This window comes from Pseudopodoces humilis, chromosome 4 (assembly GCF_049639895.1).
Source record: "Pseudopodoces humilis isolate 2021_Gansu_Grassland_sample_001 chromosome 4, ASM4963989v1, whole genome shotgun sequence".
Taxonomy (NCBI): Eukaryota; Metazoa; Chordata; class Aves; order Passeriformes; family Paridae; genus Pseudopodoces; species Pseudopodoces humilis.
The window spans coordinates 29,167,875-29,239,963 of record NC_142203.1 but is presented as its reverse complement, the minus strand read 5'-3'; the positions used below and the strand labels follow the sequence as shown (position 1 = coordinate 29,239,963).

The window sequence follows — 72,089 nt, the reverse complement described above, 5'->3', positions numbered from 1 at the left end:
TTTGAGAGGAAGGTCAGAGAAAGGGTGAAACTGGAATGAGCTACTCAATCAAAAAGTCTCATCTACTTTGGAAAGTAGGTTTTATTATGATTTTCTTAACTGTGATAACAATTGCTAGTAAGATGCTTGAACATGGCTGCACATATGCTGCTCTATAGCATCTCAGGGCACTGCTAAAAAATATTCTAATAGTGCACATAATGCAACTTATCTTGCTTTTTGTGCTCTAGCCCACCTATCTAAATTTCAGGGACTGACTGCTCTGCTTTCATTTCTATGACTCTCTGAGGGGTTATGAGGAAAATCATTGAAGCTGGAGCTTTGTCACTTATTTGCTCAGAAACTTATTTATCTATGCAGAAGAGAAATTACACTAGCCTGCTTATTTCATCATTTCTTCATGACATTCTTTCATTTCAGAGCCTATTTCTCAGGCTGTGCAGACTGTGAATTATAGCATTCTGAGAATTGTGTGGATAAAAAACTTCCCTACATGTCCATACCTGGCATCTGAGATTGCTGCATAAAGAAAATGAGGGTAAAATTGCAAAGGATTTCTGGTCTTGAAAATTTTTTTCGGGCCTCAGAAACTGAAGCTGTTTGAGCTCATCTTAATATGAAGCCATTTATTCCACTGTCAGACTGCATTCCTTGGAGAAAAAGTCTTGTTTTAGGAAGTGACTCTTCTTTACATAACATTAAGCAGTAAGCAGTCATACTAAGTGACTTTTTCTCTTAGACAGAAACGTTAGCAAAAAATTGTGCAGGATCCTGCTTCAGAAGGTCAGTCGGTATTCATTACATGCACTCCCTTACTCCTCGGAGCCACTGAGCTCTAGCAGCATGAGCTCTGAGGCTGTATTATAAAAATTCCTGCCCTCTTCATCTGTGAGCCTCTTGTTCAGCAAAACTCTCAGTGGACATCCAATGAAATCAATCTTATATTTTATGTCTATGGTCCCTGTCAGAAACATCTCACTTTTTTTTTCCACAGTGAGCACAGAGAGGTAGGAAAAAAGCACCTCTTCATAATTTTGCTGGATTCATTCATTCCTCTCAGTCTTCCTTTTTTGTCTAAGCATACTGCTGAGCTCTCAAATAGGGACATAAATGAGGTCAGCTCTCTCCACCAGGCCTTGAATAGCCTACTCTGTGCACAAGAGGCTTGACAATCCATTTTACTCATTTAGGCAACATAGCTCGGAAAAATGGCTATGAGGCACTAATATCAGCTTGGAACACACAGATGGCAGAAAGCAGAGCAAAATATTACCAAACAAATAATGTCTTGCATGTTAGTGTTTAGGGAGATGCAGCAAAAAGCATATAGATCTGGGCTGCTCCACTCATTCTGTAAGAGGCTGGAGTAATTTTTGCAAATTGCTGCTGCAGACATGGTGTGGGGGATCTAAACTTCACAAGTGAGTTCATTTTTTTCATGGCATAGGTCATGTGGCCCAACTTATTTAGAGTAGCTTTATTTTACTGTTTAATTCTTTTTTTTTTTTTTACCAGTGATCATCTCATGAGACAGCAGAAGTCTTCTTTATATTTCCTCCTCAGAAACAATTTTATATGAAGAAAGTCATTAGCACCCAAGAGCTGCATCTGCATTATTGCTGATTCTGCACTTGTCAGACCAAGCCCAGCAATGATGCTGAGGGAAATATCTTAAATTCAGTGATTTTTAGTGAAGCCTTTTTTCATTCAAACAATGAGTTATGGTGGTATTTTCCCAGCAAGACAACTATTTTTTAGTGAAATTACTATCATGAGTCCTCATAGGTGAAAAGAGAAGACATAGATTATTTCTTGCTGTAATGAATTGGTAATCTGAGACCCTGACCCAAAGCTCATTAAAACCCACACTTCTCAAAAGGAAACAGGATTGCCTCACTAGCAGAGGAGCAAACATTTTTTTTCTTGAATGATCCCTTTAATTAGAAAAATCTAATTAGAAAAGTTTGAGGATTGCCAAATCTGTATAATATTTGATGAATCCTTTTTAACAAGACAGGAAAATGAAAATAATATTTTTAAAACCCCAGAAATCAATGAACTGCCCTTTCTTTCCCTCTCCTTTTTTTTCCCTTTAAAACAGTTCTCCCTATTTTAAGAGCATAATATCTATTTCCTTTAAATTTCTCAGTTTTTGATCTTATTATGAATTCAGCTGTCTGAAAAAAGTTAAAGTTTTTGTTTTAACAATGGAGGTGAACATTCCGTATTATCTTGATGCAAAGTCAATTTTAGCAATTTTCTCCCTTGGTTAAAAATAAAAATTAGTTTCTTTCTTGTACCTAGTCAAAGTTAGAGGAAATAATATTGGGAATTACTTCCTTATCATGAACAACTGATTTCTAGGCTATAATAAACAAAAATGAGAGGAAGCAAGAGAGAAAATATACTTGCAAAGAACTGCAGTTATGTCTGAAAGGTATGAACATACAGGACATGTTTTAGGAAATCCTAAAGTTCAGATTTGACTGGCTGCTACTACTGCAGTACAGTAATACAATGGTGTATTCACAAAACCTGAAACAATTAGCTGGATGATTTTTTTTTAACCAAAAATAAATGTCAGAATGTCTTCAGGTTTTATGCTTATGGTCATATTTTGAAAATAATAGGAGAAATTGATGAACAGCGAAATTATTAAAGATACTAAGCATAAAAAAGCCTGTTCTGCCATCTTTTAGTTCACACAAGTTTTTTTGATCCATTTTATTCACTGGACATGTGTATACAATACAAATCACCAAATCACTCTCACTTTGAGACTTACTTTAAAAAGCACTTCGTGAAATTGTACTTGAACAAAGAGTGAATACAGTTCATTAAAGAACTCATCTGTGTACCAGTCTTGTTATTAAGCAAAACAATCAGATTAATTTTAATAATTTACGAAACCATTTTTGGATAATCAGAAAATTGAGCATTGCATACCACACTGCTGTATGCACATTTTAAGATAATTAGATGTTCAATATCCAGGATTCCCAGAAAGAAGAATATCTATGAGCCTTATTCTGTTTTGAAACTCAAGCCCCCTGACTGCATTTTCATTACTTTTCATAACCACTTGACTTTTTCTGCCTCTTCTCCTTCTCCTTTTCTACCCAGCACGATTTTGGATGTGTGGGGCAATTTATGCTTGTTGTTGTTTGAATGAAGGGTGTATGAAAATGATTCAAAGACACTGGGAATATCCTCCAGACTTGTTTGTGCTGTTTCAGAGAGCAAGAAACTGAGTGGTGGGAGTTCTCTGTATTCTGATTAATAACATTATTTTAGTATCTATGGATTCTAAACGTAAAAATGTTTAAAGCAAAACACTATACAAAAATAAATAAAAAGTCCATCATAAAGAAATAAGTAAAAACTTCCACAAAGTTCAACTGCCACAAATATCTGATTTAGGAGGTTGTACATCACAATAAACTTCACCTACAAAATACTGCAGCTCTGCTATAGTCAGTGTAGTCACTTATCTACATTAGATAAAGAGCTCGACAAGGTGTGTAAAACTTCATTGTCTAATACTATAGGAAGCATTACGAATTTTGTTTTGCTGTTTTTATTTTTTGACCTTTTCTTCAAACCACCCTGGGAATTTAGCCAGTGACAATTTGATTCCACTAGATTTGCCACTTGTTTGCTGGTTCTAAGTTTACTACTCAGAGCTGCATGGCAGAATAATTGATGAAAACAGTGAGTTTTACTGAATATGCACACATCCCTGCTATGTGTTCCTGCTGCCACCTCTGCCTGTCCAGACAGCCTTATGGACTATTGCCTCTTCAGTCTGACTCTTTCTGCCTGATGCAGGCAGGTTGAGTCATGGTGCAAAAGGAGATGCAAAGCACAAAATAAGTAAGAATAAATACATAAGAAGAAAACAAAACTGTTCTCTGCCGAGCTGTTTACAAAGGAAACATCCTCTCCAGAATTAAAATTCCACATCTTGTGTATTGCCACCAGCAAGTCATTATGGGAGGCAGATATTGCCTGGACTGGATATATCTGGCTGTGCCTGTAATCTAAAAGAAAATGAAGGAAATTTACCCCGTCTGTTCCCAGTTCTCCTTCTCTGCTCCCAGTTCAGAAGATGTGCAGGAAACTGCTGGAGGATTTGAAGTAGAAGCTTTCATGACACTTCCATCCAACTGAACTGCTAGCAGGTTTGAGCTGTGAGGGCATCCCAGAAGATTTTGTAAACTTATTTCTGTCCTCACTCAAGTTAGAGTCTGTCAAATTTACTGAAAAGCATATCTTCTCTCTCACCATGAACATGATGTTCTGCTAATTTTTCTGTCCTTGCCTTTAATATCTTTACCACATAACAGAATTTCTTATTGTGTTATCTTAAAAGTTTTATCAGGAAAAAATTATTTTTACAACAGGAGAACACCGATGAGCTATTTAACTACTTAATGGAGATCTGTCTGGAGAAGGTTGTAAATTTGCCGTACCCAAAGCATTCTACTCTGAAGCAGCTCAGCACTAAGCTGTGTTTTACTGTTGTGCTGCCCTGTCCCCTTGAAAGCTGTGGTCAGGTAGTCAGCCTGATGTGCTGACATTTTGCAGGTCCCAAATTTCTTGTATGAACTGTGCCTCCTCTGGGGTTTGTAAGTTCTCCTCTGGACAAGCCACAGAATGCAAAATGGGAAGCAGAAGATTGTGGCTCACAGGGATTAACAGAATCAAACAAAAATGCAGGTCTCATCAGACACTGTGACACAATAGCCGTAGGTATCTTGGTATTGAGCTGACCTGACACAAAAGATTCACTATCAGTTTAAAAATCAGTGTTCTGCACTTTTTGTAGTCTGTTTTTGTTTGCTTGTTTTCTTAAAAGAGTTTGAAATGCAGATTCATTTTTCTAGGATTTAACAAATTATAAAGTATTGGTAAAAAGAGAGTTGAATAAGCTTAATACATTTATTAGTGTCTGCCTTTTTTAGCTGCTTATATAGAGCTATAAACTATTTGAGAGAAGCTTTTTCACTGTTTTATTTGTCTAAAGAACAACGTGGCAGAAGTGTAAAAAAAAAAAAAAAATCCATGTAAATTGTTGACAAACACACAGACACACAGGTCCTGGGAGTTGTGAGATTTGCCAGCTCCTGTAACATCTAGAAGAGTTTGGTTTTAAACTCCCTCTGGAGAGATCCCATCTGGTTCTGAAATTCAACAGTGTTAATATCAGCCAAAAGTGAAACTCTCCTTAAGATTCTAAGATTAAAAAATGAAGGATGACTACAGAGGAAAAGAGTGTCACCTTGATGACAAATACAAAACAACGTTTACTGTTTGGAAAGAAAAACAGGAAAACAAAAGACCAATTTAGTATTGTGTTTTGGTCCCCACAAGAATTCCACTGCTACTTTAACTAGCTAATGTATACTTTCAATAAAGTCTTCTGAGTCATAAAATAACTCATTTAAAGAGAAAAAAAAAATCAATAATTCAAACTTCCTATGTGCTTTACTTTACTATATCTATTTAAATGCATATTTTGACTATACCACTGGTAAACAGTACCAATATAACATTCCTTATAGAAGGAATTGTGGAAAAAACCTTTTCAGTGTGTAGGAGATGGGAATAGAGGGGAATAGGGGTCAAATCATGACCCTCTACCATTTTTAAAAGAAATTACTTTCTCTAGCTGCCAAAATAAATGAACTTTACAGAAATAAAAATGTGCTCTGGATCAGATTTTGACTTAGAAAGTGGCTTGAAAACAGATTAAAATTGAACATACACTGAAAATCTAGGCCCTGGTATTAAGTTTTAGTTGTCTTAATACTCCCTGTAAGTTTGTATCTGTAAAGCACTGCAAAGGTTTTATAAAGAATGACAATAATTATACTAAATACAGATTGATTATTTTGTCAGTCTACAAAGCTAATTCAGAGAAGGCATGTAATTGTTTCACATGCCTCCTTCATTAATGTTGGTTATTTGTGATTTACTGGCTACCTGAGGAACACAGGATTTGAAAAAGCCTTACTAGTCCCTGAACCCTCAAATTTTATAAGCCAAATACAAGACAATGGATGATAATTTGCAAAAAAAAAACCAAAAACCCACAGACAAGAATATTAGGAAAAAAGCAACCAAACAAAGAGGTGTGGAAACATGTGCTGAAATGGTCAGCAATGCTTTCTTCTTATTAACAGGTCTACCATTGTCAAGGTTCTGGTAAATAAACTGAAGAAATCTTCAGGAAAAAAAAGGTGGTTCTGCATATTCTGACTAGGAATTTTAGTTTGGAACACAAGCACTGTCTGAATTTATGTATGAAAAGATCTACATAAACACTGCATGCGAGCAACCCTTTGTTATTTATAGATATCCTACCAAAAATCCTATTCTCCGACACATATTTTTTATACCCTAATTCCTTCAACCCTGTTCCCTACCTGATCGTCTGCTAGAGGCTCTGTGGAGCATTCTGCCTACCAGAGAGACAAGAAAATTCATGTAAGACAAATCATGTTCACTTGCTGACTGCAAAATATGACCTCTGTGGCTGAAACTCCAGACAAATATGAGTAGTGATGGGAAGGCAATAATTTACAGCTGAAATGTAACTGAGGTACACAGAAGACTTCAAAGTTGGCGCTTCCCTGGGCTCTGTGATATAAAAATCCTCAGTACTCAGAAGTAGATTCAAAAACACTCAAGGACAAATCCCAGGCAGAAGAAACATCCAAAGAGCTTTATCAGTTTCCACAAATTACAAGTGTGCTCACTGTCATATGCTAATGTGATTAGTGTGCCAGTGGTGAAACTCTTCAGACCTTCAGAAGAGGTACTGGAACTCAAACAGCAAGGACAAAATTCAGCACTGTGACCCAGAAAGTGAGACAAAAGCAGTTTATAGAGACCCCCTAGCTGGCATACAAAGGTATGAAGTCACTTTTGTGCCCTGAGTCAGTCACAAGTGAGCTAGCCACTGTGTGGAGAGAGCGCAGAAGAGAGACACCCAGTATGGTGGACATTTCAGCAACCTGCTTGTGTAGTCCTGGTTTAACCACCTGCCTCCTTACTGTGGCACAGTTTTGTTATACAAATATCCTATACTGGTCCAATAGGCAGAGACATCTCAGGCACCTTAACTGAGAGCCTTGCCTGTGCATTCATAAAGCATCTTGCAAAGCAGCAGCAGGCTCTTGGGTTCTGCTGTGGGTCAGTCCTGCCCTGGTTGTACCTTCCAAGTGGTACCTTCTGACATTGCAGTCACTCCTCAGAGCTTCAGCAGATGAATCCCCAGCCTTCCTTCACCCTCTATGCTGCTTTGCCCCAGGGAGACATGAAGGCTGTGGGCTCTGCATGAATGAGGCATAGCTTAGGCCATGATGTGGACATTTTTTAAAGGGCTTTCTTGATGGTTGAACTCCTTGAAGGTGCATATCTGTCTGCTCATAATCCTTAGCTATTTCTGATTGTTATCTAATGATTTGGTTTGCTTTTTTAATTTTGGTTTGGATTGTTTTGGTTTTGTTTCCTTTTATTTCCCCCTAGATGATGCATTGGAATCAGAGCTTTTTTTCCTCTCTTTCTGCCTCTCCTGTCTCTCTTCCGTTTGTCAGACCCTTACCTGCTTCCCTGTCACATATTTAATCTAGTTTTCTTAAGAAATGGCATCTCAAAGTATTCATGAAGTCTGCAATTGCCAGCTTCTTAGATCACTGGTAGCTTCACAGACTGAACAAAAGGGCTAACGTGTCTCAGCACAGTTCATAATTCAGTTTCAGCGTATAAAATCAGTCTGACTTGTCTGTTGCAATGCAGGAGCTAACCACTTCATAACTTTATTTAGTGGTACATAACACAGGTCTGTCTTGACCTAAAAAGTCTTGAAGGAAAGCTACAGCAATAAGAATGACTGGGAGAGAGTAGAGAGACTAAAATAAGCTCTGATGCTGTGTCCTCAGCCCATCAGAGTGATCTGGCAGTCCTCTTCCTGCACAAGATCTGTGCTCAAGGAAAAAGATGCTAAGACTGACTGACACAAGTTGGCAGACTGAAAAATTGACTGTATTGGTAGGTCTTGCTAAGTGTATGAGTACCTGATATACCCACCTACATCAGAAACCCAGCCAACGCAGAGAAATTCTGTTACCCTTCCAGGTAAAACTTCTCCAAATATTTGGAAATGTAAACACAACTCTTCTGACTATGGGTTTTAGTTACCCGTATAATTAGGTATGCTCATTAAGAAATACCTAGAAACAGTAGAATTGAACTTTATAGACAAAACTAAGCAAATGACAGTGGACTAAACAAAACAGGAGCATGAACAGCTGTGATAAGAAAATTTTCTAATGCTATCATTTTTAATAACCTAAAATAATTAAAAGGAAAAAAGGGAATAAAACTTTAATGCATTGACCACATTATATCTAATTAGTTGAGCATTTAAAAAAATTGGGAGTCACTTAGGCTGATCACAAGAACTTGGTGTGCCATTATTTTCAGAAATTGAGACTTTACTTATTTTATTAAAAAGAAACTTACCCTAAACTTTAATCTGGCTTTCCAGAAACTAAAGAGCTACACATGGAAATCCAACCCTGATTGTGCAAAATATGCAGGGTTTTCCTTGTTTGTTTTTTGTTTGTTTGTTTGGTTGGTTGGTTGGTTTTTTTCTTTTTTTATTTTTTTTTGATTGATCACATACCTCAAATCAGCTGCCCAGGTATCCTAAAGGACCTTATGTCCATAAGAATGGTATTATTAAACTATTAACATGCAGTACCTAGAGATCCCTTTTCATGCAGGATATTTCAGTGCTGATGAATGCTAGCATTATGTATGGATTCTTTCGCCTCTTAAGCATGTGTGAATGATTAGATCTTCTAGCACAGGCTTTTATGTAACCAAACACTAATTGTATTTCTATTTAGTCTTTCCTTCAAATTATAACTTGTTTAATCTTAGGAAATAAAGGAAAAGGTTAAACATAAAGAGAAATATTTGCTGGGTTCACATGGCTACAATGATACAATTAGTGATTTTTTTTTAAGATTAAAATTTTTCATATTTAATACTTAACCAAGATTTGTTATTGTGCATTTTTCAGTGGATTGCAGATATTTCCATAGCTACATCACCATGATTTTTCTTTCTAAACAGTTAAAAAGATTTGAGTTCCTTAATTTAACCACCTTTTTCTTTCTTTCAGTCTTTAGTCTAATGTTTGGATTTTTAAGTAGGCTTCTTTAAAAAAAAAATTGTGACTGCATGTGCTACATCAGGACAGATATTAGAAAAGCTATAAAGTCACATAATATCACCATATAATCATATAATTTGATGGTCTCTCTTTGGGTGCAGACAGTCAAGAAAACATTAGGGAGGAATTTGTTATTGAAAGGTAAAAGCATTTCATCTTCGTGATGAGATGTGCAGTGACTCAGCTATCCAATCTCTTGTGCAAGAAGCAGCAAGGAATTCTCTCATGCAGAAATCCCTTCCAAATTTGCTTTGGAGACTGCCTAGTGCCTCATGGCTCTCTGGAAACCTTATTAAAATTCCAACTACTTAAAAAACAAGTTAATTGAAGCTGAAGTGAGTTAAGTCTTCTAGTGGCCTATCCCAAATGAGAAATAATGAGATTTTCTGAAATTAGCAGATGAAGCTATCTGTTCTGTGGAACTGCAAGCTCAGTATTCACTTAAATATTCACCTCATCTTCAAAACACTGTGTCATCAGGAGCACTGATACAACACCAGCTGTATCTTCCCTAAGAAGGAAGCAGGAAAGAAGAGTAGGAGTTAAAAGAAAACATAAGCAAAATTACTTTCTGCCTTTTAAAGTATCCCTCTAATGTACTGAGAGAGTCCTTTTTCTCTAACAATTCAGTACACACAAGAGAAAAATCACCTGAAGACAGGGCCTGGCTTCTGTAACAGTAGTGAGACTTTTGCTGTTGATTTCACTGCAGCTAGAATCTTGCCTTGATGAGCAACCAATTTCTTTTACTCTTAGAAACATTATTTGATGACAGAAAATTTAGAAATTATTTGGACAGTGGAGCTGTAGATTTCCTTCTAAAATGTTTCAGTGTGCAATCATTGATAGGGTAGAAAATTCCACTGACAGAAATGTTTCACAAAACTTCTTCTATTAATTTCATTTTGCTATAGTCAATTAGTGTCACACTACCATCTTAAATCAATCAGCAGATGTTACACAGAATTGCCTTGAATAAAAGCAGTCAGTATCTTTCACTCCTAGAGGTGTTGCTGCTTTTAGGGAGACTCAGTACTGCATGAACCTAAATAATATGTCTTTATTTAAAATTTAAGCAGCTAACAGTGATTTTACAAAGCACAGTCTTAGTAAAGCTTTACTGAGTTATTTTTTACTGTTGGATCTTCTTTAGGACACAACTAGATGAATTATCCAAAAAGCTTAAGTGTCAAAGGAAATTATTCTCAAAATTGTATCAATAATCCACTGGCAAAAATTCTTCATTAGAAGGATCATGCTAAACATTCTCTAAAATTGTCATATAAGTTTCAACCACTTCAGTTTTCAATAAATGAGTACGTATTAAAATCTAATTTGTCCAAAATAGATGATTAATTCAGGTACTGACATTTAGATTCTTTTAGAAAAGATGAATGGGATTTGAATGTGATGGAGACCTTGAGCTTTTCTCTCTACAATCACTCTGCTACAGAAAGCCTTTGTGAGAGTTTCAAATAGTACCATTATACACTGCAAATGCCAAGTTTCAGTTTCACAGGTTAAGCCTGTCACACACAGCTGTGTCTCCCAACACGGGTGTACACATGCACCGTGGTGAATGTTATCATATTACAAGGACGATTTCCAAAATGGTTTGACAACTTAAGGTGTCCAGTGTTTTTTGGAGCATAGGCTACCATAGAAATCATGACTCTTTAAATGAGATATTCAGATCTGACAGAGCAAATGTGAAACACAAAAGCATAAAACTCTACCACTAAAGCAAAGGACCTGCACTTTATTTTGTACAGGGTCCGAAATCAGAGACAAAGGTATACCACTAGGCATAGGTGAGACTTTGGCCGTACAACTGATGGAATGCTTTCAGACTCCTTTGAAGATGAAAAAATTTGATGCAAAAACAAAGATGAAAAAATTTGTACTTTGGTCAAAGAGGGTGCCTGGAGAATGCAGTTTACGCCCTTTAATTATCTGAGTAGTTCAGAAGAAGCTGAGATTTTGACTAAGATGGACATAAATGCTTGATACTACATAATGAGGAATATGTTCTAGTGTTTCAGCTTCAATTCCACGATTATGCTATTCTGTATCTCTTCAGTCAAAAGGATGAAGAATTATTCTGCCAATTATCCAGGATTATTGGAGTTTTCTACCTGCCTCTTTGTCATGCCTTGACACTGGCTCAATGCCAGGCAACCACAAAAGTTGCTTGCTCACACTACCCTGTACAGCTGGGGCAGGGAAAAAAAAATAATTAATAGTGTCCATGAGCTGAGATAAGGAACAGGAGAAAACACTCCAAGGGCAAACCAGGCTCCACTTAAAGTTACAAAGTGAATTTATTCCTAATAGAGTCAGAGGAGGATAATAAGAAGTAGAATAGGTCCTTAAAACAACTTTTTTCACCCCCAGCCCCTCCCTCCTTCCCACTGACAGTGCAGGGAGACAGGGCATGGGTGTTTGGTCAGTTCATCACTGAGGTTTTCTTCTGCTGCTGTGGGAGAGGAGCCCTTTCCCTGTGAGACTGTGGGGTCTCTTCCCAAGAAGACAGTTCTCCATGAACTTCTCCAGCGTGGCTCCAAATCTAAGGAGCAGTAGTCCTCCCAAAACTGCTGCAATGTGAGTCCCTCCCACAGGCACACAAACCTCCCAAAACTGCTGTGGTGAGAAGCAGTCCTCCACAGACAGGCTGCTCCAGTCTGGGAGCAGGGTCCTCTCTCTCCACGGGTCTCCCATGGGGTCACAGTCCCTTCCAGGCATCCACCTGCTCCAGCATGAGCTCCTCCACGAGCTGTGGGTGGATCTCTGCATCCCCCGTGGATCCCCAGGGGCTGCAGGGCACAGCTGCTTCACCATGGGCTGCACCAGGGGCTGCAGGGGAACCTCAGCTCCGGTGCCTGGAGCCCCTCCTGCCCCTCCTTCTCCACTGACCTTTGTGTTTCCATGTTTTCCTCACATGTTCTCACCTTCTCCTCTTTGGCTAGAAGAAATATCTGTGTGCCACTTAGTTTTGATTTTCTCCTTAAATCTGTTACCACAGAGGTGTTCCCAGCCTCTCTCATTAGCCCAGCCTTGGCCAGTGGCATGTCCATCCTCAGAGCCATCAGGGCATCTGATGGACATTGTGGAAACTTCCAGCAGCTTCTCAGAGAAACCACCTCTGTGGCCCCCCTTCTACAGAAAACCAGGTTGTGCCAAACCAGTACACTCTTTCTCTCACCAATTTAGGTTAGGTTTTTGGAGTAAGAGATAATGCCTAAGGCTTGCTCCTGAGATGGAAGGGATAAATTATTTAAAGTTTATCTTGACCCTTTAGGTATCAGAGTAATCCACTCTAATGCATCCTTGAGGGTTCTGATTGCTTCATTCCCTTTGTAACTTAAGATAAGTGATACTATATTACCTAATGAAAGTAATTTTATCTAACTTTTTCTCTTTTACCAAAAGTCAAAGAACACTAGATAAAGCCAAAGATCGTAAGTAAAAGACAGAAATATTAGAAATTTCCATGCACAGATTTTCATTCTCTTTGGAGACTGGATAATCTTCTTGTGGTTCTCCTCTACAACCTTATAACAGTTAAACAATGTACACAAAATGTCTTCTCTTGGTGCTTGAACAATAGAGAAAAATCAAAAGGACAAAAGCAGAATGAGTATGTAGCATGGGTAATGAACTAACCGTGTTCTTTTAATTCCCTCTTGAGATATTTACATTTGGAAAGAAGTAGATTAGAACAGTCATTTGATAGCTATTAAAAAAATTTGAAAAACAAACAAACCACAAAAACCCCAGAAAGAAACCTCAAATCCAAATGACAAAGTTTGGAGTGGTAGGAGCAGGAAGACTTAGTCATTGTCTTTTCATGACTGAAACCTTGACTGTGCCATGTAGGCTGGGGAAAGAATTGCTATTTAAGAGGATATTTGAAACAGAAAAAAGGGAAAAATTTCAATACCAAATATATATGCAAATTAATAAGTACTGGTGACTAGAGAGGAATGTACCACAATGTATTTTGTGAAAAATATGAGTAAAAGAGAATTGTTCTGTCAAGGTCATGGAGTTAGTAAGGGACTGAAACAGGTGAGATTTCAGTATGAACTTTCATGCTGAGGGTGAATATTAATTATGGCAGAAGGCCTAGGATTCAAGGTGGAGTAGTTTCTCAAAAGGACAGTATAATCAGTGACTGCACAAAGATTTCTCTTTGTTCACATTCTGCACTGGAAACAGCAGAGAATACCAATGTTTGGTGTGGGCCAGCATTTCTAAAACTGGGAAAAGCTCCAGGGTCTCCCAAGTCAGTGTTGATGCACAAGCATTTAGAGATCTTAGCTCCAGAGACACTTCGGATGTAGATGCAAGTGACTGCAAGCAGCATTCTAGAAAATCTTCCTTCACTTACATGATGTGAAGGGTAGGATGCTGGTGTTTGTCACTGACCAAAATTCTTTCACTTATATGAATATCCAGAAAAATCTTTTAACTTATCTCCTCCAATATATTTTTCACCCCTTTCCTCACTTAAGCATTTAGATTAAAATGTTCATAGTATAAACTGTCTCACTCATGACAATTATCTAGGTTTCAATTCATTTTTGTTATGTGAACTGAGACTAAAATAACATTTGCATGCTCTTCACAGGGGACAGTTTTATATGCTTTGCAGACACTGGCATCTCAGTGACACATAGGAGACTTTTCACAACACTGTGATGGTACTAAACCAGCAGGGCTACCACATATGGTCAGTGAAAATGTAGATTCAAAGAAGGATTTATAGATTCCATTGACCTGGAATTAATTGTGTCTAGATTATAAATTATGCTACTGGTAGAGTAATGGTAATATACCAGGTGTTCAATCTTATCATGGACTTTTCAGACAAAAAACCCCCAGAAAGTATATTAATTCTCAAAGGAAGGACAATAATGCTGTGGAGAAGTGGTGCTGTGTGCACATGAATGTATCCATTTGACTTGTTCCCAGCCAGTTGGTTTTCTGTGTACCAATGCCACTGCACATGTGAATGAATGCAGCAAACACACCGGCATGTTGTGACAGCCTCTCTACCAGAGTGATGTGCTGCAGAAAGCACTGTCTCTGCATGACAACTGAAAACCAGTCTGTGGTTCATGGTGTTGTCACTGTCAGGGGAAAAACACCGTTTCAGCAAAGCATCAAAATTATTTTGCCAGTAAGGCCAGAAAAGAACAGTTAAAGTGTGGTTCTAATAATCCTTTCCCTTTATATTTGGTTAGAGGGCAGCAGGTACTTTCCATGAAGGGCAGGGAGAGCTTAAGGATATATATTTTTTATAGCCTTGTGTAATTGTGAGCCCTCATAGAGTGTTGATTGGAATCAAATGGTTTAGGAAAAAAGAGAAGCTGGGGTACCCCATATACCAATTATGCATGGATGCAGCTTACTTCAGAGTCTGAAAGACTCAGGTAAACACTAAGAAATCTACTTGTTTAGTCTGGCAGGCTGCTATCTCATTGTCATACGAGTTCCTAAAAGGCAGGTTTCTCTCTCACAACTGAAAAAAAATTACCCTTGCAGAACAAAGATTTAGCACCTATTACAGGATAACTTCTCCGTCTTGGAAGGCAAAGATGCTTGGGGAGAGAACAGGGGGGTAGGGGAGTGTGGGTGCTGGGAAAATGGGGGTCTGGAGGCAGGGAAGGAAGCAGCCTGTTTGCAATGCATCATGTCAATTTTTTCTGCTATGTAACAGTTGGTGAACTGCACTTTAGCATGGCAGATGGAGATTATACAAAATGCTTTTGTCGTGGGGTGAAGACCAGACAAAAGTAACACTAAAGTCAGTGAGACCTTGTCTGTATCTGCCCATCTCTTGGGGACCATCCACATGTAGAAGGATGCAGAATTGTGCCTCTATAGATAAAAAATGTCCCTGTGTCCTGAAGGTGTGGGAAGGTCAGAGCAAGGACTGGGGCAGCTGAGACCATGGCAGGGAGGGGAAGGTGGGGCACCAGCCTGGAGTGGGGTTACCGTGAACTCAGTAAACATCATGGACTAGAGGCATAAAGGTCCAGACAGAAATTTCTCTCCCCTCTTAAATAAATTGTAAATTTTCAGTCAGCATGTGGTGTTGGTCTGTCCTTTCAGTGAACTCAGGGACCTCAGGTCTATTTCCATTGTGAAATTCCCTCTGAAAAGTCATGCTATGGTATTAGTGCTGGAAAGAGGTATTTTTGCTCTGGATACCGCAAAACAGTGGGAGAACCCTACAGAGTGACTGGAAACTGATCTCATTTGAAGGGGGGGATCATTCTGACAGAAAAGCAAAATCTGCAATTGAAAGAGGGTATTACAATAAATAAGGCTTCATTTTGCCGGTCTGAAATTTACCTACTTCATTCTTCATTCATGGGGAGCTCGCCTATAAACTTCAGAAAATGCACATTATTGGGTATCAAAAGAAACAATTGGTCACTTATTGGGAGTCACATATGGGAAGCAAGTATTTAATGTGCCATTTATTTTTTATGGTAGTGTATAAGTTTACACACAAACCAGCTTGATTTTTTGAGAAAATAAATTACTAATCATTAAGTTGCACTCCTTGTACTTACATTTAGCTGCAGAACATTTAATCTTCCTGAATATTTTTCATGTCCTCTTTAAAATACTTATGGTTTTAACAAATGCTTGTAGATTATCTTAAAAACACATCATTTATCAAAGTAATTAAGGCAGATATTTTGCTAAAAAGATATGTAGAGGGATTACATTTATAATTAGGTGGAGATAATCTCTGAGAGGAAACGAGAACATTATATAGTGTTGAAAAGAGAAGATTTACTCACTATTTTATGAATACTGAGCTGAAGATAAAATCAAATGAGATCTTAGTGACTAAAAAGTGAGTTTCATAGAAGTTTTGCAAAATCCTCTGTGAAATTTAACAGAAAATATGGATGAAATTAACGCTCAGCTGCTAAAACACTTTTTATGAATATTTAATGTGCAGTTATAAAATAGCTGGCATCTGTTTTCCTAGAGTTTAAAATTGCAATGCTTATCTCCGATCTATTTCTAAATACAGAAACCCCCCCCACATGATATATCTAAGGGAAATTAATGTGAGAATTATTAATTTTTATTGAAAGGCCAAGAAATTTGAAGTTAAAATTTCCAGCCTCTGCTTTTAAGAAAGGAAGATATGCAGCAGTAAATTTCACTCTCAAAATATTTCTGTGTGGAAATCGTCTACTCCTGCAGGCATTATATAGCTTAAAAAAAAACTTATAAAGAAACACAAATTGACCTTTGTAATCAGATGTCAAAGCTTACTTTACAAATTCCTAATTAACATGGATAAAGCTGTCATGCCACACTCTGAGCTGATAGCACTGCAAATGTCTGAGCTTCAGACCAGCTTCATTTTTGCATGCCACTGGTGTTTCAGCAGAGCCCTGTGGGTAGCAGGCATTTTTCAATCATTATCCCAGTTAGATTCTTGGAAAAAAATTATTTTTAACAGCATACTGTAAACAGGTCTCTTACAGTGACTTATTGTTTTTTAAACATGGTAACGTATACTGTGAGGCCTCGTGCAAAATTAAGTCTCATCATTAGCAATATCCTAATTTCTCTGGTATCAAAATAACAGTAGGTGCTGTTGCAAATATTTAGTGAGTTCTGCAGGAGGCCTGGCTGGATTCAGTACAGAGCTAACATTCTGCTGTTTAGCTGCCATTTGTTCAATTGCACCTCAGACTTCCTGGAACCAGCAGAGTGTTCCTTCAGGTACAACTCTCAGGAGCACAGTACAGCAAATATACCTGGGACCCATCACTTACTCATTTGCTATATGTGTTCATAATGTGCCTGCTGAACTCCCCCTCAGAGTGCTTGAACTCTGCTGAGATGGAGCACTGACATATTTAGACAGAAATTGTGATGGAAGGGAGAGTGGTGGCAAACAGTACGTCCTGCCCGCATGTATGTTGGTGAGGTTACAGGGGACCTTTCTATCCCAGCATAAATAACTTCTCATTACAACTCGAATACTTGCTGTGTTCCTATTAAAGAGCATGATGCTTCCACCTGGTCTCACCTGTGTGAGTCAAAATTCACTCTTGTCATATTGTAAACAGAATATAATGGTATAGAATGAATCCTCCTGCTGTCACTTAAAGTGATAAACCATCATCAGGGCATCACACTTCCTACAGACAAAATGTTATCTCTTATTTCATGCTGTTGCAAGAACTTTTGGGTCACCACGCAGAAATAAGTAAGCCAAGAATTAAATAAATGGCTTTTGTTTTGAGAGTAACAATTTCCCAACAACAGTTTCCAGGAAAATCCATTTACATTTCACAGGTCAACGGGCTTCAAAAATGTCACTACTTTAAATAAAATAATTGAAATTAAACCCTGACTATATATTCATGATGTAGAAGAAGACCTTTATGACATTTTTATAGGACCATATTTCTTGAAACCTTGGCAGAGTTTTTTTTCTTTTCTTTGTAATAGCTGTAACTGTGACATGGTGCACTTGAAGACAGATTTCTTACAGTTCAGTTACTGAACTGTAATAAAATAATAAAATGTAATAAATAATAAAAGGCCTGTTCCTCAGCTCTTAGGACTCAGAGTAAACTTAATCTCTGTTTGAATTTCTCATCTGTGAAATGGAGATGAAATGTTCTTTAGAATTTTTTATCCACTTAGTTTTGTGAGCTCTGAAGAAGAGCAAAATTTTGCTATTTTAAAAAGTCTTTTGCTTTGTGGATTATCAACATGTTGAAGAATGCAGCCTTGAAATTGAATGAGCTTCTTGCAGCTCAGGAAGTCCTTATGAGGTGAGGAGATTTACTAACAAATGTGGTTCACCATCTTGAAAACTTAAATAAAAACCGTAACTATAACACAAGATATCAATACAGTTTTACTGCATTATACAACAATGTAGTTCAATACACCACAAGTGTTTTATTATTGCAGTTCAACTTGGTTTCTATGGCCATGTGACACTCTCCACATGTAGCCTGACCAGCATAAAACAATTTATTTATAGCTTTGCTTCTTGAGTAAATTCTTTTCTTCATATTGCAGATGGTAGATGAAGCCACATTCAGCACAAATGGATAAAACAATTAAAAAATAAATAAATTTGTTACAACAAATTCCTAAACAGAAGAGAAAATATTTGGAACCTTCTTTATTCCTTTGAACTTTCATTCTTTCTTTATTCCATGTATATTGTTTTTCACAGGAAAAATCTTTCCTTTTTAACTTAAGCTCCCTAGTAAATCTAAGTGCTTTTGTATTCTCTTGTGTGAGTTTCAGGACTAATGTTTGCCAGTGGCTAACTGACATACAAACTTTGGGAAAGGGACTATGTGTTCCTAATTTTGTCTTCTCTTTGACAAAATTCAAGACTTCAAAATGATTTTGCCATGCTCAAATGGATTGTTTGAATAATAAGACATCAAAACCTATGAGATAAAGGTGATTAAAAACCAGGATCAATTTTACAAAAAATGTATCTTACTTCATGAAAAGACATTACAGTATGAGTGTCTAATGCAACCAGCATAAAGTTCTAGTGTATTAACACAGAATAAACTAATTGTATGAAAGAAGAGTGGGACTGTTTCAGAAGCTGGACATTTAAGTCTCCTGCTGTCTAAAAGTAGAATAATGTAAAGAAAGTTATGGATTGGCATTGCATATTACCTTAGTATTATGGGAGAAAAAAAAAAAGAAAGATAATTGGTCTTATTAATGATGAGACTATAAATGGTGACATAAATTTCAGAATAAAATAATCAGTGAAAACATATGGTTGACACCCTACAAAAGAGACAGTGGGAGTAATCATCAAGCAACTAAGTGTATCAGTATTGGGATGTTCTAGGTTTCCAATCTGGTGTGGTAAGATATATCCCATTCCAAAATAAACATTGTGTTGAAAAAAAAGATAAAGGCCTTTAATTTTTAAGTATAAAGCAAAACCACTTATCAAAATGAAGAAATAAATAGAAACTTTATGCTCTGATTTTGTTCTTTTTTTTCAGCACAGACCTGGGTAGGGGAATTCCTTTGCATTTTAAGGTGTTGTCAGTTTCTGTATGAAAGGAATTTCATTGCTATGAACTTTCTGTCTGCGCTGAAAACACTTGCTGTTGCAGTTCTTACAGGGCTGAAATATTTCACTCTGAGTGAACTCAGAGTGTTGTTCTCTGAAAGCATTAAAATTAATGCAGAAATTTCACTCGGTGATACCTTCCAACCAGGAGACTAGTTGACAGCACTGCATTTATTGTTTCTTCATATAAATGTTCTAATTTAATAACTTGGAGAATTACTTTTTCCAGAATCCCAAATGAACATATTGCGTATAACAATTTTTCATATGTTCTCGTATCATCAGACTGCCTGTTAATTGCCTGCAACACTCCCAAACTGGCCATTAGGAGAAAGAACCTCTGCAATACTTTTATTTTCTGCCTTCCCTGTTCTCCATGGCACTAACCCTCAGCAGAGAAATGAAGTGCCACAGTGTTTTAATTTTGTGGCAACTTTCAGTTCTCCAACTGGCAGGCCAGACATCAACACGTTAGGTGTCTTGATGATACTCCTTAAAATACTCCTCAATTTGTCTATAAAAAAATGCAGTGCCTTGTTAGACACCAGAAGTACCTCTCACATCACCTCATCACTGAAAGTTTCCAAGAAACATTCCCCATATGTTAAGGTATTCCCTTAGCTTCCGTATTAATAATACCATTTATAATTGAGGATACTGTGCATCAATACAAACGTGATGCCCTGCGGAAGTGGATTTTCAGGGCTTTTACAAGATTTATATAAGTCACTGTCTGCACATTCCTTCTGCTCTCATTAGCATGTTGGGCCATGCTATAACCTTTATATCACAGATATAGCCTTTCAGTCACTTTAGGGACAATAACTATTAGTGTCCCCTTACCACTTTTCTCATCTCTACAGTAATTTTCCCAGAAGAATGCATCTTGGCTGAGGTACCCTGATTTCAGTGCATGCCTGCAATTCAGACAGGGTTGTTACTGTTAGGATCTGATTGCAAAAGGAAACTACCAACAAAACATCCCTTTTGCTACAGGGAGTATTGTCTCCTGACCATCAGGAGAGATGAGCAAGTGCTTCCTCTCACCCTACAAGTGAACTATTTTAATTCAGAAAGAGTTTTGCATCTGACACAGTCTTTCCCAATGCACCTACATTTCTGCCATGTCTGACACTCCCTCAGACAAAATAAAAAGGTGTATCTATAGAAGGGGTAGACACACACAAGGCTGTGTTGGGTTTTTTCCCCTAAATGGTTTAATTAACCCTTTTTTTCCGTCATGCTGAAAGATGATTTTATAATTGTTGTGGAAGTGAAATGGTGTATAATGTGTTCAGGCAATTTTATGTTCAGCAGCCTAACACTACAATGCAGAAAGTGGTGACTTTGAGTCTCTGAATTTGGACACAGCCACATGGAGCCTGTTTGTATTTGCATGCTTAACTGGTAGTCACGTGAGTCACACAGTTTGGCCTTCATGTGCATACTCTCTAACTACAGTGGTCTTGTGTGAGGCAGACATGCTGTCTAGGAGCAAAGTGATGTTTTACTTCTGATTTCATTTTTTCAGGGGATCCAGCTTAAAGTGCAAATACCAGTAAAGTAAATTCCCAAGAAGGTTCCTCTAAACCATAATATAGAAATTTGGTGGAGTTGTGCATCCATGAAAACACATCTGCACCTTTTCTGAGTGTGTGATGTTTGACCCTTGAAAATTTCCTTGCTAACAGTGGATGTCCCCAGGCTGAAAAGCATACAAATGCAAATATTTATCCCCCTGTACTTGCATATTAGAATGACAGCTCTTGGGACACAAACTTTTCCATGTATTTGCAGTAACATCTGTAATAAATAGTCACATTCAGAGGTTTCAAGAAACTCGTGGTCACCAAGGAACACCATGGTTATCACTCAAGTGCCTTTCTTGGTTTAGAGCAGCAGCTGGATGCAACTGGACTGTCCCTACGTACTAGTACATCTTCCTGGTGAACATTGTTAGTAGAACATATAGAACTTGTTATTATATAATCTATCTATCTATCTATCTATCTATCTATCTATCTATCTATCTATCTCTATATCTATATCTATAATATATATCTCTATCTATATAATATATATCTCTATATATAATATATATCTCTATCTATATCTATAAATATAATTAAAAATTGCTTAATATTTGCTTTAAAATAACTATTTCTCAGTTGCTGCTTTGGTTAGAACATTGACATATTGGGTCACTGATACAGCCCTCAACCCTATCAGCTCAGACACTTCTGTGAGAATAGGGTAAATTAGCTAGTTTTGTTTGAGAATAAAAAAGTGCTAAATCTATTGAAGTACTGTTTTTGTGGGCTTTCTTGCTTTAAGGTAAAACTTTCAAAACTTATTCAGCCCTTAGGGGTTTGAATATCTTCACAGAGCTGAAGGGTCCAGAAAATTTCTAGGGAACATGTGACACTGTTTTATCCCTCTCACAGTGAAAACCCCTGCTTTTGTTACATTTGTATGGATTTTTCTGTGTTCCACTTTATCCCCTGTGCCTCCTGTCCTGTGACAGGGAACCAGTAAGAAGAGTCTGGTTCTAGTCAGGTTTACTCCCCCATCAGATATTTTTATATGTATAAAAATAATTTTTAGAAATACACATATATATTTAATATTCAGCATATATTTATATATCAAATATGTATCCATATCTTCTCTGAGTCCTCTCTTCTCCAGACTGCGCAATCCCAGCTGTCTCAGCCTCACTTTACAAGAGAGATTCTTGTTCTGGGGAGCCCAGAAAGGGAACCAGCAATTCAGGTGTGTCTGGAAACATGCTTCATAATGCAGATCAGTACATATCTCAGACAGGACCTTTCCAAGATAGTGGAGAGTGACCTTGCAATGACATCAGACATCTCCCTCCCTCCAGACAACACTCCTGGGTGTGATCCACCAAGGACGTGTGTAAGTATGTTTTGTTTATATGTTTCCTAATGTGAGTATCCTCCTCTACTAACAGTAAACATTCCTGGCTACAGATTTTCTCAGCTGTGTCAGGGGACTGGGGTTCCTAGAGACTGACTCTAGCAGCTAATAACAAAGGAAATAAATCATTGAGTAGCTCAGCCTACCCTGTACTTTTGTCACCAGGTTCTTTGCCCTGTTAGCTGCAGGTCCACTTTTTCTCTAGCCTTCTTTTTGCTGCTGGTGTACCTACCAGTAGGTACTGTAGGAGATTTTCTTGTTATCCTTCATGTCTCTTGTGAGACTGAATTCTGTGTGGGCTTTAGCTCTCCTAAACTCATCCCTCCAAGCTCACATAGTATCTCTACATCACTCCTAGGTAATGTGCCTTTGCTTTCATCTCTTGAACACTTTGGGGTTTTGTCTGAACTCAGTCAGTCCTTGGCCATCCATGCAGGTCTCTTTCCATCTTTGCATGCCTTATATATGTTGGAATGGGTCTTTCTGGAGCTTCACTATCAGCAATCTCTTGTGGACCTCTTTTCTCTTCATGACCATATTTCACAGGATTCTTCTGAAGAGATCACTGGAAAGGCCTACATCTACTGTCCTGAGGCCCAGGGCTAAGGTCCTGCTTTTTGCTCTGTTCTACTCATGTTTCTGAAGTTCTCTGTCTCATGGTCACCCCAACATTCCCAGCCTGACCTTCCTTGCTGTCAGTAGGAGGTCTAATATTGTTCCTCCTCACATTAGCTCCGCAGGAAGTTGTCAACAATGCCCTACAGAAACCTCCTGGATTGTTCATGCTGTCCCATGTTGTCCTTCTTGCAGATATTTGGGTAGTCATATTTCCCTATGAGGATCTGAGCATGACTTCTTCCAGTTGCCTGCAGGACTTTTCTACCTCATATTCCTGGTCAGGGGGTCTACAAGAAATTTCCACAACAAGGCCACCCATATTGCTCTGCCCTCTAATTCTGACCTTCATCTGTGTAAGTGGTTGAATAATAAATCTCTGAAAAATTTATGTTTTCTGACTAGGTAAATGTTACAAGCTGAACTGCAAGTTTGTTCACAGATATGTTTCTGTTACTTTGGTTTGACTTCTTGGCTTGCAACTTCAGTGTCTAACTATTAGGCTTGGGAGGAGAGAGATGGCAGATGTGTCATTTCTGCTAAACTGGAGGAGGAACCTGAGCAAAGAGCTGCTTATGAATCCAGACATCTGTTCAAACAGAAATTGAGTGTTTTCTCTTTTGCAAAAATTTTCATAAACATTTAGTTATGTGTCAGACCTTGGGTTTTCTTCTAAATTGTTCTAGTAAATATAGAGTCAAATGGTGTTGATCAATGGTTCAGATTGGTTCTCATAAAAAGCATGACCTTGCATTTATTACTGAAATTTGTTCTGCTATCCTGGGTAGCTTCTGCAAATTCTTATTAAATATTGACTAACTTGCTTCAAGTTGCTGTTTCTGGCATCTCAGTCTTATCCCTGCTTTCAGAGTTTAATTTATATTTGTATAACTATCCTCTATGAAACCAACCATAGCAGAGATGCATGGATTACTGCATTCTGATATTTCTGCCAAATTGGAAAGTGACCATTCTTTCCCACAGAGATTTTCTGGCTAAAAGCATAACCTCAATTAATTAAATGACAAAACTCCTCTCACCTCAGTACCATTCAAATTTCACCACCTGTTTCTAGTCCACTGCAGCACTTTAAGAATTCCATTGCACAAGGGAGCTTATCAAAGTCTGCTGGAAGTCCAGCCGAATTACATCAAGTGTTCTTCCTTCAGATACATCCAGAAGACTTTGTGGGGCATTTTTTGGGTGGTGTTTTTAGTTTTTGTTTTTGTTTTTTTTTTTAATTAGGTTATTTTTACACTCTTAAAGTAATATACTAAATGCTTGTTGTCAAATAAATAATCTTTCATTTTCTGAGATAGTTCAAAAATAAAATAATGCCAATACAGAAATAAGAGTTCTGTTCACTCTCAGAAGTTTGTCTATTCTTGAGTTCCCTAAAAATTGCTTATATTTGTCTGTTTCTTCTCTGACTCCGTTTGTTTTATATTCCCCACATGGCACGAAACATTTTTGGTGCATTCAGAAGAGATGCTGCTCTCAAGCTGATTCCTTGCCATCTTTCAATGGGATTGAGAGGGAAACTGTTCTCCTGCAAACTTCCTGATGACACTTCTGCTGCACAAATTTCAGATTTCAGTGCAGAGACCTGTTTATTTATGCAAGTCAGAGAAGATATTACATTGAAAACTATTTATGTTTTATGAGAATGGATTCTTAGACACAACAAAAACGTGTAGACATTTCTCAGTTTCCAGATATGCATCATGTTGGGCGTTGAATAGGGAGCCAGCAGCCTGAGTGGCTTGTAAATCAGTAAGATTTACGATCATCCTCCTCCACTTCAGGATCTGACAAGTAGGACTGGCCCCTGTTATGACAGGTGAGAGGCTCTGGATCTAGAAGGCCAGACAACTGATGAGGTGGGGAAAAGTCCTTCTGTGATAGCGTGTTATCCTAAAATGACACCACCAGTACCCCGCATCGCCTCCCGCATCTCTCAAGAGGAAAAGAAGTGTAATTGTAATAGGAAACTCCCTGCTAAGGGGAATGGAGGGCCTGATATGCAGACCAGAGCTAACCCACAGGGAAGTCTGCTGTCTCCCAGGGGCTCGGATAAAGGACATTACTGGAAATCTTTCCAGTCCAGTAAGGCCTTCTGATTACTACCCACTATTTATTGTTCAAGCTGGCAGTGAGAACCTAACAAAAAGAAATGTGACAGCAATCAAAATATGCTTCAGGGCCTGGAGATGACTGGTAGTAAGATCAGGATCCCAAGCAGTGATTTCTTCTATTCTTCTGGTAACAAGGAGTAATATTGATAGGAAAAGATCCATAAGGTCAGTATGTGGCTCTGAGATTGCAGTAATCAGAAAAATGTTGGGCTTTTGTCCATGGGATGATCTACTCAACAGCTGGTTTACTGACACCTGATGGGATGAACCTATCTCAGAGGGGAGAATGAATTCTAGCACAGGAGCTATCACGGCTCATTGACAGAGTATTAACAAGCTTAGAAAGGGGAAAGGGACAAACCCAGGCTCTCCAGTGATGAACAATGAGATTGTGCACCAAAACTTGAGGAAACGAGCACTAATGGGGTCCTTCAATCTGTTTCACAAGGTGTTTGCTACAATGCACCAAACCAGAGATGTTTCTACACTAATGTAGATGTTTCTCATCCAGGCAGCATGAGGAACAAGTGGGATGAGCTTGAAACTTTGGCCCAGTCACACACATACAATATAAGTGGAATAGGAGAAACCTGGTGGGATGAGTCCTGTAAGTGGGGTGCCATGGGGGACACTTACAGGCTCTTTAGGAGGGACAGGGAGGGCACAGATGGAGGGGTGGCACTGTTTGTAATAGAATATATGGAGCTCACAGTTGGCAATGGCACAGTTGAGAGCCTCTGGATAAGAACCAAAGGGCAAACAAATAATGCATGTGTCATTGTGGGAAACTAGCATAGACATATAGCCAGAATGATGATGCTGATGAATTAATCTTTGAGGAACCAAGGGACACTTCTTATGAGGGAGTCTTTGTTGTTGTGAGGGACTTCAGCCTGCCAGAAATTAACTGGAAGCACCTCACAGCTGATACAACCCAGGTCACAACATTTGTAAAAAAACCTTGGTGACAGCTTTATGGAAACTGTCAGTCCTATGGCACCTAACTTGGAAAGACTCCCTCCTTGATCTACTGCTTGTCAACAGAGAAGATTTCATGAGTGAAGTGGAATTTGGTATACATCTTGGCCACAGTGACCATTGAAGTGATTGAGTTCAAAATCCCTCTTGATGGATGATGAGGAACAGTGCAAGCAAAACCTCAGCTCTGGACATGAGGTGAGCAGAGTTCAGGCTGCTCAGGAAACTGGTAAGGACCCTTGGCACGGGCTGGGGTCCATCAGTGCCGGTCACTTGTTAAACATCACCTCCTAGGGGCACAGGAGCAGGCAATTTCCAAATTTTGGAAGTCAAGTGTTGTAGGCAGCCACTGCAGGATCATATCCAAGGAAGCCACAGCATTCGCTTTGCTCTGTGGGACACTAAAAACTCAACAACAAAACACATTAAGCAAACAAAAAAACAAAATTAAAAACAAATACTTAAATCTTGGAAAATAGCTGTGTGAATTAAACAGTGATTGTACTTAATACAGACATAATGGTTTTTTAGTTCATTCTCTTCCCGCTCTGGATTTTCTTTTAGGAAGGGTGCAGTTCTTAGATCTCCTCTTACGAGGGGCAGAGGGGTAGTGGTCAGCTTCAGCTCTGGTCCGGAAGATGTGGGCGTTGCCGCTTTAGATGTTCTTGGTGAAAGGCAGGCCTTCAGAGCGCAGGTTACAGTTTTGATTTCCCCAGAGGGGGTGTTGCCCACGATGGCAAAGGCACAACCCCCAGGGATGGAGCAGCCGAACAAAGGGGTGGGAGCGAAGCAGGAGTTACTGGGGGAAGGGAAAGTTCGGGAGCGGAAAAGAAGGAGCAAGGCAGGAAACAAGGGATCCCAGACCGCGTGGCTGGCGCCATCTTGGGAAGGGGGGGTGTCTGGGACGGACTTTCCCGGACAGGGAATGGGGAATATGGAAAGACAGGGGGTTAAGGAGGACACGGAACGACGGGCAGACGGCAGCAGACTCGCATCACTCTGGATGTTCTCCGTCCCTTGCCTGCCTTCAGGAAAACGGAGGATGGGATGGCAGAAAGACACCAGGGTGACAGGGAGATGGCAGCAACCCCGAGCTATCTTGGCATTATTATATTTGCCATCCTAATGAAGGACTTCACAGAAGCCAAATCCAGTCAACAGAAAGAGCCATACCGTCCATAATTGTCCATAATGTCAATATCGTCCATAAAGGTACTTCCCGTGTATATAAAAAAACCAAAACCATCCATAATATGTCTCGTTGGGTGATGTTAGATGTTTGTCCCAGTGTCTGGTCTCGACCACCCTCCCCCCCCATCTCCGTAAGCCCTTTTTTCCCCCGTGCCTGAGGCACTCTCAACGTGGCCCTCCTGCCAGGTCTCTCTCGTCCTCCTCTCTAAGGTGGGGGTCTCGCCGGCTCTCAAGCCATTAGCCGGGGACTTACGGAGTGTCCATGGAGCCAGTCCTCCTGCTCTTCTGGTGCCTCACTGGATGTCCGCATTCTTCTACCATTTGTTGTAGGCAGCCACTGCAGGATCATATCCAGGGTAGCTACAGTTTCTGAGAACCAGCATGGGACAAGAATGAGATGGGCCTCTGTTCATGAAATCATTTATTCAGTATGGGAACAAACTCCTTCAGAGATGGAGAGCCCTGAACAAAGGCAGGTCAGGGGTTTTGAGGGACAGAACTAGGGTGAAGTTTAGGGTCAGGAACCACTAGAAACACAGCAAGGGAGAAACCCCCAGGGACTCAAACCCAGTCAGGACTCCTGGGCCTCCCTTCACAAGGGGTTTAGGGTGGGACAACTTCATTCAGGGCTCACGTGCCCATCCCCCAAAGCAGGAGGTCAACATTCACTAGCTTGGCTTACAGCCATGCCTCTCACTTTAAGAATGCTTATCTGAAACTAAATCTTTGCCTCCCTAAGGCACCTCACAACAGTCAAGCAGGTGAGGCAGGATGCTAGCTTAGCTGAGTAGGAATCTTCTCTTGGAAATAAGGCAAAAAAGAAGTAGAAGCAAGGTCAGGTGACATGGAAAGAAAACAGAGATACTGTTTCCCATTGTAGGAAGAAAATTTGTGGGGCCAAACCTCAGCTGCAGTTGAAGATGGCCAAGACTGTGGGGGACAATAAAAAGATTTTTTAAAAGAATATATTAATGGCAAATGGCAGTGTAGAAATAACATCAGCCTGTTACAGGATGAGGGTGGTCATCTTACAAAGACAGACAGGGGCAATACAGAGGTGTTTAGTACATTCTTTGCACCTGTCTTTAAGACAGATGATGTACCAAGGGGGTCCCACTACACAGAGCTGGAGGACCTATGAGAATGATCAGCTCCCAGATGACCCTGAAATTTTGCAGGATCTGCTGCTCCAGCTGGATCCCCCTGATGGGATTCATCCAAGAATCCTCAAAGAGCTGGCTGATGTAGTTGCAAAATTTCTTCTGATGAATTTTGAATCCAGAGAGGTACTGGCTGACTGGATGCTACCAAACATTGTCCTGACTTTCAAGAAAGGTGAGAAAGAGGAGCCCAGAAAATATACATCTGTCAGTCTCACTTCAGATCCTGCTAAAGCTGTGGAGAAGATTAGTCTGAGAAGTATTGAAAAACACCTGCAGGACAATACAGCTACTGGGCTAGCATGGCTTCCTGAGAGGACAGTCCTTCTTGTCAAACCTGATTTCCTTTTGGGACAGTTAACCCATATAGCTGATCAAGGGAAACAAGTGGATGTAATCTTTTTTGATTTCAGCAAAGTTCTTGATACTCTCTCAGGATCCTCCTGAACAAAAATTCCAACACACAGCTGCATAAACGAATTATTTGATGGGTGAGCTAGCTCTTGAGTTGGGCAAAAGGAGTTACAGTGAATGGACTGGCATCAGACTGGTGACATGTCACTGATGGGGTTCCAGAGGGCTCCATCTTTGGCCTTTTGCTCTTCAATATTTTAGTGAATGACCTGGATGTGGGACTGGCATGGATACTAAGGAAGTTTGCAGATGACTGGGAGGAGATAGTGACTCCCTCAAAGTAACAGAGGCCTTGCAGAGAGACCTGAACACATTAGAGGGCTGGTCAATCACCAATTGTGTGAAGTTCAACAAGGGAACAAGACTCTGCATCAGGAACAGGACAACCCTGAATACAAGCTGGGGAATGAGATGATGTTACACAGAAGAGGATCTGGGGGTCTTGGTCTGTGGCAGGTTGACCATGATTCAGTAGTGCCCTGGCAGCCAGGAGTGCCACCTGTGTCCTGGGGTGCATCAGGCACAGCATCACAGCTGGGCAAGGGAGGGATTGTCCTGCTCTGCTCTGTACTGGGGCAACCTCACCTCAAGTGCTGGGGCGGGTCTGGGTGCCACACAAAGAAAGACATTAAGCTGTTAATAGAGTCTCCAAAGGGGGGCAACAAAGATGGTGAAGGGCTGTGAGGGGAACCCATATGAGGAGCGGCTGAGGTCACTTGGTCTGCTCAGACTAGAGAAGACTGAGGAGAGACCTCATTGCAGTCTACAGCTTCCTTGTGAGGGGAAGAGGAGCGGCAGACACTGGTATCTACACTCTCGTGACCAGTGACAGGACCCAAGGGAATGGCCCAAAGTTCTGTCAGAGGAGGTTTAGGTTGGATATAAAGAGAAGGTTCTTCACCCAGAGGGTGACCAGAGCACTAGAACAGGCTCCCCAGGAAGTGGCCACAGCACCAGGTCTGACAGAGCTTGAAAAGTGCTTGGACGATGCTCTCAGGGACATGGCGTGACTCTTGGGGCTGTCCTGTGCAGGATCAGGTGTTTGTCTCCATGACCCTTGCAGGTCTCTTCCAATCTGTGATTCTCTGAAGATGGGACAGAGAAAAGTGAAGAGAAGGAAAAAATGCAAGTGAAATTAAATCATATGAGCTTAAATAGCAGCTCAGTGACAGACTGGGATCCCAGAACCTGGTTTTAAAACCTGCTCTTACATCCTATTTTTGCTACACTGTGCTTTGTTCTAAGTGTGGGAGATACTCAAATTGATTTCAACCTTTTCTCCAAGAACAAGATTATTTAGTACATATATGCTCCTGGAGAGTGTTGTTTGCTTTTTTTTTTGTCTAAGACCCCCATGGTTGATTTTGTCCACTGTTTCTTTCTTTTTCCTGTTTCTCTCTCCTCTTTACTTACGGTATTGCTTGTTTAAAGTATTTGGGTATTTTAGTGATTGGTGTATCAATTATGCAAAAAAGAGATATATTGGCCCTCCATTTGCCTTTTCAGCTTTGTAAAAGGACAAAGAATTCTACTGTATACTTTCTCCTAATAGAATTTCACCAGCTCTGTATTTATCTTCAAGCTGTGTCACCTTGAATTTATTGTGTATTTATAGAGAAGTCTAATGTGTCTGTGATGCAACTTGGTTATTTTTGTTGTTTATATCTTGTTCCACCATGCCTGTCTAAAAGTATTATTATAACATTTTTTGCTATTACATGGTAATGCTATAAATTCCCCACTTTAGATTCCTGCCAGTACATAGGCTGACCTCACAGTGTTCTTAAGGTTTTTCTACCTGTGTATGCCAAAGGACTCTACATACTCTACAGCACTTACTGTATTCTTTGTCACCAATTTATCATATTTAAGAGGCTTTCTTTTCACAAGTGAAAAATGCCCATTCCTATAAAATAACCTCCTTTCAAGTATATCCAGCTGTGAGTCTAAACCAAGGAGGATAATGTGTTAGAAATGTAGCCCATTATACTCTGAAATCTACAGTCCAAAGTATGGAACTGTCTTGTTACACAGACTCTTGACAGTGTTATTTTTATACTTTAAACTTACTTTACTGAGATTTGAACACAGCCTAATGCTCATAGGATAAATTAAATCTACCAAACAAGGTGACCAGCACTACATGGATAGCAGCAGGAGCCTCTGCTGTAACCTCCCCTTCAAGGTTATCTTCTGTTGGACCAGGAAATACTTCCCAAAATTTATTGGCTCAGTTCTCATCCTCTAGCTCTTCTCATCCCCTAGCTGTTATTTTGTATAAGGACCCAAACACATGCATGTTTTTTCCTTATTGATATCCCTCAATATCAACCTCAACGACAAGCAAACTGCCTCTATTAACTGCCTCTGTACAAAAGACTCTCCTATGTATAATTTCTGTACAAGCAAACATTTTTAAAATACTTTTGACAAATATTTTATTACTGTTCAAACTGACTGGATTTGTAGCAGGAACCACTGAGGGTAGTCTCTCGAAGTCATTCTCCATGCTGAAAGATATACACAGAAGAAGTCTCCAGAATAATCTAAAATTTCCATCAGCAGGGCTTCTGCACGACCTGGTCACATTGTGAATTGTGAAGGTCAGCAGCCCAGGGAGTCACTCTGTTCCAAGTGCGTCCATTGTCTTCAGCCAGATCACTTTCCTACTTCTGTTCATCACCTCTTGCAGATATCCTGTGCCACCCTCCAGTTAACTCAGGTGTATGTGGGTTTAACACATGAACAAACTGATAACCAGCTGCACCACACATATCACTAAATTTCAGGCTTGATTTTTCATACCTGTATCTCATTTCCAGTTTAAATTCAACAGGTATGGACATGACATTTTTATTAGAATCATAATATTTTCTCTTTCTGTCTCTGTGCCAGATCCTGACTTTGTATGGGGAACCATTTAGAAGTAGCACTTAGCTGCTATTTTGAAGTAGCCTTGTGGGTGTTTATGATTTTTCCATTCTATGTAAACAAGGCTGTACTCCAGCCTTGCTAGAGACATCATGGTATTACAGATTTGTCTGGTTCTGATTTAATCTTAGCCCATTTTTCTCATTTTGCTTTCAGATGCTCATTTGGTACATGTGATCCCTCATCCATTTTAGTCCATACAGGACTCTCCTATCAATATTCACAGAAAATTTTGCCTCCTTCAGGATTACTCAAGCCTTTAACAGTGGTGTACTCTCATAGTTTGTTACTATGGGTTTGTTGTTTTCCAGTGTGAAATGTCACATATCTCAATAGAAGCTGCATTTCTGTAATATACAGTGAATTCCTTCCCTTCATTTGTGTCCTCTTTCAACTAAATTTATTGCAGCATTTCTTGGGTTTAAAGGGATTTTGCATTCAAACACTTTTCTAGCAATATGTTTTCTTGGGAACCAGCAGTCTGGAGAGGGCTTTCTTTTCAGTATCTCATATCTAGCTAAAAGGCAATCTAAACAGGCTATTTGGTGGGGTTTTTCTTCTAATAAAAATGAGGAAGCTCATGAGCTGCAGAAAAGCAGATGAGCTATTAAAAATATTTTGTGCAGTTTTGTTCACCACAATATTAGAAAGGCATTAAGCCATTAAAGAGTGACCCTTGCGGGTTTCTTTCAACTCAGCCTAATCTGTGTTTCTGTGATTCAGTGACTACTGTCTTCTTCCATATCTCTGAAACAATGGAGCCCCATGCACAGGATTTTGGCTTTCTGCTATGATCTGTTGTTATTTTGTCCCTCTGTGGTTTCTAAAATGTCAAAACATTCTTCTCCTCCTTATTTTTTTCATACAAAGTCTTCACAAATACAGAAAAAGAAGAATTTTCTGGCAAATATCGTTCTAAGTCTTTGCAATGCTCTGAAATTCTGGAACAAGTTTAGTCAGCTGGATCTGCCTTCTGTACTGCCCTTACATAGAAAAACATAATTTTAGCTTTTAAATAGGGGCTTAGCTCTAAATGTCAGGACACATTCCTACACAAACACCTCACTTATCTGCCCACTGTACCTCTTTTGTGTCATTGCTTCTGGAGAAACAATTAATTCCCACTGATTCATCCTTGTTGCAAACAAGAATGATGGAGTAAATAATACACACTTCAGTAAAATTCTGTGGCTTTGACTTCTTGACTCCAGAGCTGAGAAAAACAATAAAAAAGCAACAGAAGGAACAGTAAGGAAATGGGATATAGTCTTTCCAGACACCTGACATTTTCCTTGTGTACCACCATGGGTTTTTCAGTCGCAGCTTACTCATCATGTCTGATGACTAAGCTGGTGATGTGCACCTGGGTTCTTTTCCTCTGAGTTTCTGATGGGGAACTTGGCCCTTCTGTTTCCAGGGAACCTCAAGTTTTCAAGGAAAATGAAATTTTGTGACAAGAGTACACCCACTCAATTCACGTCTAATTTATAGACCTTATTCTACCAAAATTGTCTTCATTTGTTTGTACTCAGAGGATGCAAATGAGGCATCTGAGAATGATTCTGCTTTGATTAACATGACGACTGCTCATTCATGTTCATTTTTTCTCAGAGAGTCAATTGAATTTCAGCTCTCAGAAAATTCTCTGAATTTACACCAGATTACACAGTAAGTTATCCCTGTACTGAAGAATGTCTAGACACCAAATATACACCATAATGAATGCTGGAGGTACAGACTCAGCATTCAAATGAAAAAAAATCTGTTCACTCCATTCTTACCCATAACAGGTACTGCAAAACCTCATGATTAATCAATAAAACTAGTAAGAACAAGAACAATAGTCCTAGACACTTAAGTACAGTCTTCTTGGTTTCCTCTAGGAAATGCCAACAATAGTGAAGATTTATATTCAGCAAATCTTACGGTCTTGCACAAGTCATCATGCAGGCACGATGTTATTTGTTCTTACATGTTTACAGGATGAAAAGGTTGAGGGTGTTCTTCTTATTATATTTATAAAAAAGCTCTTCACCCAAAATGTGGCCTAATCTAATGCTACATTTCTCCCGCTCTCACATATTACTGAAACTGCTCTACATTTTTGTTGTCACAATCACAGGAAGTACCTTTTCTCATTACTGAGATGATTAGGTTTGTGATCCACAGTTTTCCACACAAAGGGATAAAATTTAATCTTGTTCACATCACTGACCCAAGCTTAAAGTGTCTGCAAGTGCTGTGTTGAGCACTGAATGATGGACAGGTCCGGTGTTAGTCTCCTCAGAGCACTGAATTTCTCTTAGTGCTTCATAGGTCCCAGAGAAGTCACTTATGCTGACTGGTAATGGCAAACTTCACTAGACTATCCCTGCAAGAATAATAAATACAGCTTTAGTTAATTTTCCTGTGTGTCAAACTGCTACACGGCACAGCAAAAATTACTTTAGCATACTAATTAGGCAAAATGAGAGTAATGCAGAGTCATCCTATTACAACCTTCTTGACTGTAACATCTGAGAGGTGTCAAATACCGTTCTCTTTGCAGGCTTAAAAATCCTTTTATGGTGCTATAGCTTTTCAAAGAAAATAAGCTATGTTTGTCAGAATAAATAAAAATCAGTATGCAAATCTTTTTGATGTTACTACTGTGTTGAGCTGCAAGTAAATATGGAAAGGCACATAATTTCATACTACTCTTTTAACCAAAACAGTTAAGATATCAAAATATTTTAAGTACTGGACATGCCTGAGATGAAAAGGAAGAAGCACTGCAAAAAAAAATTCTGGTGTGTATAAACCAAATCTTTCTTAGGATATTGTTCTTAACAGCCAAACAGCTGTCAAAGGACTGTTTGCTGTAAGCCTATAAAAGCAAAAAAATTCCAAAATCTCATAAACTTTATTAATATTATAAGTAATATTTATATGGTATGAAGACTAAAATATCTAAAATTAAAGGTGCTAATCCTAAAGTACCGTATTTTCAGAATGTAAAATCTCTTGTTTGGACAAAGTCTGATCCAGTAGCAGGCAAATGACTGATTTATAATAACCTACCTGAAGGTCTAATGTTCATTTGAAATTTTTTCCTCTCTCTTTATGGGAGGCCTGTGATAACTGAAGTCCCTCATTTTCATGAAAGTATTATTCTGTAGCTTTGCTTCTGATGAAAGTTGATCCAGGCAAGTTGGAAAAAAACAGCCCCAAGCAGCCTGCAGCATGTAAGGGTACACAGACAGAAATGTTCATGGTTCTCTCAGAATTCTGTATGTTTAGTGTCTTACGATGTATCATTGTTCCTTTTGACTGGGTTGCTGCTTTCCTAGGGCTGGAAGTACACTCTTATAGGGAGGGACTCATTTGAAGTCTTGCAGAGCCCCCACAGATCTACCCCCAAGCCACTTCTGAGAAGCAATTATGGTGCAGGTTTGAATTCTTTCTACACAATTATACTAAATATGGTTGGCAATACTTTTCTTCCTAAAACAGAATTCCTCCTATTAAGATCCACTTTAATTTCTTTCCCTGTACAGAATAAAATACAAGCCTTCAAGCATAGCTTTTAATATGTCACAAATGTGCTTCCCTTTCTTCTCAGCTCTTTTTGGAGCTACTAAGTAACAGTAATAATAAAAATGGCCCCTGGCATTCTCCTGAAATTTCTCAAAATTCAATGTCAAAACCCAAATTCCCACTGGTCATCTCATTTAGATTCATAAACTTAAATCTGTAAATTCTTTAATACCTGTTTATGTGTATGAAATCTAAACGTGTTCATTAAAAAAAAAAAATCTAGTTGAAAAACTTGCTAAACTATATGCCAACAGCTAAGCTGGGAGAGTTGAAGTTTTGATATATTAGATGTATTTTTACTAGTACCTATTATGTTTTCTTTTTTTTCTACTGTTTCGGTATGAGTTTTCTTTTCATGCACTAATGTACATTCAATTGATACTTTTTACTTTATTCTTTTTGCATTGTGGAATAGTCCACAAAATTTGAATTTTATCTTTCCTCAATGTTTTAGTAGAAGTTCAGAAGAAATTCATAACTCAACTACATAAACACAGAGGAAGAATTTCCAATATTTGAAAGAAAGAGAAAGGACTCTATTTGTAATTCAGGTGTGGGTTTGTTTTTTTTTTTTCATTTGTGTGGTTGCTGGTTTTTTTTTAAATATATAATTACATATAATCTCAGTTGGGTTCAGTGGGAACTTTTCATTTAGGTGTTTCATTGTCCACACTTACACATACATAGAAATTCTTCATAGCAGAGTTTATATTTCAGTCATATTTTAAAACACATACTCGACTTTGTTAAAACAGATTTTCCTTTTATCACAAAATTGTGGTCTGTAACATCTGATTTATGTTTGTCCTTTTTGCCATTCTAAGCCAAGTCCCTCTTTTTTGCTCTCTTTGATAACTTAGATCTAAGATTACATGGTCATTGTCTTAGCTGATACTGGAGCAAGAATGAGCTCTGAAAGTCAGGCTGCCTTAATGCTTTTCTTAGTCAGCAGACACTATGCTTATTTTTCATTAGCAGCTTTCCTGTTCTCTTGTCTGCACTGGTCACAACCATTTTTACAGCTTTTCTGGAACTCAACTTCTTGTTTCTCCTGTTTTATAGCAGTTTCTGCCTGAAAGAAGGCTCTGTGTGGATGTGGGGAAGGACTTTGTTGTACCAGGAAGCAGTGTAAGAACAGAATAGTGACTAAATCTTTCTCTCAAACATCATACATAATCAAAGATTAGGCTGAGCTGGAAGACACAAGGATCATAGAGACAAACTCCTGGCCCTGTGCAGGAGACTCTGAATCACACTGTGTGCCTTAGACCATTGTCCAAGTGCTTCTTGAGCTGTCAGACCTGGTGCTGTGGCCACTTCCTGGGGAGCCTGTTCTAGTGCTCTGGTCACCCTCTGGGTGAAGAACCTTCTCTTTATATCCAACCTAAACCTCCTCTGACAGAACTTTGGGCCATTCCCTTGGGTCCTGTCACTGGTCACGAGAGTGTAGATACCAGTGTCTGCCGCTCCTCTTCCCCTCACAAGGAAGCTGTAGACTGCAATGAGGTCTCTCCTCAGTCTTCTCTAGTCTGAGCAGACCAAGTGACCTCAGCCGCTCCTCATATGGGTTCCCCTCACAGCCCTTCACCATCTTTGTTGCCCCCCTTTGGAGACTCTATTAACAGCTTAATGTCTTTCTTTGTGTGGCACCCAGACCCGCCCCAGCACTCGAGGTGAGGCTGCCCCAGTGCAGAGCAGAGCAGGACAATCCCATAAGGCTAGGAACCTAACCTTTCAGAAGACAAAGGCTCAGAAAGCAGAACAAAATTATCCTGTCTCACTTTTTCATTTGGAGCTTATGCATTTAACCAATTTTAAACCATTGTTTAACCAATCACGTAGTTTTAATGACCAAAACTACGTTTTGTTTATGCTGCCTAATCAGAATATTGGCATGATTTCAGTGGTTGCTCTGACAACTGTTTGTTTGAACAAAAAGTTATGTTTTTTGAAGTTAAATTCCATATTTCTTGCTTTCTTCTCTTTGAAATCACTCAACAAGGAATACTGTTTCTGAAGGTACGTGTTTTTGCAAGAGAACAAAGCTATGTGTAAGAAATGCAAGAAAGCATTGATTAACATATTCAGAAACTTATTCTTGGAATTTCTGGGATATAAACACTTCCCAAATGGTTTGCTTCACTGTTTTATTAAGAATTCATGAAAACTTTTTCACATTTACTTCCCACACTTCCACATCATGGTATTTTGCTCTGCCTGTATCTTCTACAGATGTTTCAATTGGACTCTGCATGGAATTTCAAAATGCGGTATTCAGACACTTCATTAAATATAGATTATTCACATATTGCTGCTTAAGGAAATAGTATATACTCATTAGAAAGGTTTAACAAATCCAGTTAAAATAAGAAATGCTTGGTGGATGAATGTTATGCGGCTTGTAACATATATATCTGTCATACATATCTTTCAGCTTCCCAGAAATGGACTGGCTATTACAGATGAAAAAAATGTTGAATTTAAAACAAAGTTATTGTACCCTTTTTATGCAATTTTTGGTGAGCAGACTCACCATAATTTGTGGCCTCAATCTCCAGCTACTCTGTCTGTGCCTCTCAGTGCATTGGGAAGAACTAATGTAGAGTCTATATCCAGACTGTGCATTCTTTGATCTGCTAAGCTTTTAGTCTTCTCCTAGCAACAGGAATATGAAGGTTCTCTACAAAATAAAATGAAATATAAAATATTAAATTGAGGTATCCTATATTTTTCCACTTTGCTATCTTTTAATTTTAATTTAAAATTCCAAGTTGCTGTCAGGGAATGACATGTTTTCTTGGACTGGAGACAATGTTTTAGTTTTTAAAATTAGACTAAATTCAAACAAACATACCAGAATTAGACTGTGGAGCCCATTTATATCAAAGGAAGTTTTATTTATTTTCTTACTTGCTTGCTTTTTCATGTGTTTAAATATTTTCCACATACATCTGTAAGCTACTGGGAAATGACAAGATAAGTAGGATATATGGGCGGGCAAAACCATGCCATCACAAAGCTGATATGCAAGTCTGGCTTGTGTTACCAGACTCTTGCTGTAGTGCTGTGCACAGATGTGAATTCTGTAGACTTGTGAGGGCTGAAGACTTACCAAACCTCAAGTGCAGGCTCTCCCCATATGCCTCACATCCCAGCATCTTTCACAAAGAGAGATGTGCTGAATGAGGTGCTGTGTAATCTTATGGAATCTCTTAGTCAAGTCCTATAACTTATGAGGAAATTGAAAGGCCTCAGGACGCAATTCTATTTTTAAATTTTAAAAATTTATTCTTTGCTTTTTAAAAAATCATTGTGTCCTAGCAAGAGAGGAACATGCAAAGACAGGTTTACTACTATAAAGCCTGTTAATTTGTTCATTCCTTTATTGTTGCACAAATATACCACTTCAAATATAGCAAAAGAAAGCAAAATATTCAAAAAGAAGAAAGAATTGCTGAGATTTTTTTTGTTTGTTTTTGTTTCCTTCCTTTTACTCTTGAGCATGTGAGATTTTAGTCTACATTAGTGTTCTGAATACACAGTTTTTGGCAGAGTAAGGTGTGAAAATAAGGCACACATTTGCAAGGGGCTAAAACTAAATCACTTAATAATAGCTTTCTATTGAATTGCAAAGACACTGTGACATAAAGACATTCTGCTGCCAACAGTAAGCAGACAACTTGTGCAGCTCGTAGTTCAGGGATGCCACAGTCCCCACATGCATCAAGTTCATAGAAGCAGATGTTAGAAGCAGACACTTCATCAAGGACAACTTGTTTTCTCCACACATTACTTTGGAAGTCCAGGCTGCACTTTGTCCTCATCTGGGTTCAGTGGTTTTCAACAACTCCATTACTCTGCCATGAGCGATAAAGACAGTTTGTTCTGCTGATGTACTGCTTTTCGTTTTGTGTAAGTGCACATATGAAGCTTTCATACAATTTATGTTCTTTAATTGTAAAAAAGGGCTTGTGATTAAACGTGAGAGGCAACAAGACTCCTCATGTCACCACTGAGTAGCTAAGGTCATTCAGATGCCAGCAAAGACTACTTACAACATAGGAAATCTATAATCCTTTTGGAAGGATTCCAAAGTACAAATATTCATGTGAAAATGCTATTCATTGTATGTTTTCTTAACAAACTAGGACACTTTTCCAAGGTTATTTTAGTGGTAATAAGAAGTGTGTTTTTCAGTTGGAGAACTAAATATTTTTAAAATCTGTTTTTTATATATATATATATTTATCCATTAATACACTGAGTATCCCCTTCCCTCTCACCACAAAAATGTGGAAAAACATCAAGACCCAGAAGCTAGGTTAACTCTAGTATTTCCTTGGGGGAAATGAGAGAGGGGCATATCAGAGCATTACTATGGCTCTGTTGCTAAATATTTCAGGATGCATTTTGCTTTGGTTAAATCGGCCTGTTTTGGTTGCACTTGTCTGGAACCATAATGCAAGCAAATAAGCACAAGAGCTGCCTTGTGCTTTCTAAACATACAAGTATACTGCAATGTTCTTTCTTTCTGAAGGAGTCAAACCTAATTTTCTGATTCATAGGATTCACAGAATTCTCATGATGGTCATGCCCATGAGATAATTCATCCTTTGTGAGGTACCATATACTTTCCATCAGTGGAAAGAAACTGGAAGACAATTGTATTTAAAAGGCTTATTTTTTTTCTTTCTCATTAAACTGGTGATTTTTTTTAACAGTCAGAATAGCCTCACCTTACAGTAGGAATGGATGACACAGGCCCCTGCAGTGGATGTATAAATATATGGGTGTGTGCTTAAACATGTATGTGTACATGCATATGCATATAAACACACAGAAATAGGCACAAAATAAGTCGGAAAGAGAAATGTTTTTTGAAGAAGGAAAACAAGCACGTCAAGGGGATTTCAAAGCTTGCAAAGGTGCTGTCAGTTGGGGAGCGTGATGTTATTTTTCCATATGTGATTTACAGAGGATTAGACAAATAATCCTGTAATAAGGATTAGAAGCTAAACAACTGAAATGAAAAGAGAGGAAGAAATAATCCTGACAGACCACTTTTATGTAGACGACAAGCTGCATCCACACCTGTGGTGTCCCACCCTTACGGGAAAGCAAGCACCAAAGATTCACAGATGCTCAGGGTTGAAATTAATGACAAAAATCAGAGGGTCTGCAAAAGCTTGCAAAGTTTTATTAGTAAATAACACACTTGGCGTGGAAATTGGCATGTTAGTCCCTGATCCTAATACAATCACACAGCAGTGGGTTTTGGATCAAGGATTAGGGTGAGTCGTGAGAGAGGCAGAGAGAGAGAGAGAGAGAGAGAGAGAGAGAGAGAGAGAGAGGAATTAGAGAAGGGGAGAGAGAAAAATAAGAAAGAGCGAAAAAGAGAACAACAGTCCTGGTTTCAGCGTAGATCCATCTGATGAGCTGTCTGGCCTGCACAAAGGTGTTTGTCATAGGAAGGTGCTGCCCTACCTGTTTATGGGCCCTTTCCCCACATCCTGTTCTTTCTCCCAGCTTGTTATTACTATCAATCTCTGTCTAGTTTTGCCAACAGTCCTCAGCTGGCTTGACAGCTGGCTATTGGTGTTTGAGACCTACACATTAGCCCTTTATCTTTTGGGCTTCTATACCACTCTCATGTCTTGATCTTCTGCTGGTTCCTGTACAATCTGTATCACATTGCCAGTTTGCAGTTTCATATGGTGATTTATGAAGTGGCTGGAGATTTCCCAGAAGGAAACCCTGAGTGTTATTAAATTTGTTGATCTAGTTTGGCCCACTTCGTCCGTTGCCTCAGATTCATCACTACACTGCAGCATGTCCCCTTGAAGACTTGGGGAATATTCAAGAGATAGAGAGAAGAATGGTGAAGCTTTGTTCTCTCCTCACTCTTGACCTCAGTGGGCTCAATTCCAACTTTCATTTCCTACAGCAGCAATTTCCTGTTTTTCATACATTCTATATGGACTTGTGTCATCTTAAGTTCTCTCATTCACTCAGAGAAATTACCTTTATTTCAAGTACTTCCTTTTGTAGAAAATTCTTTCATTTACTTTGATTGCAAACAAAATTTTCTTTGACTGGAGCAATGTCTTTACAAATAATTTTATTTGAGGACATCTGAAACATTCAGTCTTCTCATTGAAAACTTCACTACTATCAGCATTTTTCTAAGGCATAAGAAATTTACGGACAGTACTACCAACATCCTTATGTGGAGTACCTTGAGAAGATATTCCAGTCACATATTACTGAAGAACTTTACTCAAATTAATCTTTTACCTTTACTGAGAGAAATGAAGAACATACCAAGGAGTTTTGGCCCTCTTTAAGAGGTTACAGCTCCCTCATGGACTGAGCTAAAGAAGCAACAGGATATTGTTAATTATTCATTTAAAACTCTGTCTTGTACACAGTTCTGAAGAACATGATCATTGCAAGAAGGTGTGCAAGCAAGGTGCATATATACATATTCTGACTGGAAACCAGTGCAGCTGTCTGCACATCAGGTAATAAAATCAGATATAAATACAAGAGAGATGATTGTATGTTTGCTACAGGAGCTCATCTCGAAGTAAAGTAGAGGCTACTTTGCTTTCTAGGAACATTATAGTTTTTAGATCTCTAGTTGAATGCTCTTGAATAAAACTTGAACTGAAAGGAAAAAGCTCCAACACCAATACATTACATGAAAAAAAATGTAATTGTGCAACTGAAGTCCACACTGAAATTCCAGGAATGCAGCACATTGGCTAGGCTTTTCTGCATGGGGACCTTATCCATACAGGTCCTTACTCTGTGTTTCTCTGTTTTGAGGGCTCTTTGTGTGTTTGAACTTCTCCCAGGATTACTCAGCAACTACTTTTCATGGTCTTATCAGTAAGTAAGTAGTAGTTGTAACCTTAGCACCAGGAAGTCTAAACAGCCAGTTGCACAGCTGCATGGATCAGGATTTCAGAGGATGTTGGAGATATTTCACAGATGTCTTGAAGGACACCAGCTGAGACTGGAATTACTGAGGTCAGTTGTGAATACGTTAGCTGTGAAAAAAAATCAAAGGATAGGGTGCTTTAATCATACACATTTGGTATTTCTAAGCTCAGCTTAGAAAAACATCATTCACTTCTGAAGACATAAGCATTTCTTCCATTATGCTTTTAAAAATTCAAACAAATTCCATTAAGCATTTTTTCCATTATACTTCCCTCAGTACCAGGAAAATAAAAATCTGCTTCATTATCACTAAAGAGAGTACTATTGTTTGGTATGGAAAAAAAATGCAGTCTGGTTCAAGAGAAAATAGCACAGTTTTTGCAACTTGACCTGTGTTTTGATTATATCCTGTTAACCTTGGGCATTTCAGAAGCATAGCAATAGCAGTATCGACAGGGTCACTTGGAACAGTATTTTGCTGTGTTCTGAGGTAAGTGTCTTTAATGTGCCACTGTGTAGGTTTAAAAAACGAAGTGTGTAGGTTTAAAACACTTATTGAAACTGTGGCTTGTGCCAAGCCAAGACTCTCAGGTTCAAGAGAAAATGTCATCAAGCCTCTACAGGCATAAACGAGTTATTGAAGAAAATAGTTTGGAGTTGCCTAAAGCCTGGTAGGGTGAGAGTTAACACAGTAAATTAAACAAGGACTAAACTTAAAAAAAGACAGAGATTACATTAGTAATTTATGCTTGATGGGTAAAAAAACAGAATTGAGAACTGAATGTGAAAGCTTGAAAGAAAGTTACTTACTTAACATTTTAAAACTAGAATAATTCTTTCAGAGTAACAATTAAATTGGAAGTATTTGTAAATCTTTACCATATTCACAGTATACATGTCAACATTATGGATATGGCCAGGGATTTTCTTTTATTTATTTATTTACTTAAAAAAAACCAACAATAATAAGTAAAGAAAAAAAAAATTAATTAAAACAACTTTATTTGTTTTTGTTTATTTTGCTCTCAGTTTGTGTTTCAGGAAATGAGCAGACTTTTTGTGAGGTGGGCTGGGAGGTCAGAGAGGGTGATGATTTTGATTTATGTTTCAGGGTTTGCTTTGATATTTGGGAATATTTTCCCATCTTTCAGGAAAGCAGGCAGCTCTGAGTAATTTACTTGACATATTGGTACTATTGAGATTTGAGCATATTATCTTGGTGTGTACAAACATGATTCATTTGAGGAACCTACTACTGACAACAGTCATTAGCAGTAATCAGGAAAGCTGCTCTTCTACTTGTGATAAAATTGCACACCTATAACAGACTGATTCAACACATTTTCAGACAAAGATACCTGAAAATATGGACTATGAAAATATGGACCTGAAAATATGGAAAATCATTTTACTATTGATTTCTTAGGAAGAATATCAGACACTTTGCTAATGGTGGTAGCTTAAAGTCTTACAGAGATTTTGAGGGCAACTCTGAAGGTATTGACTTTACTACCTAAGCTTGTCATCTGGGCCTTTAATGAGGTACATCTATTGAAAACAGACCAGGCAGGGGTCACTGTAAAACCTGCTTTAAATTGCTTATAGGCTTTGTTTGATTTTAAAATCTATTTCCATCCACTGTAGATGTAGTTGGGCTGAAAAAATTCCTTCATAGCTGGAAAATGCTGATGATTCTTGAAGAATGTAATTCAGGGTATTTACCATCAACATTTTACTGAGAATTTGTTTAATTTAAACATGTTTAAAAGATAATGAAAATTCTGCTAGAAGAAAACATTTTTCAAGTCAGTCTCTGAGGTCTGCTTTCCATCTCTGGATGGTACTGTGGTGTTTCCTGCTACAAACACTGAAAATTGTGTGTCAATGCCAACATGCCACAAGGGAAATGCAGCTCTCCTCTACCTCACTCTACCTTGTTGTAGAGTGAAAGTAGTGTCTGACTAAAAATACTATTGATTCCATGTATTTCCAACTCACACGAGAAACAATAGGAACCAATGTGCTGTTCAGAGAGAAACATACCTTTCTATTCCTATTTTCTTTTATTTTTTTTATCCCTTCCCTTCCCTTCCCTTCCCTTCCCTTCCCCAACCTTCCCTTCCCTTACCTTCCCTTCCCTTCCCTTCCCTTCCCTTCCCTTCCCTTCCCTTCCCTTCCCTTCCCTTCCCTTCCCTTCCCTTCCCTTCCCTTCCCTTCCCTTCCCTTCCCTTCCCTTCCCTTCCCTTCCCTTCCCTTCCCTTCCCTTCCCTTCCCTTCCCTTCCCTTCCCTTCCCTTCCCTTCCCGCACCTTCCCGCACCTTCCCGCACCTTCCCTTCCCGCACCTTCCCCTTTTTTCTTTTCCCTGTTAGGACTATTGCTGCTGTCTCTCTTAGCAGTGGCAAGTGTCAGGAGAAAGAGCCTTTATTTACTCTATTATTTTAAAATTTATTATAGCTGTGAATACTGCTCTACTTTCATCTTGTAATGGCTTTTGTTTCAGGGCCAGCCTCAAAACTCATAATCATACCTTTGTTACTTTATGTCAGTTTGAAGAGAGAAACTGCTACCAAATACCCTAGAGAAATGCTGGTACCTACCACGGATTTCTTGTAATAAATTTTTATGTTTATTATTTACTTTTTAATTCATTTGATATGGAAACTAACAGTCAAGAAATATTTTAAGGTATCCAATAAACCCTCTATAAAGGAGTTTGCATAACCTGTCAGGTGTTTGTCTGGTTAGATATTACAGATGATCCACTTGAAAGAGAAAATAGCTGTAAACTTCTGTTTACTTAGGAAACATTTAAGGATAGCAATAACTTATTCCTTTCCAGTCTCCAGGGATTATCGGCTGTTAAATCTCACAGAACTGAATGAATATCTTTAGGTTGTCCAGCCTCTTGTAAATAGCCAGATGATGTGTATTTTCTTTTCAGGAAGACTCCAGGGGACCATGACCACGTGGTATTAGGAACAGAACACATGCGAATGAAGAGACAGCCTGGTCCTGAGAAGTTTATCGACTTCAGCTTTACAGAAAAACAAAAGAAAGAAGAGAAATGTTGTTATTTGTTATTGTTACAGTAGGGGATTGGGGCAGGGGGAGCAAACATCCACCTGGCATATAAAATCAGTTAACATTTTTCTCTGGGGGTCACATCTACTGTCAAGATTCTTACAAATGGCAAGTGCCAGGTGAAACACAAACCATGGACTCCTTCCACGCAGTTGTTAACCAGAACTGGAGGGAGAAGAGCAACTCCCCTGCTCCAGGGAAATTCACTGAGAGAATTCACCAATAATGACTTTCTAACCTCAAACACCATGACTTTGGGATATTGTCAAAGTGCTTTTAAAGGATAGAGCCCAATGAATAAGGGACAGGGAAAAAAAAACCAAAAAAAAAAAAAAAGAAAAAAAATCCTTTCATTATCTTCTACAATAAGTCTCGAAGTACAGAGGATTTGAAGCAAAAATTTCCTTCTAGAGTCCTCAGTGACCAAGAAACTTTGGCTTCTCCTCTGGGAAGCAGTCCCATTATGAAGAGAGATGCTAGGAAAGTAAATACATTATCAGTGCTGACGTATAACTCTGATTAAGATTTTAGGAATAGCTAAATAAATTATTCTCATTACAAAACTTCCCACCCTCAAGCTTATATATCCTGTTGTTTGTTCTGGATTCTCACTTCTATTTTTTTCAATGTTGCTTTATATAAAAGAACACCACCAACTATTTCTGTTATTGATAATTTTCCATTGCTGCAAAGCTCTTTGTGTTTGTTGCTGTGACATTACTACCCACACAATTGCATCACCGCTATACAGCACAGTCATGTAGAATTTGGAGGAGGAAAAACCACTTTTGAAACGGAAGCAAAAAAGATAATGTAGAACAAGCCTGCTGATACCCTGCAGAGTATTTAATTAACAGAATCTATCACTTTGAGAGATAAAGTGATTTGATAGAATTCAGGGAGAAAACACCTCTTTTTCAGGGCAGGGATAGTTCCTCATTGACAATCCCACTGTTTTTTTAAATTAGTCTCTCCTAATACCCACAGAGAAAAAAAAAATTAAAATTATATATTTAGGACCTCAGAACCCATCAACTGATAAGGGACTTTACAACATATTCCTCTCACAGAACAAGACCTTTTCTGTCAAACTAATAGTTAATACTAAAGGGATTTAATCAGTGCACTGTGATAAATACATGGTGTTTGAAAGTAGATTTTGCATGTAAAAACTTCATTCATACACATGCACACATACATGCACACAGCAGAAATATTCTTTAAACAGATTTTCCATGCAAGAAACAGGGTATCTGTTTCTATACATTATCCAACTAGTTTGTGCTTCTGAAGATTTTTGTATTGATAAATGTAATTAGCACCAAACCATGTGTAATCCTGTTCAAATAATAGATAAAGATGGTGGTCAGTTCTTAGAAATTAACACCTGCTGAAATAGGTGAGCTCTGGACCTTGAAAACAGCTGCAAACCTATTGCTCTTCATGGATTTCTCTTTTTCTCATTGAAGTATAGTCAAATTCATGTGTGTGCATCAGGTTTGTAAGAATGTTAGCCCAGTAAGATGTTAGCCCAAACACTGGTGAAGCCAGTGTTTATACAGAGCGTGTAATCCTTTGCCAAGCAGACAGGCAAGCAAAAAGAAAAAAGCAAACACCAAAACTCATTGAAATGAACCATGTGAACCCAAACTTACTGTATCCATTTAATCCCAATGTGCGATAGTTGTAGTATATTCTTTATACTAGTTAGAACTGTGTTATTTGAAAATTAAAAATTCAGTTTTATGTTTTCTCTTTCATGTTTTCCTCAGATATGTAGAAATGGAGCGGCAAGAACACCATGAACTTTACACACACAATAGTGTTTTTCTTGCTGTTGCTAGGTTCAGAAATAAGGTACCAAAACTGTTATAAAGTATCACAGTTAATTTTCTAGAAGTTTAAATAGCTCTGCAGAATTAAACACCATAAACACCTGGAATATTTACTTCTATTCCTTTACAGAGATTTTATATTTCTTAACACATACACCTATGTATTTCTGGAATGCAATGTCAGCCTCATTGCAGATCTATATTCACATATATATTTAATATTCTTTCCCTCCAAAATGAACAAGTAAGTTTGTCTGTGAAGATATAAGACTATTTATCATATGTATCTATGGACTGCTTCAGCACTGAATGTAATAAACTCAACCTCATTATAAGGTTTAAAATACTGCCAGTAACAGGCCTGCACTATAGCACGGTTGCCAGGAAATAAAAGTCCTCCATATCTTAGAATCTCACTAGCAGAAGACTCAGATCTCCCATTTTGGAAATAGTAAAAACAAATGAACACAGTCTTTTTCAACCAAAAGCAGGTAAAGGCCATGTTCCATCAGAGATGTTTTAAAATTTCTGAGGTTTCCTTCCTGAGAATATGGCCAACTGTGTTGGTGTCAGGATTAAAAGCAGACTGTCTAGCTCCAAGTAAGTGGGGTCACACATGGGCAGGGTGTCTGGGCACAGTCATAAGCCACTCACAGCTGGGTGCTTGATGGTGGGTAAAAGACTGACACTGAAGATGGTGGCAAGCATCAGCAGTTCATTATCCCACAGTCCAACTTTTTATACTTTATAGCACATGCATAGCATGTGCTCCTTTTTGCACTATAATTGGCTAACAAACTACGTGCACGCACCTTCTACCCTTTTATAACTGGTCATAAAATTCTCTGTTTCTCGTTGTAAATGTCAACACACATTCACATTCCACGCTTCTCTCCCTCAAAGTTGTTTACCTGTGGTGTTCAAGGACACAGCTGTAACTCATCAAGGCTGAGGCTGCCTGCAGCCCCATTCCTATTCCCCTATGGGTGCTGACAGCTTTTCTGCCCTCAAACCTTCCTTGGGGCTGCAGCTCTTGGCAAACTGCCCCTGGGCTGAAAGTAGAGTGGGGACAGCCAAGTCACCAAGCATTCAGAGTTCCCAAGTAGTGTACTCCTGCATGTGAGAAATAATTTAGAGAACTGGGATGCAAGTGCTAAACACTGGTCAGTGTTTTGTTGTAAACCAGTTGTCTATCTCAAGTTCAAGTTGTTAATTCTTTTCTTGTTATGCATTAGTTGTACTTACCTTTCATTGTCATGTCCCTGTCCCGTTGGGAAATCACCGCTGCTGCTTCCCAAAATGGCATCCCCAGCCCTGAGGAGGAGGATAACGTAAGGGCCTGTATGTAAATGAGAGAAACCAGAGACACATGGAATGCACCCAGACCAATAAGAACCCAGAGACAACGAGCCACACTAAAAAGAAGAAATAGAAACAGCACCACCGAATGAGGAAGACCCAGAGGAGTCCCCTGACTTCCTCCCAAGAGCTGACATAACCAGAAGGGAACTTGACCAGGATGACATCCTAGACTTCCAGAAAAAGAAGATGAGCATTCTTGTGGACTCCCGTGAGGACAGCAGCTCCGACTCTGCTGTGTGGCAAAGTCAACGTCCTCCAACTCCGGATGGAATCTGGGAGCAGTGGTGGTGTGTGTGACCCCTCGGGCCCCCACCCAAGCTGATTCTCAGAATAAAGGCATTGAAAAGGACTTCTAATCCTGCCCAATTCATTTCACTGCATGTTGCTTGGAATGACTTTGCTCCACACATCAGCCCCATCTTCTGACCTGAGCATACAACTAGTTCAGTTTGTGGTAGAATTCCCATTCCTGGTGGGGCAGCCTGGAGTTGTGACAATCTGCCTTTGTCAGATTTGATAATAAATGATTACTTTAATAATTTATTTATGATTTTAATAAATACTTTAATAAATACTTTGATACTAAATGAGCATCAGAGAAGGGGGCTTACATCATGCTTTTCTTTTAGACCTGGTTTGCAGTGGTTCACTTAAGTCTGGCGAGTTTCAGGCTTCCACTCAGATGACCTAGACCACTTCCCATCCAAGCCATAATCCCACTTTGTACAGTTTGCAGGAAGGTTTTAGGGAGCAGAAGTCTGCAGGCAGTGATCAGCCTGCCTCAGCAGCTGAGGTCGCTGACACAAAGGTCTGCAGCTTAAAAGCAGCCAGAGGTCTACAGCTTTGATGCTGCTGCCTTGTGTATAGGCAAGAGAAAACAGAAAGCAGAGATTTCCAAAGCTAATTAAACAGTTAGGAAAGAATACGACCTGTGCTTGACATGGCATTAGAGCGTATTAGGGCACACAGAGCTCTTACATGTAATTCTGGTTTAAAATGGATTTTGGCTTTGCAGGAGCTGTGAAATCTTTATAGTCGTCTAATAAATCTGTTCCCCAGACCTTAGGCTTTTTTCTTCAAAAACCCAAACACTTGTAAAATATTCTGTCAAAATCTTCCTGCAACATTCCTTTTAGTGGTCCAGAGCCTACAGCCTCCTTTATTGAATTTCTAATAAATAATACATTATTAATTATTTGCCTCTCAAAACTGCATGTTGGTTTTATCCCATGGCAAGAAAGCAGAGCTGAGATTCATAACCAGCAGAACCAATGGTGTGGCAAATCACTATATTTTTCACCCTAAGAAATTCTGTTCTAGCTCTGTAAGCTTGTATGACCACTTACTCTATGGAAGGGAATGAAAAAAATGGGAAAATCTGAACATATTTGTATGTTCAGGGGCACACCTGAGGACCAGGCATGAAAATCTTCAGTTGTAAAAAGAGGAGTCAGCTGTCCTTTGTTACATAATTCGTAATATTGATCAGTCCTTTTGCTTTGTAGATATTCTCAAGCAGGGCAGTTTCCCCTCAAACATGGCCTGACTTTCTTCCTGGTTTATTTTTCATATTTGTCTTCATTCTCTCTTACTATGGGTGCCTTGTTAGTTTTTTTTAAAAGGTACGGTGAACACCTAGTGAACTTTCAATGCCTGGAGCTGCTGGTTTTCAGTGTCACATCCTGCACAAGCCCTCCCCAAACTGAGTATGAAAATGTGTCCCACATTTCCAGGAGGCTTAAGGGTATTTTTTTCATTCTTCCGCTTTACACTAACGTTTTACACAAAAGAGGCAAGGGATGTACAAACGGCATCATGAGGTACATGACAATGAATAATGGAGCTGTAGCTTATTAGGTTGTGGGAGATATGCAGTTAATTACATTTCCTCTGAGACTCCCTTGACACTCTGTTCCCAAATCTGCAAAAATTTGCAAATTGTACGATACACTTTGCACTCTGAGTGTTGTATGAGATAGCCATTATTTATAATGACTGACTTATGAAAAGATAATATGTTTCTTATCCAGCATGACTAGCATTGTTTGTACTTCCTTTGGTTTCTGCCTTTGATCCATGCTTGAAGGAGAGAAAATCTGTCATGTTTAGCTGGAAAGAAAATTCCTCACCACCTGCTGTTACACTGAGTGCAAACCTTCATGGATCTGAGAATATCATTAGTAATTTTGGATAATTACTTAGAGAAAGTTTAGGAGTCCCATGTTCTACTGTACTGTAATTAGAGTCCAAATTTGAGTTCATTTCCCTGAAAGGCAGATTCAGAAGAAAATAAATTCAAAAATTAATGCAATGTCAAAGACATTAATTAATTTTTCAAACAGTACCCTTCCTTTTTTTAATAGTTTTAATTTTTTTCCCCCCAAAATTACCTTTAATTTCATTTGGATATTTCATCTTATTAAGATACATTTTCAAGAAATAAAAATTACTGACTGTGCCAAGTGAAATTTTCTAAGTAGCAACCACTGATATGGAAAAATAATTTGGTAAGAAAGTTTCTCTAGGTGCCTGTGCTTGTAAGAATACCTCATGAAAAGGACACGTGCCCTCTTTTGTTGAATTTTTTCCTCGCTTTTGGAAGCAGTTTGTTTAGAGAAAGGAAGCAATACTGTAGCATCAGTGCTTTGTCATCTAAAACAGCTCCTACTAACAGATTCCATTTGATCTTCAGACACTGAGTTCTGAAGACAAAGAATAAGAGAATTTGGGTGCACATTTCTGAACTTGCTTTAGACAAGATAGGTGATCTTAAAAAAAAAAAAAATTAACCAAAAAAAGAGTATCCACCTATCTATTTTGTTTTCCATAGATAAAGCAGTACCTTTCTCAGACAGAAACAATCCAGGATACTAAAAGGGGATCTGAGATGAATGCTTTGAACTGCAATACGGCAGAAGGAGGCTTATAAATCTAACCCATAAGTGAAATTTCACCATGGACTGTTAAGGTCAACAATATGAAAACATGAGTGGGAGAGGAAGGCAAAGTGTTTGCAAAAATCTGCATCTACCACAAGAATTATAATTGAGCTAACAGAAATTATTCATCAGCACCAAAATTATCCTCATTGTGTGACTTTTAGAAAAAGAGTAACAAGATAATTTGCATTTGGGGTCCCACTGAGCTCTTATCTAATCAGTTCCTGTTGCGGTGTGTGCTTATTTTAACAGTTTGTCAATTTACAATTGTATGATTAATGGTTCGTACCTATGTCCCCCCATGTTTCTCTCAGAGTTGGTTCTCCCCTAAGTTGTATCCTCCCCTATGCTGCCCATCACCCTAACTGAACCCCTTATTCCAGCGCCTTCCCCATACACCATTGTAAACCCTCCCCTTGTTCTGGACCCTTCCCTGTCAATCCCCTGTTAGCCCAGCCCCCTGCAGTACCTCCCCATTGGAAATCCCCTGACCCTCGAGGCTCTCATTGGCCCATGTGACCTGTCCTCTCCGCCCCCTTTTCCTCATTGGTCACTATACTGTAAACTCCGCCTCGTGCTCCTCCCCTGTATAGTTCTGATTGGTTAAAAATTTTTACCCACCCCACTGAAAGTCCTGTGTATTTAATCCCAGAAGTGCTCCGAGCTCTTCTGTCACTCGCCTTTTTAGCCTTCTTAGAAGTACTTCCTGCTGGAAGTAGTCCTGCTGGAAGTCCCCCATACAGAGAGCCTCCTCCGTATTCCTTTGCCCAATCCCTGATGTCAGTTAGCTATCCTGCACCACAGAGCAGGCAGCTTTAGAGGTTCTGCCTGCGGTATACCCCACACTGAGACAGTTCCCCACACCTGGCAGGGTGCCGGTGTGTTCATTGAGCTAGCCTGGGCTCCGATGAGCCGTGTTCCAACTGATGTTTTGCCCTTAGTAACGGCCAGTATCATGATAATTCTTTTCTTTGGATGGGCAGTGAATGATTTCTTTATAAAATATTTTTTCCAAGGCTTCCTTTTTGCCTGCTGTTGTAACTTTGTACCATTTTCAGGAGTTGGTGATGGAGTTGAACGTGTGCTAAAATGTACAGCCACCATATTTTGGAAAAGAAAAAGGAGTCAGGAGAGTGCTGTGTGCCAGATAACTTAATGAGTATTCATTTATCAGTCTCCAAGTTCAAAAAGGTTTTCCATGTAGAAAAACTGTACTAGTACTAGTACTTCATTCTTAAGAGCAGAGAGAGAGTTGATTTACATTTAATTCAAGTGTGAATATCCTTTAACTTTTCAAAAGAGTATTTTGAATCAGCTGACTATAAAGTAAAATTAATATAAGAAGAAAACTAGAAATCTAAGCACTTAAAGGTTGTTTTGGGTTTCTTTTTATTTTTCAAAGGAAGCTGTATTAAGAAGAAAATCAGGCTTTTTAAGCCAAGCTAGCTTATGTCTGGACAACAGAACAAACAAAACAAATTCTATGCACTATAAAAATAAATAAATTGGCCAGAAGCTGTTCACTGAGAATACTGAATGCATTAAAATTTTAACATATAAAGTGGTTGTAAAATATTCCCTTCTTTACTTTATGCACAATACAAGAGACAGGCTTCATATCTGCCATTATGAAGCAGGAAGCATTATGACAGTTTTTTAGGTGAAGTACATCTCATTATTTCCTGTTAGCTTATGGATTATCTTTTTTAAGTGTCAGGTTTTAAAGCAAAAGAACACTATTTTTACTGGATGTTTTGTATGAAGAAGAGAGGCTTCTTACATAGGAGGGTGACATTTGAATTTTATTTTGGAACTTCAGTATTTCTTACTGGTAATAATTGTAGGGCACTCACATTTTTGCAGATAAATAGCAGCATTAATCTGAACTCAATTCAACCTTCCCCTAGTAAAATCAGCAATAAAATTTCACTACATGATCATAAATGGGAAATGGCTATAATGTATTAAGATATAAATGCTATATAATTTAGCTTAATATAGTGTGACACTGGAGATCTAGTGAAGCACTGGATAGCATAACTGATTCAGTTGCTTCCCACTGAAATTCATTCCAAGAGTATAACACATTCTAAAATGTATGAAGTTTCTGTTTTGCTCTGGAGTGCAAAACTCAGACTTACATGTGAAGCTATGCTGCAGTGAGCAGAGTAACCAGCATCTCTGAGTTCACAGGGCCTTGCCGTGACTGGCAGTGAAAAACCCATTGAAATCTAAACCAGCGTACACTAACTAGAACTTTGTCATCTTGTGTGATTATGCATTTCTGCTAAGTACTGCTCATTTAAAAAAGGCATGAGTTGCACTTTGTATTTCACACAGGCATGGAAATGGTTGGACAAGTCCAAAAAACCCCCAAACACCTAAAAAAAAAACCCAGCAAAGGAAAAAGACTGAAAAAAAAATTGATGTCTACTTTCCTAGTGGTCTCAGCACTAAAATCATCCTTGAAACACGTTTCAGTAATCGCTTCTCACTTACTACGATGGAATATTACTTGATCCACTTCTACACTAAACATGCCTTTCCCTTGAGGCATCCAGGTTTGCTGGATTCCAATTCCTAATTGGAATAGGTAATCTGTGAGTGACCATCCAAACCTAACTGTACCAAAGAGTGTAAAGACCTCTTTTTAACCTCTGTTTTCTTCTGAGATTTAGACTTTTTTTTTTTTTTTCTCCTTAAAAACATAAAGTCATGCATCCCACCAGACACTAAAAGACCTAAATACTTCAATCTGCAGCATAAGCTGGATGATGCTAAAGGTCTCACTGCTGTCAAAAGAGTGGAAGAAAACTAGAGCAATTACTTTGCTGTCCTGAAGACTGAGATGAGTGTGAAGTACTATGAGGGAAAATCTGCTTATTCTTTACTGATTTTATAATTGCTTTATTTTACTGCTGACATCTAAGGGTAGAATCCAAAATATACCACAGTTTTGTTATTTAAGAGGTTTCATTTTCATAGGCAAAGAATAAGGTGGTCCCTCAACCTGAAGAAACATAAGCATACATTTTAGAGAGTTAATACATGAAATTAGTAGATGCTCTTTCAGCTGGACTTCCTCTAAACGATAAACCGCAGTTAAAGAGGAAGTTCCTATACCTTTTGCACAAAATGTGAGGTTGTGTGGCTTGTGGTATGCAAGGTTTCTGTGGAGATGTTAAATTTCTTATCAAAGGATATTTAAGATGATCATCTGATTTTGGGAGACTGACCAGAAACATGTTCTTGTCATGTACTTCCCTACTAAAAATAAAAGCTTTGCAGGCAAATTGGACTTTCATGTTTGCTACTTCATAAATTTTACCTGCCTTCAAGAAAAATGCATGAGTTAAGCATCAGCCAGTTGAATAACAGAGGATGGATTTGCAAACACTTCTCTTTAATGAGGATTTGTGTATGATAAAATCAGAAACCATTCTCATTAAAATATTTCTTTAATATGATGCACCCTCCCAGTAGCGAGAGTAACAAGAAAAAATGAAAATGTAGCCTGCATTTTCTTCTAAGACAAGAATTTTTTTACCTTGGTGGAACTTATGCCTCTCACCTCTAAAACTACAGTAGAGACTACTTCTAAGCAAAAGTGTGGCCTCATAATAGAAAGAAAAAAATGAAGCAAAAACTCAAAGCAATGGATTATTTTTTTTTTCCCAAGAAAGGAAAGAAAATTTTCAAAGAACCCAAATGTTTGTTGGCTTATTTCATTTTTTTTTCTTAGAAAAATACCCAAACATTATTTTGTCCTCATACTCTTCACTGAAAGGATTTTGTACAGCTTTGCTGATCTGTAGATTGTACACAAAGGTTACTCTCTGGAGCTATGATGGATTTTTTTTTTTCTATTTGAGATATCTTACTTATACAGTTAATAATTTATTTCATCCATGGAAATGAAGACTTGAAAATTAGGATTTTTTTTGTCTTTATGAGTGAAAAAAGGAATTAGAGGCCATCTCAAGAATCTAAAGGAATTTAGTTATGTGAAATATATTTGACATACTATGGTCAAATGTGTCTGAAAAACAGCTTACAAAACTCTTTTGAGGAACAGTTTTCATACAGTTTCTCCAGGGTATCCATAACTGAGAAACCTGGTTTTGCAGAACTTTCAGCTTCTGGTGGCAGACAGTCACAGAGAGTACAGGGAAAACATTTTTAATGCTTGATAGTTAGCTTTTCCTTGTTTAGTAACAAAAGACAGACCAATTATATTTCTTAATAACTGAACCACATTTAGTCCAACATCAATTTTTTTCAGATGGAAAGATTCTATGTGTGATATTTAGAATTTCTTCTCTTTTCAGGAACTATTATCTACTAGTTCTTTATAAAATACTTTAAATGTGTGAAGTTGTCCAGAGGGGTTGTGGAGTGTCCATCCTTGGAAATACTCAAAAGCCAACTTTGTGAATCTAGGCAACTAATTGTATAAAACCCTGTTTGAGCATAGTGTTTGATAAGATGACCTTTTAAGGTCACTTCCAACTATACTGGGATCGTATCAGTCCACCTCTACAAATACTTGTATTTTGGCAAATTAGGAGCAACTAGACCGGAAATTATCAAAGGAGTTCAAGTGAATTTGAGCACCAAGACATTCCTAGATATTCCAGCTACTGATGTAGTGCCGGAGGAAGTTTGTTGGCTTGTCCTCACCCAGACTGCGCCAAGTGTGACCACCCTCTGACTATAAATAGCCTGAATGGCGGTAGAGCAGGGCTGCTCAGCTCTGCAGCAGCAAGTCTGCTCTCTACAGCACAGGCTGTCAAGTGTAGAAGATCGGGATGAAGACCAGGGAAGGGTCTTATGTATGGTTTTCAAGGTAGTTTTATTTCTCAGAGGGTCCAGGGACAAAAGACTACCAGAGAGGGTGTGCAGGGACTCAAATACAAGGGAGGTTCAAGGGGAGGGTACAAAATTTTAACCAATCGGGGGACTTAGGGGAGGAATATAAGGCAGGGTATACAATTTACAAACCAATGGGAGAGCCCAGGGGGAGGGAACAACTTAAAATAACCAATGAGGCATTGAGGATTAGGAGATTGACAGGGAAGTTTTCAGAATAAGGGGTAGTAGGTACAAGGTGGGATTGACAATTGTCCTGGGGTTACTATGATGCTGGTATCCCCAAATGCCTGGTGTATGTTGTATATTAAGTTCTGCACCTTTAAGATTAGCTTTGAGAGCTAGGGAAGTTGAAACTGCTGGAGGCTGATGGGAGGTTTCTCTCCGGGCCAATAACTGGCCATTTCTGAGAACTAACAGTGGTTTTGACTACTGAAAAGTGAGATCAACCTGTGAACACCACCTTAAGATATAAGCCTGGGATTTTCTTGTTCGCTCTGGTTTCTGGCTTCTGAAGAGGTAACGGGGCTGTGGCTCAGCCTCCCTGCCACCCCCAGGCTGGACAAGGCCGCGGAAGGGGGCGGGCGGAGGGGAGCGGGCCCAGGCCGGGCCACGCGGGTTCCCTGGCTCGGCTGCAGTTTCTGCCACTGCTGAGTTTTATCAGAGACTGCCGAGTAAGGAAAGGGAAAGCCACTGACCTGCAGCATGCTGAGAAAGTGGCCACACTCCTCCAGAGCAACCGTGAAATAAATCTTCCATCGCAGACAGCTCCAGCCGCTGCTCCGGCAGAGATCACAGAACCAGCCCCAAGGCCTGGGCAAGATTTTAACCCTTTCATTATCCAGATGAGACTTGCAGATTAATCCTTTTATCCAGAGAGAGAGGAAGAGAGAGAGAGTGATCAACATGTAAAGAGATACCATAAGCTATCAAAGACAGTGAAGAAAGGAATTAAGGTTCAGAGGGGGAAGAGAAATAAGGAGATGCTTTAATAAACTGAATTTTTTTTTTGTTTATGAGCTATGGAGATGGACAATAGTGTTCTGAAAAAACTCCTTTAATTCATGACAGAGTATTTGGGGGGGAATAGAGTATTTCAATGTGTAGATTTAAGCCGATGGTGAAGTAGTTGTGATCCTGTGAGATGCCGGAACAGAAAAAGAGAAGTAATAGTTGAAGGTTTGTGGGCTTTAAGAGGCAAAGAGAAAACTTCCGTTTCCAGGGAGGCTTACAAAAGCAGATGAAGAGAACTTTTGCCTTTGAATAACATCCTTAAAAATTACACCCCATCTTGACTCATTGACCTATAACACGCCTCAGAGTGATGTGAAACGGGAGGAGAGAACTGATGGCAGAATTTCCAGGCAGCTGGCATCAGAGAACTAGAAAGCAATGAAGAAAATGGTTTTATTGTGAAAAAACTCCATAGATTAGCAGAAGAGGACTTCTTTTTTTCTACAGAGACTGATGAAAAGGCTATAGCAAAATGGAGACTGTTTTAACCACCGAATTTTTTGTCTCTATGTTGTCATGTGAGCAGGGGAATGACTGGGTAATGGGAAAAAGAGGGTTTCTGGAGGTTTTATTCTGGTTTCTTACTCTTGTCATTTTTTAAAATAAACTTTCTTCGTCCCTTTTAAGTTTTAAGCCTGTTTTGCTCTTTTTCTAATCCATATCTCAACAGCAAGAAATAAGTAAGTTTTCTAGCAATTTTTTTAGTTAATACTTTAAACCCACAACAGCAATTCAATGGGAGGGTAAACTAGGATCATTCAGGAACAAGAGGCAGGGTTTTACAATGATGGGCACCATAGGGGGGGATATATCTTGGACCAAACCAACAAAACGGGGGGAAAACAGAAGAAACCATTGAAAGGGAAAATGTAAACTTTTAAAAGAAAACATACTACAATAAGCTACAGTTGAGAAATTTCCGAGAATCACAATAAAAATCCCTGGCCAAATTATCGATAGAGGGTAATCCTGTCCCAGCTGACTAGTTTTTCCTCACATATGTGGAATTTTATTTCACATTTATTTATTTATTTATTTATTTATTTAAATTTATTCAAAAGGAAAAAAAAAATGTCCTAATTTCTCTGTCTTTGGCTCTTAAAGTGATATTGTCAAATACTCATGCAGGGCATAAAACCCCAAATCTGTATTTAAAATGTATTGGCCATGCAGAAAAGAAAAGGTGCTGTTTCAAACCTCTGGAAGTCTGAACTGGATTGGGAGCTGGCGTTTAGCAGCTGGGTTGCAAAATCTTCACCTATAATCTGAAGTAAAATACGTCCCTTTATGCTTTGTGAAAACCTGACCAAGATATGCAAGTTTTCACTTGGTGTCTCTGAATTCTAGCTATATCAATTTCTAAATCTATAGCTGAAAATTTCCATTAGCTGTGCTTTGTCTCATTTTCCTCTGGGGAAAAAAAAAAAAAAAAAAAAAAGCAGAGCAACTCCAAACCAGAAAAATTACCCCCAAAGTAAACAAAACAAAATGTCTTTGTCTGTATCACAAACCTATGAGGCATGTGGCAGATTACATCTACTTTTACCTGAGGCATAGTGAAACAAATGATGTTATAGTCACTTTCATGAGAACTGATGTCTTGTTTTGGAAGCTAATAACAAACTATTCATAAAACATGATTTTTTTTTAGCACAATATAACTTTTCTCAACTTTTCTATGTTTTTATTACTGAGTGACAAAAATGCCTACAACATGCATTTCATATCAATGGACTTTATATATTTTCTGTCACTATGTTTTAGTCTAGTGCAATCTAACATAGAAAATACCTTCCTACTGCCTTTACACAGAATAAACAATGTGTTTTTTACAGAAAAAGAAGTGTATTTTTTGAATGTACAAAAGAATTGTAACTTCTTGTATAGTTATATAAAGTAATACTTAAATGCTACTTTTTATATCTAGGGATATACAGAGGGCTTAGTGCTATATAGATCATGTAGCAAACAAGTCAGATGAAGTTTTCTGGTGGTGAAAAGTCAAATTAGTAGGGAGTACACCATATTCCCTTTGGAGTCTGAAGGTTTACTTTTACCAAAGCAGAGGAACCTCACAGAAGTTGTACAGTTCTACAAACCAGGCAAGAAGAAGACTGAAAGGGTATATTGCCTCTGTGTCTCCTGAGAAACACACTTGTTCTCACTGCATAAGCTACAAAGCACATTGTCACCACAGAAAAACTGGATATTGATAAGTACCTTGTTCTCGTGTTTTTTAATTTTTTTCTGTAAGCCTTTGAATTTTTTTTTCCCTACATATATTTTTGCATCATTTTAAGGACATTATTTTAAGACAGTATGCTTGGCTACAGACTGGTTTCTTAGGCTGTTCAGTGCCTGGCAGACTAGTCTGAAACTTGCACTCTTTCTAGGTAAATTCATGTGCTTTTCAAAAATACCACCCAAATCATGTGCTTGGGACCATGTCCAGTCAGGTTTTGGAGGCTGTAGACTTCCCAGTCTGTTGGGCTGTCTGCTCCAGAGTTTGGTAACAAAGTAAAACATTTCTGGTTTTCTTGCCTTTAAAAAGAATTTTCAGTTTTTCCATTTATGCCCAATGCATTCTGTTCTATCACTGGGCATCACTGAGAAGAAAGTCTAATTTCATGTTCTTTGCATTCTTCTCACCAGGTATTTTTGCCAGTGAACTAGATACCCCTGAGCTTTCTATTTTCTGGGTGAACAGTCCTATCTTTCTCAGCTTCTCCTCATGTGAGAGATGCTCTAGTCCCTTTAGCATCTTTGTGGAGCTTCACAGGAGCAGTATGTTTATGTCTCTGTTTTTCTAAGGAGATCAGAACTGGACCCGTCACCCCAGGTGTGGCATCACCAGGACTTGGCAGAGGAGAAAGTTCACCTCCCTCAAGCTGCTGGCTGCAAATTGGGATGCATGCCTCCTGATGTATCCCAGAGTACTGTTAACTGTGTTTGCAACAGGGATGCATTGATGGCTTTGATATTTGAATTTCTGTCCATCAGAAACTCCATCTCCTTTACAAAGCTGCTTTCCAGCTGGGTGGCCCCCACTCCATATGCTGATGCCTGGGTTTGTTCCTCCCCAGATGCAGGATTTAACATTTGTTTGCCTACTGGATGATTTAACAAGGGAACACAGACCAGTCATTTTAACAACAGCTTATGAATTACATCTAAAATGAAAAGAAAATAGATTTTTTTTCCTTGTTTTTAGTGTAGTGCACATGATAATTAGTTTTTGATAAAGACAGAAGTTGCAAACTTTTGCATGTGTTGACAAATAAACTTTTTATGTGGCAAAAGCTTGATTGGGCAGCTTATACTGCTGAGAAAACGGCTATTCCCCTCAGGCATGATAATGAAACCTGATTTTAATTGTCAAAAAATCAGCAATTGTTTTGAAGTTACCATACTCCCACCTCTAGAAATGGCTATAACATTTACAAGACCTTCTGCAAAAACAAATCATGTCATGTAACTTACCCTGAAGCAGTAAAACTAAAAGGGGATACAGGTAATGCTAGTTTTACCCACCCACTCAATACTTCTCTGTCTAGATCACACTCCTTTCCTGACAAACAAAATTTTTTGCAAAATCTCCCTACAGAATTTAAGTTTTGGGGTTCACTGTGTATCTTTAAGAAGCCATTTCCTTCAAGATCCATCAGAGCGGCTTATTTCTGTTCCTAGAATGTAGAACCATGACATGGCATTGCCTAGCTAAAACAATTTAATTTTGTTAAACAATATTTAATTTTATTAAACAATAAATTTTGTTTAGAAACCTAAAGAGACCTATACAATGTACTGGAAAGGCTGTATTAAAAAGTCAGATCTGATGGCATTCAGTGAATTTTCATGTTAATTTCTGACAACACCATTTACTCTGACAACGCCTTTATTTGGACTTTATATTCTATTGAAGGTTCAGGCATTTGACAAGGAAGGATTTGCTCTGGTGAGTCTAAGCAAGGCCAAAGTGGTGTTGGAAACAGTTCAAAGTAAAACTCAGAAGAATTCTCCCCTTCTCTTGTTAGAGGACTGATGCAGAGAACTTTGGTTCAGAAATGTTCTGATGTTTCCATTGTACAAGATTACTGAACGGCTCTGCTGATTCCACTGAGCAACGCTAACATTGGGATGAGCTTAGATGAAAGGGCAGTATTAACATATGACAAAGTAGAATATAAACTACCAATACAAAACTTTTCCTAATTTGGGTTTTTGAAGGTAGTATTTTTCAGTGTGGTGTGATAAACTGAAATGGGGGAGATTTAAAAAACAAAACAAGATTATTAACATGGATATAGTTTGAAAATTACTGTAGATCTCTGGAAAAGATAAAGCCTGTACCTGGAGTCACTGAAATCCTCATACATAAAGAATACTTCCAATGTTACTCAGTTTTATCACAATCTGTAAGATGGAAAAATAGCAATGAGTATATGTCAACAAAATCAGGAATAGTATCTTGAGTGTAGGTTGGAAAGAAAGTAGACCCAAAGAAAATAAGGGTTGTGTGAAGCTGAAAGAAATGTTCCTCCTCAAAACAAATATTTTTCTTTCAAATAGAAATGATATTACAACTGAACAATCACAGAAAATTATTTCTTCTAGCCACGAATAGTTGAAACTATTTTTATCTGTCATAATTTTTTTCCTTGCTGACACCAAGCAATGCAATGGTGATGGGTTTGGAATCAATGTATATGAGAAAGATGGCCTATTTATTTTTTTAGAAAAGGTTTTTTTAAAAAAGGAATTGAGATATAATTAGTGCAGATGTCAAAATAATGCTTTAAGCAAAAATAAAGGAAGCTATTCACCCATCACTTTTATACAGGCACTGCAAAATATTTTGCCTTTCCCTTTATGCTTCCTAGACACACACATACACAGCAATGCATGTATATTTCAACTCTTCAGAAGATCAAAAGAAAAATACATAATGATTACAAGAAATTATTATTCTTAGAAGCATAAATCATAATAAATAAAGGATTTTGATTCAAGAATGGGAATGCAAGGAACAGAAATTAGGCATCTACATGAGACAAGAAAACCTGTGAACTGTACTATCCTTCCTAGAATATACTGTCTCATTGTAAAAGTGAGTGGAATGATGCTTTCAAAATGGATTGAGAAAAACTTAATTTGTTTCAAGTACATGGGGATATGGATGTCCAAGCTGAAATAATTTATATGAACTGTTATCCTAAGAAATTAATTGGCTTGAAGTAGAAAACCAAGTACAAAAGCACTTTTCTCCATCTGGGGCTATCACATCCTGGAAAAAACCACCTCCCCAACCTAGAGGCACCTGTATACAACAGGGCAGTTAAACATCCTTCACACATGCAAACTACTGCTGCAGTTTCAAATACCATTACTGGTGAGTCTGCATTACTCTATGTAAACAGTAAACCAGATACTGGTGGGCCTGACTGTCAAAATTACAACATTACAATTTTGTGTATATTTATTACTATTATTTGAGCTTTCTATTTGAATCAACATTGTGAATTACGGATTTTTGGAGAAAAATCATATCTTCTATTCCTCACCTTATGAATTTAAAAAGAAAGTAGGAAAAAATAAACTGAAGGTTTTATTTTATGGCCCCCTACAGACCCAGGAACAGTACAGCTTCTTGGCTGTTCACCTGAAATGGTAAACCAGAATGCTTTTGCATGATCATTGCCGCTCTGTATTTAACATTTGATGACATGGCCCCACATTCTCAAATGACCTTTATCAAAAGATTTGGGTTGCTGTTTTTTTTTTTCCCTTCTGAGATTTGTCAAATGGATGAGAAGTTTGTGTGCAAACACTTGAGCTTTATCGCAGTAAAGTGACATGCAGTGGAGTAGAAGGCAGTCTGCTTTTATTATCTAGGTAGCCCATAGTATCTATTCATACTAATTTTGTATTGCTTAGAGGCTAGAACACATGGATCCACTTTATTGACAACCAGACTACCCTTTCAAAAGTCATATCATTATTTACTTCTACTTTTGTTCATTTTTTTTTATATAATCTGGCCTGTCAGTGTTGTTTTCTGCTCAGATTCAGTATCAAACAGAAGGACTGAAAATCTTACATTTTCCTAAGACACAGAAATGAAAAGTAGAAAGACCGGAAAGAATTTAATATACTACCCAGATTATTATGTACAACAAAACATTACTTAAGCAATAAATGAAGCTGCACTTTCTCTGTAAACAAACTCATTTGTTTATTTCACCTTAACTATGTGAATGTAAGATATGTTAAACATTATTTGTTTAATTATTCTGAGATGGTATATTTTTATCAGACAAAAAGCATTTGTTGCTAAAATAATGATGACTTTATTATGCTAATAAACAGGACTTGTGCCCTTTGCATCTGCTTAACTTTATATTAATCTAGGATTTTTTTTTCTCTTTCTTCTCTGCATTCTTTAGTAAAATTGACTGCCAAAACATCTTTCTGAACATGTAACTATTACAGTGTTTAAACTAATTACACAAAATAACGTTAGCTATGGTAGAAAAAAAAACAAACTGTGCTGAAAGGTGGCGGTAACTCAAAACATTTTAAACTTTTAAGTGAAGAAAAAAAAAACTAATCATCGGAATAAGGCACACAATTTCTGGTGATTCACCACTTGGCTGCCTAAATCTGAGCTTTTTGAAAGGGAGGGCACATTACAGACAAATAATTTCAGATTAACTATTCCTTTTGAATTTCAGTGCCACTTTCACATACATTTACAGTGTCCGATGAAACACAGGCCTGGCAGTAGGCTAAACGCTGCCCTGATTCCTTTGTTTTGTGTTGCACCATTTCTAGCTTGATAATTTGTTAGTATTAAAGACAGCAAAGAGCTGTTGCTGGTGGGGAGGAGTTAGCATTTGTGTGTCAAACTTTCCTGAAGTATCTCCAGAGTACTGGAGATACTCTTGGGATACTAGTAGTAATGCTTCTCTTTTCTTCCTACTAGATTGCATGGCATGACAACGGTGCAATTTTTCTGAAGCTTGAGTTTGCTGCATCCAAATTGCTCTAAAGACAATCTGACTGAAGGCATTCTGCCTCTGTCTTTATTGTCTTTATCATTTCACTCTAATGTGAAAATTTTTTGGCCTGTGTTGCTCTTAGCTAAGAATGGTGGGCTATACGGAGGTTATCTTGACTTTCTTTGCTCTGAGCCAACACAAGTGAAAAGGCATAATTGACATTATATTATGTTACTTCAGTTTACCTGTCTATCCAAAGAACTGCCTGTACCCCTAAAATAAAATCAAATAAGGTTAAAGAGTCTCCTATTTTTAGGATCCCATCATAGACTGACTGCATCTATTGGACTTTGGCAGTTTTGGGACATTTTAAGCGGTCCAAGAAAGGTGGACCTTGGGCTGTCCTAGGATTAACTTCTCAGCTCTTCTCTTGCTTGACAGCCACAGCCTCCCTTCCACCAGAGAGTAAAATGAAGAAAGACTAATGCCCATTTGAGTCTCACTTTGACAGGAATCTAAGACTCAACAGTGGTTTGAATCCTGCCACAAAAGTTAATTTATTTTCCTACACCTCTTGATTCAGATCTTTAAATTTGAAATTGATGAATGTTATTAAAAGCTGAAACAATTGTATTGGTTAATTATTACAAGTCAAACAGAACATCATGTATCTTCCATGTCCCTGAAAAGAATTTATACTGTTTCATTCAAAAAAAGCTAAGTCTTCTCTGACACATGATGGGGATGAGGGGAGACAATAACTCTGAGATAAAGGAACAGGTGAGTCTAAGTCACAGTTAATGCTTCAGGCAGTTGCACTGTGGTTTATGTTTGATGATCATTGCTGCCAATTAACTTGAGAAAATATTAACTCCTAAACTTAGGATGACAACTAGGATAAAAATACTAAAAGTTTTCTCTGAATATTTCAAATTGTTAAAAAAAAAGTCACTGCTACCAAATATCTGTAACATCATGCAAGATAGAATTACAGTCATACTTTGCAACATAATTTTTTCAGTGTCTTTAAGAAAGTATGAAAAAAGGCTGAGGTAAAAGATAATTAAAGGACCTTACCAAAAAAAAAAAAAAAAAGAAAAAAAAAAGTTACTTTAATTTTTGCTCCTAGTTCATAGATGGCATATTGGTATGTGTTAGGGATATGATTCAGAAAATTCCTTTGATGAGAGTATAATTTAAATAACCGAAGTAGTTCTGTTCTCCAGGTAACTATTCATGCATGCACAAGGTTGAAGATTTGAGTTTAGGAGCTGCGGTGTTTTTTTTCTTGTTTTGGTTTAGTTTTGTTTTATTTTGTTTAGGTTTAGTTTGGTTTGGTTTGTTTTTTGTTTTGTTTCTTTGGGTATTTTTATTTTTTGTTTTATTTTGTTTTGTTCAGTTTTTTTCTTTTTTCCTGCTTTTCTTACAATGTTCTCTGCTGTTGAAATTCTCCCCCTCTCAGATGCCCAAAGAATAGCAGGAGCCATTGGTGATTTCAGTCAGATGTCTTTTCCTTGCATGAAGAGCACTGACAAAACCACGTTAATTTGAAAAAATCTCTCACTGCACAACTTGGCCTTTCACAGTGATCTGTATTTTCAGTCTGTTTCTACTGAGATTTTGTCTCTTTATGTATATCCTAATTTTTCCACCTCATTGTGAACTCTCTGCAATCCCTTACATCTGCATATGCAGACCCAGCAGTAGTTGTGTAGCTGTTCACAGTAAATTTCTGTTTTACACTATAAGGGAGATGGTTACACAATATGATTGCTGTTGAGAGCAATAACTTCATTGGTGGCAGTTTTACTGCAAAAGCTCTGCTTCACTTTGTTCTGAATTTTGTCTTTTATATCCAAAAGCATTGCCTCACAGGCAGTGGCCCAAATACTGTATGATGTGCATGCTGTAATACTGCAAACAACATGTTGAGCAAAAACTAGTAGGCAAATTAATTCAGCACAATAGTGCAAGGGAATAAAGCCAGATGAGTTATTTGACAACTGTATTGCTTAAAAAGCTGCCTAAGTAACAGAATCCTTTTAACCTGCTGACAGACAGTAAAACACTTGTGTTTTTGCTGGCTGATCAGTAACTGAGCACAATCTCATGCTATAATTTGCAATGACACAGCTGCAGTGGACAAGCCACTATAAAGCTTTTTGGTCAGGATATTGACAAAGGGATGGTGCTGAAATTTCGATACAGCTTTGTGCATTTCCTGCCAAAGCATTACCATTATATCTTACTGACAGTGGCAACCCTAGTGCTGTAACTTACCAAGTTAGAACATCTTTTCTGAGCTGACTTCATTAGATGAGGTTTGGTTTAAGTTCATTTGTTTAGTTCTGCCATTTCAGTTAGCAAGCTTTCACTTGATCTCTTCACTAACATGGAGAACACTTTCATGACACTTCAGATCATCTCACAACAATGACTGGCATTAAATAAGACTAAATTCAGAGCCCTAAATTTAATTGGAAATTCCAATAGATTCAGCTTTGCAATTTTTGTAGCAAGGATTGTGAACCACCACAATTCTGCCTGAAAGGAATGACAATTTAATCTTTCTGAGAAGTGGTGCTTAACTGCATAAAATACTTGGATTGTAATTTCTCAGCTTCTATTTTAACTTTTATTCCCATTGTACCACAAATTGCCATACCATATTTAGACATGGAAATACTTACTCTTTGTAAAAATGTCCAGGCTCCAAAATAAATTTCCTGGTGGGAACAGTGGCTGCTGTTTAGCTGAGAAATTTAGTTGACTGTTGTGGATGCAGGGTAAACTACTCAAGACAGAACTATTGTGGATGGGCTTGTATCTCAAAAATGCACTCCTACTTACAAAACAGATGTTTAAATTTCTGTTTCCCCACTCCATGCTAACATAAAATTTAATAGGATTATGTGAAAAATGGAAACAGTTTTTTGATCAGAAGAAATGAAGGTTCTTTCTGGTGGAGAAAGAAGGGGCAGTTCCTTGGCCTTTACAGGCTAACCCTTTGCTACAGTTTCTGCACTGCACTGCAAAATTCCATTTGTAAGCATACTCATCCTATGTGCATTATGGAAATCCCTGATGAAAAGAAATTTCTCCTCTATATTTGAAAGCTAGTAAATCCCTTCTAAATAAAACTGAAATTCAGCTGTGAAAAAGTGACTTGTTTTCGAAGAACAAATTTATTCATTCCCATAGTTCAGAGCTGTAAGGAAATACATCTTTTTTCATGTTTATTTTAGTAAAGACTACTGGAAAATGGCTTCACTCACCTTTTTTTTTTCTGTGTTGTTTTGTCTTGGATGAACATAAAATATCTCATATTGCAGTCACCAATAATAGTGGTAAACTTTTACAGCAGAAGTACTCATAAAAACTAGTATTTCTACATTCACATCTCTAGCATGAACTATTTTACCCTTGGGGAAATACAGCTAATACAAATATATCTTTTTTTATTATTTGTCTCTACTTCAGATGCATGATCAACTACAATGGAAATCTGATTAGTTAATGAAAAACATAAAAGAAAATACCAATGGTTTCAAAATATGATTATTACTAAAAGTTTCTCTTGGAAGGATTTTTTTCCCTATACCCACATATATCTAGAGGCTAATCTCATCTGATGAAAATAAATCTCTGTAATAGTGTTGGTCTTCCACAGTCTTTGAATCCTAAGCAGCCTCATACTATTTTTTATATATCTATATATCTATATCTTTACACACAGGTTATACAGTAGTCTGCTGTATTTACCTACATTAAAGTCTTCACTGTTTCTTAGTTTTTTTTTTCCTGTAGCCCATATTAGTGTTTTACCTCAGTATATATGCATAAATAAGTATAAAACTCTGCTTCTCTAGCATCATATGAGGGTAAGAAATCCCAAAATTCTTAGACGTGTAAGATTTAATCTGTGAACGAGGCACCAGTAATCAAGTTTTTTTTTTTTTTTTGTTAATTCATTTGTGTGTACTGTTATTTACTTCAAAGGGATTTGAAGAATTTTTTGTGGAGAAAGACCCACAGTCTCCACACATCTCTGTAATTCCTACATAAATGGCAGGGGTTCTTGATGATTCGTATTTGTCTCTAGATGCATCCTTTGGCCAGAAGAGCAAATATGGTTAAGCACAGATGATGAAGTAAAATTCTGTATCTGAAGTAAGAATTAGCAGGCTCTGGTTAGGCAGAAGTTACGGTTTACAATAATTAATAAAGAAACAACACCTTGATTAGTAAAAATGCCAGATCCCTCTTCCCATTCTTGCTAGGAGCTGCAATAAATGTTGGTGTTATCAGGGGATGACCCTTTTCTCTTTTACTCTCTGCATCTAGCTGCAGCTTGGTGTATTCAATTAAGCCCTCAAAAGGCTGAGGGGAATCACAAGAGCAGATATCTACTCCTTCTGAGGACTGAAGGAGGAGGACATAAACATGACCTTGGCAAATGACAATGTTATGGCAAGTACTCACGCTGAGATTGGCAAATATGGGCCCTGCTTTTTTTCCTTGACCATTTTAATAGGCACAGTAAGTGTTTATCAGCAAAAACAATAGACCTAGAAAAGCTAATTGTTCCCCAGCCTCCCTCTGAGAACTTCTGACCTTTCCCCTAGTAGAATAGTTCTCTGCAAAGAGTTTCCCTCTTTACTTATTTCCGTCCATGCAATGGTTCCAAGGCTCTCATTACACCATGTTTCTCAACTTGTTCTCTTAACGACAGATGTTGTCTTAATTTTATTCTTCTTTCTCCCCTTTGGTCACAGGTCTTTCCTACAAAACACCTTTTCTTTTATACACCCTTCCTTTTAGGAATAAAGCTTTGCACTGAGACTTACTGATCTCATGGGAGGTAGTGTTTTTTTACACCAAAAGACATCAAGCACAGTTTAAATTTTTTTTTTTAAATTTTTTTTTGGCACTGAGTGTGTCTACACTTACTTTTGCAGGAAGATGTACACCCACAGTTCTAACGTGCTTGAGTATTTTCAATTATATGGTGCAGAGTAACTCACAGGCTTAGTTGGGATCCAATGTCAAGTTTGCGATAGTTATCTGGCCTTGGGTTGACTCAGTGCAGACAAACTGAGGCAGGATATTCTTCTCTGCCTCATATTTCAAATATCAGATTTAAATATATTTGGGTTGTTTTGAAAAAATGCAATTGTAAGGTTGAAAAGATTGTGTTGAAGAAAATACTGACTGAACAAAAAGTATTGAACAATGTAGGAAACAAAGAAGATGCTTATGAGTTTGCATAGCTGTTTCAGGGCTTGAAAGATGCCTAGCAAGCAGGACAGAAGAAATTTGCTTACATCTCTGAGAGAATTCTGCTGGACAAAATGTCCAGCCCACACCTTGATAAGCATCATCTCATAGGTGAGCAACTGGTTCATGGATTAGGCACAAAGGGTTACAGTGAATGGGTGACATCAGACTGGCACCCTGGTGAGGTTCCACAAGGCTCCATCCTCAGCCCTGTGCTCTTCAACACCTTCATAAATGATTTGGACAGAGGGCTGGAATAGATACTAAGCAAGCTCACAGATGATACAAGACTGGGGGGAGCTGTTGCCTCTCTTGAGGGCAGGAAGGTTCTTCAGAGAGACCTGAACCAACTAGAGGGCTGGACAATTGCCAAGCCTGTGAAATTTAACAAGGAAAAGTACCGGGTTCTGCACCAGGGACAGAGCAACCCCAAATACAGACTGGGGAATGTGATACAGACAGAATAATACAGAAAGAGACCTGGAGTTCGTGGCCTGTGGCAAGCTGAACATGGTTCAGCAGTGCCCTGGCAGCCAGGAGTGCCACCTGTGTCCTGGGGTGCATCAGGCCCAGCATCACAGCCGGGCAAGGGAGGGATTGTCCTGCTCTGCTCTGAGCTGGGGCAGCCTCACCTCAAGTGCTGGGGCGGGTCTGGGTGCTACAATGGAAAAAAGATACTAAGCTGTTAAAGAGTGTCCAAAAGAGGGCAATGAAAGTGTAAAAGGGCCTTGAGGTGAAGCCATATGAGGAGTGGCTGAGGTCACTTGGTCTGTTTAGCCTGGAGGAGACTGAGCGGAGACCTCACTGCTGTCTTCAACCTTCCTTGTGAGGGGAAAAGAAGGGCAGACACGGATCTCTTTTCTTCTGTGGCCAGTGACAGGACTTGAGGAAATACCATGAAGCTGAGTAAGGGGAGGTTTAGTTTGGCTATCAGGAGAAGGCCCATTCCCTGGAGGGTGGTTGTGCACTGGAACAGGCTCCCCAGGGAAGTGGTCACAGAACCAAGCCTGACAGAGCTCAAGAAGTGCTTGCAAATTCTCTCAGGCACATGGTGTGATTCTTGGGGCTATCCTGTGTAAAGGCAGGGCTAGACTTGGTGATTCTTTGTGGTACCTTCTAACCCAGGATATTCTATGATTCTATGTTTCTAAGCTCAGTGTTGTTAATGTACAGCTTGTTCACATTCTCAGAACCAGCCATCTGGAGGTACTGGTATGGAGCACATGGGAGACAGCTGGATTTCTCAGGCTTTCTCAAGTATTTTCTTGTTCCTTGTCATGGAAGACTTTATGAACCACAAATAAGAATATTCTGAATGAACTCTGTGTGTGTGATGCCTTGCTAAAACAAACAAAACAGTCTTTAGTCTTGAACTTGCAGAAAAAGGAAACCGACTTATAGCATGTTAGTCACTCTAAGTTGAATGCCTAGAATTTTTGAGGGTTTTTTTTTGTTTTGTTTTGTTTGTTTTTTTTTTTTTTAATTTAATGTGAAATGAAATAAAAAGCTTCTGTTTTGTTGTAGCTTTTCTGTTCACTATGGCTAACTGATGAAGTAAATGGGTTTCATCTTTTGAATTCCAAGCTGTGGAACCTAAAACTGTTCACTTGTTTACTATTTGTGATCAAAAGACAAGAATATTTGTTTAGAAGTTTTACCTTTTTTTTTTCTTCCTTATTTTGAATTTTTTAACATTTTAATGGAACATAACTTGAGACCTAGATGGAAAATGTTATAAGAACCAAATATTGCTTTCAATCCAGATTCAGCTGTGCATTTACTTCATGTGTAAAAAAAACCTTCATTTTTATCCTACAATTCTATTTTCCTGTACATCAAAGATTTATAGTCTTAAAACAATGATCCCTTTGATGTGATTCATTGTTACGTAGAGTTTAGAATAGCATATGATTGACCAAGATGAATTGTCTTCTGATACAGCTCCACTGAAATGTATTACAATTGTATCAACTTATCACACAATAATTTCTTGCAGAAAATACTAATTCACTGTAATTCTCAGGAGACAGTGCATGAGCATTTTATGGGGAATGAGAGCTGGATTTGAAAGATCATGATCAGGGTATAATTGCAGGGATTCTGTGCACCAGATAATGCAGTCAATTGCTTACTTCTGGTTTCAATTAACAATCTTCTAGGGACAGTCAAATAGAGCCTCCACTGGTGTGGATCAGCATAGCTGGGCTGAAATGAGGAGAGAAACAGCATTAATTTACACAAGCTTATTTTCTCACTCGGGGAAAACTACATGATAATGAAACCCACAGGACATAATAAACGGGGAAAATGTATATGTGTCAATAAGGATAAAGAAGTAATAAGAAGACAAGCTAATAACATAAGAGATCTGAATGGAAGACTAAATGAGATTCTAGGCTGGAAAATACAAACAAGTCTATCTTGGGGGGGAGAAAAATGATGCTGATGCTTTACTCCAGGACAGTAA

At 38.4% G+C, this 72,089-nt stretch overlaps 1 long non-coding RNA gene across 1 annotated transcript; it reads right to left on the bottom strand.

Moving 5' to 3' along the window:
• Positions 1-45,104: 45,104 nt before the first annotated feature.
• LOC148184472 (uncharacterized) lies at positions 45,105-57,129 on the bottom strand. The gene is made up of 3 exons (XR_015772369.1): positions 57,032-57,129; positions 48,409-48,502; positions 45,105-45,281 (listed from the first exon to the last, which is right to left on the bottom strand). It is a non-coding gene; the product is annotated as an uncharacterized LOC148184472 (long non-coding RNA).
• Between the last annotated feature and the right edge of the window lie 14,960 nt (positions 57,130-72,089).